The sequence below is a fragment of the Oratosquilla oratoria genome, chromosome 9 (genome assembly GCF_046742065.1).
Source record: "Oratosquilla oratoria isolate Oo_2021 chromosome 9, ASM4674206v1, whole genome shotgun sequence".
NCBI lineage: Eukaryota > Metazoa > Arthropoda > Malacostraca > Stomatopoda > Squillidae > Oratosquilla > Oratosquilla oratoria.
Window position 1 is genome coordinate 41,471,499 of NC_134785.1, and position 72,089 is coordinate 41,543,587.

Sequence of the window (72,089 nt, forward strand, 5' to 3'; positions counted from 1 at the left end):
TGGTTAACTGTTTAGAGGTATTGTCAACCTGTGGATATAGGTAAAGATGGTCTGTTTTGTCATTGCCAATTAAGTCTTCTGTGTGTATTTCCTCTTTGTCACTGGATATGTCATGTTGTTGTTTTTCTTCTCTAGACTTTGAGAAGACGCTATGTAAACTTTGTTTTAGTTTGGATCTGGTGGCAAAGGCCATGTTGTTAAGTCATGTATTAGTTAATAGTTAGTATGTATTAGTTAATAGTTAGGTTTGATTTGTAATCTAAGAAAAAAAGAGCTGTTAAAATATGAATAATAGGTATATAGTAACTAAGGGTAATATGTTATGCTTAGATATGGGAGGGGGGATATAGTATGTCAACGGTTATACAGTATAATGGGATTACATATGTAAAATCATAAAAATATGTATATATATATATATATAATAGTAATAAAATGTCATAAAAAAAATTACAGCAGTAAAATAGGTTACATTGATAAAAATGTATAAGTTCTATGTAAATATTGAATTTTAAACATATAAGGGCTATTTGTTTAGACAAGAATTACTTAACTAGAAGAATGCATATGAATGTGATATTATGTAATAGTCAAATCTAGTAAGGTTATTGCATATCTACAAATATGAAATTGTATTAGGAATATGTGAAATTTTGTATTTGATAAGTTGTAGTGGTTGAAAATTAGAATTTACAAAATGTTTGAAGCATGTTATCTTCTTTCAGCCAATTAATGTTACGACTGTTTGGTGAGTGACATATAGTGTAAACACAAATTATGTCACTGGAAAAAAAATTGCATATGAACATAATAGTATGTATGCAAAATAGTGGAATAGTGAAATCTAGAAAAAAATTATTCATATGATGAATATAATTATTAAAATGAATTTGTTTTAATTATATATATAGTATTTAACACTGTTAAATGTTTAAATGGTATTGCTAATAGTCTTACTTGGAATATTATTTGTTAATTGGACACTGCACTCGTAAAATGTAGGCAGGATTGTAGTTATCGCCAGTTGGGGCTGTGGCTGGGCGTAGACTTCTTTGTAGTTACGCGTTGAGAGAGGCGTGCGTCAGCATAATACGTGACCATAGTAATAGGTACTGGGTTGAGTGGTGTGTGTAGGTTTACTTCTAGATGAGGGTAGTGCCTCGTTGATATTCTCGTAAAAAAAGGAGAAGCAGTATCAGCGATTCAGGAATGGATAGGTAAGGTAATAGTAGTAATGATACTATTACGTATTTGAAAAAGGTGTTGGTTGGGTTACCTTATTTAGAGGCTGGTAGTTATTGTTGAGTCGGCGGCGATAACGTAGGTGTTGTGCAGGGTGTGGTTTTGCTGCCACCAGGTGGTGAGAAATTTTCACCACCGCTTCTTTTGGAGGAACACAATTGGTGCAGAGGGGTGCGCAGGATGAGTCCTCGATAGTCTTTTTTTTTTTTTTTGGTAGTTAGTTTGTTTCTTTAGAGACGTGGGCGCGGTCACCGCTTGCCACCAGTAATAATGTATCGTTCACTAGGTACGGGGAACTGGTATTGTAAATTCGTATTAAGTTTATACCATTTTATTCAAAGCTTTCAGGTTTTCCAGTTATGGTATATACACTGTCAACTGTTAAACAGAACGATACATTAATGGTTACGTACATAATTGTTTATCACACCACTTCTTGTTGCACAACACCTGTCATCGTCCCAAAAAAACTGGTCTCTCCGGCCACCTACCCTGGTGGTCATTCGCCGGAAGTGACAATCTCAGCACTTATGACGCGTCATGCTCGCATAATCTTTAGTGTTTTATTTGAGCAAGATCACGGTCATCTCCTAAGGTTAGTATCCTGGGATTACAGGGTGTGATTTACTTAATAACTAAATATGTATATATATATCCAGGGGGGATCGTCAATATACTTAATTTGTGTTTTGTGTTTGTTTGGTTACTCGGATGTTCATGTGCGTTCGTATGTCTGTTTGGTGGTCGAGTTGTTGTTGCAGACCCGAAGGTTGCTGACTTGGTTCTTAGTCAGCTAGAAGGGCCGGACATTGAGGGAGTGAGGGAGTGAGGGAGTGAGTGAGCGGTGTGAGCGAGTGATATTACTCATCATGTATATGGTGGCGTATACATTTGAGTATTTTGGTATTGTTAACTAGGTCTTGTCTTGTGGGATTTCTGTTGTGATAGTAAGTCATATGTTTCCGTATGCTACCATCGCGGGCATGCATTGTGAGCCTTCGGCTAAGTGAAGTGGTGGTAATACCAATGTAATGCATGTTGGGTAGAAGTTTACAACCTTCTTCGGGGCAGGAGTATTGGTATACCACATTCGCTTGCTTTATGGTGTTGTTATCTTTTGTCAGGTTATTCTTCATGAACAGGCAAGAGACGGTTGTGTTTTTGTAGTATATAATTATGGCTAATCTTTCTTGTGGGTTGATAAACGTGACATTCATTGTGATAATTTCTTTTAAGACCCTTTCGTCAGTTTTATATGCGGGTGTCATTTGATTCTTAAAGAAAATGTTGTGTATAGTTTGTGTGGGTTTTTGTTCCTGTTGAGTTTGGGTACGTGTCAGAAAGAGGTTGATTTCTTTGTCTATGATAGTGTTTGAGTAATTGTTGTTGATGAGTATCTGTTTTAGTCTCAAGAGTTCTGTGTGAAGTAAGTCCCAAGAAGAACAGTTACGAAAGGCACGTCTTAAATATGCTCGAATGACGCTCAGCTTATACCTATCGGGGCATTCACTGTCAGCATTCATGCATCGTCCTATGTCAGTGTCCTTCCTGTACACTTTAGTTTCATGTCGGTCATTTCGGGAATTCACTAGGACGTCGAGGAAGGGGATCTTGTGATGTAGCTTAAGTTCATATGTGGTGATGGATATAGAGCTGCCTAGTGTAGGCCTTATGGTCTCTTGCAGTCTCCTTCATTCTTATGTTCTTATGTTATTCAACCCAGTATCTTGTAAGTTTTTCTTGTCAAATTCCACTCCGAGATGACTAAAATTATTTACCCAGCTCTTTTTGAGTAATAATTTGATGGCAAACACAAAATCAATAGTGCCTTTCCCAGGTCTGAAACCGTGCTGCCACTCTCCAATATTTTCCTCTACAGCTATTCGAAGTCTCTGCTCCAGCACTCTTTCGTAGATTTTTCCTGCATGTGAGAGCAATGAAATTCCTCTGTAGTTTTCACATTTTGATCTATCACCTTTCTTAAAGATTGGACAGACTACTGCTTTACCCCAGTCATCCGGTATTTTCCCCTGGTTCCATGCTGTGTTAAATACACGTGCCAACCATTTCACACCAACTTCTTCAAGGGTCTTGAATATTTCAACTGGCAATCCATCCTCGCCTACTGCTTTCCCATTTTTCATTTTTCTGATTGCCATCGAGATTTCTTCATTTGTGATATCTTCTGTAATTTCTCCTCTTTCACCATCACCATCATCATGATCATCACCATTCATCTCAGCGTTGTTTACTACTGCTACGTAATCATTCCCACCCTCTTCCACATTCAATAACCTCTCAAAGTACTGTCCCCATCTCTGACTAATTTCTTCTGGTTCAGTTAATAGCTTTGTCCCATCCTCATTTTTTATAGAATAATTGTTTGAGTTCTCGCTGGGTCGGTCCCGTAAGTGATCAAATGTCTCGTATAGTTTCTCGTCTTGTCAGAATTGGCTCTCTTGAAGTCTGGTACTTGAAGGTTATTCGTACTTTTTAATTCTACCCAAATAATATATCTTATTTCTTGATGATCGCTAGAGCCTAGACTATTTCCCAATTTTACGTTACTCATTAGGTGCTCATTATTAGTTAAGAGTAAGTCCAGAGTATTCTCTCCCCTCGTAGGATCGGTAATTATTTGTTTTGGGAAGTTATCCTGCATCACATCTAAGAAAAATTTCGCTTCCTGATCTACTAAAATTTCCCAGTCAATGTTTCTATAATTAAAATCTTCCATTGTCACAACGTTTTTGTACTGCGAATTTCATGAATCAGGGGGTCAGCCTGCTCGAAGCTGAGGTTAGGAGGTCTATGGGGGTACGGACAAATGCTCACACCCTTAATTAGAAAATGGACAAATGCTTACACCCTAAAAGTCTCACACACCCTGATGGCATTCTTATCTACATCTAAATGATTTTTATGGGATTATGATCTTATTTTAATTAGATTTTTTGGATTCTGATTTTAATTTTGTTTCCTTTTAATTACTGGACCGTTTTCTTTGAAATTCAAGGCAAGATAGAATAGAATACGAGTAGGTTTGACTGAGTAGTTTTGAAAAATATTACGATTCATTGAGGATCTTATGTGAGAGAGTGTGCATTAATTAGCATTGGTAACAGAAAACTTTTGATTAAAGATAATGATAACAGTTTATTTTGGGGGTAATATTATTTCCTTTGAAGGATTCCTAATTGATTTGATTTTATTAAAGAAATGTTTTTCTTAATTTGTTTCAAGTTTGGGGGACCTCTGATTGGGTTTTGATGGTTTTTTATCAAGTTCGTTCAAACAAATGTTTTTTCATTGTTTGAATTTTGAGGTGAGATTATTATGAGTGGATAAATGTTTTGGATAATTTTAGAATCATTTGTATATTTAAATTGTAGGTTTTTATATCTGAGTTTATCTTAAAACTTCATAAGTATTACAGTTTACATTTTAGAGAGTTGTAAAGCATTACATATTTATTTGAACTTTATAGATGAGATATTTTTATGATTCATAGCAATTAGCAAACTTACACTTTTTAAATGCAATCAACTTTTTGCATAGGTGTATATTATTCACACTTCTTCATCCAGCATCTAAAGAAAGGTCAGTAGCTACCGTTTCAGTTTATTCCAAGACTGAGAAGTATAGGCCTACATGTTCATGTTACCAATCGAGGTCATAAAGACAAATAGTGATGGAGTCAAATTGTGTTACAATGGTTACATGTATGTTAAAAAAAAATTAAAAGAAAAGTTTGTGTCAGATGGCAATGTGTTAAACAGAGGACTGAAGGCTGTGAAGGAGGCCTTTACTTTTTCAAAAAGTTATCTCCTGGTAGTTTTTGGTAGCTATACAGATTTTCATTTATATTTAGCATTCTAATTAGTAATGTGATACATGTAAATTTGCCTAGCCCTAATCTAGATCCTTAGCCACCAAAAACAAACTATAGGACTTTATGTACGGGGATGCACAAAATATTGAAACTTTGTTTTCAACTATCATTGAATCGTCACCAACCCGAACCAATGAAATTCGTTAATTAAATCAATCAGTGAATATTTCTCTTCAATATATTAGTAATTGACGGCGTCTTTTGATCAAGTTAATCCACCTCACTAGGCAGCAGCGATCGCAGTGGCCCTCTTGTGCACGGAGGACATTTTAAGTGTAGATCATTTAACTTTGAATATTCAACATTCTTAAGAATTATGATTTTAGCGATTATTCCTTTTGCTTTCTTTTGGAAAAAGACCATTTATTTAACTACAACAACACACTAACAACAAAAAATAAAAGAACAAACCAGAGCATTTTAAGTTTGGCATTCGGAAATTCATCTGTTTTATTTTGTACTCGCTATAAAGTTTAATCTTTGTTCTAAAAATACAGAATTTTCCTCTTCTGCTGACTAAATCATCAACGACTTGAACTGACCAACTCCTCACTATATCACATCCTCTTCAGTAATTAGTGTTACTGTCCTGCTGACTAAATCATCAGCGATTTCAACTGACCAGCTCCTCACTTTATCATATCCTCTTCAATAACTCGTGTCATGCTGACTAAATCATCAGCAATACAGGAAACGAGGACAGAACAACGGCGGACCATACTAGTATTATGTTCATTTAACGTTTAGCTTAGAATAGCCCAGAGAGATGGCGACAAACAGACGACGGGCAGTAGGAGTGTGGACAATATAAGAAATGCGTTTCATCTGCAGTTTCGTTGTGCAATAAAAGCTGATGCGTTATGATCAAACATGTCAAGTACAAAGAATCATTTTTGTACACATTATGGATGAAGAGCCCGCGCTCACTAAATCACAATAATATTTGAATTTGAACCATCATACGTAGCTCGGTTGCTAGCGTCTTGAACTCCTGATTATGGACGCACGGGTCATGGATGAAAATGAGACTAGATCTTCTGATGTTACGTGAAATCTGGTCGGGGACTTGTACAATACTTTTAAACCATCACGCGTAGCTCGGTTGCTAGCGCCTTGACCTCGTGATTATGGAGGCACGGGTCAGTGTTCGAATCCCATAGCAGAGCTTCTCAAAATACTACTATATTTTGCGCGTTGGTCACACCACTTGGGAAAGGTGATCAATATTATTCTTATTCATTTATCGATTCAAGTGTTTACTTATTCACCTATTCATTTACTTATTTATTCATGTGTTTATTTATTTATTCGTGTATTTATTTATTTATTAACTATTAATTTCTCTATTTATTAATTCATTTATGTATTCATTTACTCATTTATTTGTTTACTTATCTATTCATTTACTCATTTATTTGTTAACTTATCTATCCATTTTTCGAGCGGAAAAAATAATATTACTTTTTTTTTTTTTTTTTTTTGTCGTTCAGCACCCAGCGCATGATCGAGCACGGATTCATGAAGTACTTGAAGAATCAATTTCTCATCAACGCAACCTACTGCATGGAACCTCCTGGATCTGAAAGTGTGGGAAAGCTGAGATCGCTGGAACTCAAAGATTTCTTAGGAATATTCCTTCTCTTTGGTGGAGGTGAGGAATACAAAGGTCTAGGGCACCATTTGTCGAATGTTCTGCAAATTTCACCCCTACAATCACAAGACATTTTTTTAACGCAGGTTGATTTTTAAAAATTTGTCAATCAATTTTTCTCTTATGTGACTAGTTTCAACGTGTATACCAAATATGGATTTAGAAATGAACTCCGTCATTGAAAACCTCGATGATGAGGTATGCCATGTCCCATTGCGATAATTCAAATCAAAGTTTGAAAACTGGTCATGATTCAGTATTATGTCAGCCACCATATTGAATTCTGAAAAATAATCAACATTGACTAAGTAACACACCATTCTGAAAACACAAATAAATACATAGATAAATGCATAAATAAACGAATAAGATAGATAAGTATAAATTGATAAATAGACAAATAGAAAGATTGAAAAAATTCTGGTTTAACATTTGACCAAGAATATCTCTCGCATCTTTCAGGAATGTCGGTAGCCGTGCTCTGCCTCCTGCTAGAACTGGCAACGTCGCGAATTCAACCCAAGTCTTACCCAAGACTTGCCAAACCTAATCAAGACTAACATGTCCGTCTGTTTTTCCTACACACTATTTATCTACTGCTTTTGCGTAAATCCTACTTTCACCAGACTTGTTTCTTAGTCGTAATATTGTAAATGTTCACATACATTTTAACTGTGGCAGTTGTCTAAAGCCTCAGTCACACTAAACTTACGACCTGTTTCCGACCACCTTCGACCGAAAATCAAGCGATCATTCGGCGACACAAAACCTATGCAAGGAATTTAAATGGGAAAAGTTAATGTTGTTGATGAAATGAAAATCTATGTACTGGGGACTATTCAGTATGTGTTGTAATATATCTATCTATCTATCTATCTAGAATCGAAGCTCTAAGAACTAACGAGGACACCGTGGAATATATTAATTTTAATTTAGTGAATATCATTAGGGAATCGGCAGAGAAAGTAGGAAGTATATAAAACATTAGAGAAAACAAATACTCCACAGCTACAAATGACCTAATTAAAAAAAGGACCATGCAGATTAAAAGCAGGAGAGACGAAATAGAAAGAGTAGAACTTAAACAAGCTTATCAACAAAAGGCAGAGATTAGGGAAAAGAAAGAGAAACATTGATGAAATAGAGGAAACTATTCCTAAAGGTAAAAGTATTAAGGGGACCGAGCGCAGACATGCTTTAGGAAGACAGCAAATGGTATGTTTGAAAGATGGAAATGGAGAAATCATTAAATGCAGGGACAGAATGGTAAAAAGAGTAGAAGAATTTTAACAAGAGCTTTACTCGTCGAAGACCATAGTTGAGTCAGTAAATTCATGTATAGACATTAGTAGTGTACCAGAGATTACAAAGGAAGTAGAATTTGCTCTAAAAACTATGAAACGAGGAAAAGCACCGCGGGAAGATGATATATCGATAGATCTGTTGAAAGACGCAGGGAAATTAGTTCATATTAAATTAGCTCAGTTGTACACCCAGTGCTTACGTCAAGAAAGCGTTCCTGAATCGTGGTGCAATGCTATAATGATTTTGCTTCATAAAAAAGGAAATCAGAAGGACTTAGTAACTATCGACCAATTAGCTTGCTATCAAACGTATATAAAGTATTATCCAAGATCCTTACAAATAGACTAAGTCAAGTTTTAGATGGAAACCAACCGAGAGAACAGGCAGGCTTTAGGAGCGGATATTCGACTCAAGACCATTTGCAGGCGGTAAATCAACTAATCGAGAAAACGACAGAATACAATATACCTATCTGTCTAGCTTTTGTAGATAACGAGAAGGCCTTTGACTGGGTAGAAAAAATAGCAATACTAAACTCGCTACGCGAACAGGGTACAAACGAACAGATCGTAAGTTTTAGAAAAGATTTATGCGGAAAGTACCGCTATAATTCGACTACATGAAGATACAGAAAAGATCAAGATCGAGAAAGGAGTACGGCAAGGCGATACAATTTCACCCAAACTATTTACAGCTTGCTTGGAAGATATTTTTAGAATATTGAGTTGGGAAAAGAAAGGTTTAAAGATTAATGGTGAATATTTAAACCACCTAAGATTTGCGGATGACATTATTCTTATTTCAGAAAGAGCAGAAGACTTGCAATATACGCTGGGTGATCTAAACAAGAAAAGTTTCAAAGTAGGTTTAAAAACGAATAAGAGTAAAACCAAAGTAATGTTCAACACGAAAGTTCAAAGCAAAGGGATTGTAATTGATGGCGAGAGTCTTGAAGAAGTTGAAGAGTATAATTATTTAGGCCAGATGGTGAAAATGACGAAAGATCATGATAATGAAATAAAAAGACGCATTACAATTGGTTGGAAAGTGTTTGGTAAGTGTAATAAAATCCTGAGAAGCTCTCTACCTTTATGTTTGAAACGTAAAGTTTACAATCAAGGCATTTTGCCAGCAATAATCTACGGGTGTGAGACTTGGAAACTAACGAAGGCGATGGAAACAAAACTAAGGACAGTACAGAGGAGAATGGAGAGATCAATGGTAGGAATAACGCTGAGAGACCGAAAGAGAGCAAGTTGGGTGAAAGAGCAGACTAGAATGAAAGATATTGTGGAGGGGGTAAAAAAGAGGAAGTGAAATTGGGCAAGGAAGTTAGCGCGAACGACTGATGAGCGATGGAGCAAGTGTGCTACTGAGTGGACGCCGCGAGATAGGAAGCGTGGAAGAGGGGACCAAACAGGTGGAGAGACGAGATCGAGAAGTTTGCAGAAGTGACGTGGCAGAGTCTGGCGCGGTCGTGTGAATGCTATGAAGGAGGCCTTTATTCAGCAGTGGACTCAGGACGGCTGATTTGATTGATTAATTGATTGATTGATTGATTGATTGATTACCGACTTCCAGCGAGTTCCAAAGACTAGCTGCAACTGGCCGGAGACCACCTGGTCGCCGGTGGTCGGAAACAGGTCGTAAGCTTGGTGTGACTGGGCCCTAACATGTAATCATTCTTCGCCATAAATATTTCTTACTTTACAATGCAAAATAATTTGCCAGGGAACTGATAACTTTGAATCAAAATTCACGCTGTAAGAAAAATGCTATTTATAAGTTTTCATAATGACAGAATTATTATTAACAGACAATTTATTTCAAAAGGTATCAATATAATATTCAATTCCTCTCCATTCAACCAATTTCCCATTTTGAATACCTGTTAAGATGGCATTATTTCTAATGCTTTGGTAAGGTGTGTACAAGATAGTAATGAAATTAGCATGTCTGAAGACTAATCTAACTGCAAAGTTGGTTAGCAGACATTTCATGAGTATGACTAGCACTTTTCCACAGAAATATTCAATCCTCATTAATAAGAAATGTAACTCAGGCACTACTCTGTAGGGTTGTATAAATCTTAGATATCACATATCATCTATTTCTTTGGTTGAAATTATACTGGAAATGTTACATTACGTCATACTATTTTTCTGTGTAATTGGACAAACACTTGATTACAAGAAATAAGTATACACTTCTTTTCATTGTTCATTTCTTAACCAAAAAATTTGGTTGTTATACAGATAACTTGAACTGTTGACATTATAATCAAATGAATAAAACTGCAGCATATATTTTAGTGTGAATTACCATAATTCATGCTCTCACAATCGGCTATTATCATGTCGACACACACATGCCAAGGAACTAATCCATGAGCATTTCCTACAAATGTATAAAGCTTGATCGTAGCAAATTTTACTTTAGCAACCTTTCCATCAAGCTATGAGGTTCTTTCCCTCAATTTGTATCCGAAACTATTATTCCTTCCTTCAAATCGACTGAAAGTTAAGCTAATGTTATATCATCCCTCACCCTCACCCTCCTTCCTCTGAAGCAGTGATGTTACGTACTCTATTCAAATTTGCAAGGCGACTGCTAAACCTAACCCGATGATAGGAACGAGAATAATCGAGTAAACTACTGGTGTGAGAATCAATATCTAAATATGAAATAGAAATTGATAGACTACGTCTTATTTCTCTGTAGAATTTGTGTTGTGAACTCCGAGATTAGAATTTATCACTTCGCGTTCGGGTCCCATTAATGTTGAGCATTCCAGCGTTTTTCTGCATTCATATTTCAAACACAAAATTCAGCTCCATGATAAAAATGTATTAACTTGAAATACTTTAGGTAAAATATTTTTTTCTAATTTGTCCTGTCTTATTAATTTTTATTGATCATATGTACAATTATAAGTCTTCACTGTGTTGTGCAGTTGGTTTCATTTTAGCAATGTAAACACATACATCACTTCCTGCCGAAGTCTTGTTTCAACAACTGTTTTGTAGCATTATCGCCATCGTTGTTTATTCGCTTAAATATTCAACTCATGCAAATACCGTAGTAAGTTTTGAAAACTACCTCGTTGTATGCTTTCTTCAAAACAAAATCCTTTTGAGATGACTCTCTTCGGGTAAGTACAATTACTTCTTATTCCATATTATTTTGTATATGTATTGTTAGCATGAAATTATTCCCGTTCTCTTTGAACTGCTGTCGTGAACAACTTAGTTTGATTTATATCACATTATACGGTTCACTCAAAAGTTCATGACTTTGTAGTGTATTTTTGTTCCAGATATATGTTGTGCAATTGTTGAGTTCAGTAAACACTTCGATTCTTTTTATATATGGCATTGTTTACACAAATGCATTGCACCGTCAAGCTTGAATGATATTAACTGATACAGACAGTTATAGATTGAACTAGATTGAACAGATGGTATATGACTCGTACTAGAGAATTCATTCATTCATACAGACTGCCTGATTTTTCAATCTATAATGTGGATTTCATAATACATATTTATGTACTTTGCATCTTCTAATATGTATGTGATAGTTTTAATTATAATGTCATTTGTGCGTGGAATTTGACCATTTCAGTTATCAAATATCCTTGTAGACAATTTCCTGGTTAGCAGGGTTGTTCTAAATAGTATATCACAGAACTACAATCTCAACGGACATTTAAAAAAATCATTTCACTAATTAAACTAAGTAAATCTTCATACCATTATGATATTGATAATAATCACTTGTTATTGTAACTGGTAACGTTTGCATCGCTCTGGCGTCATAGATTTTATCGCTTGCAGCGATTTGACGTCATAGATTCGTGTAACCTTGAGGGAAAAAATAACTATTCACAAATTGCAATGCGACTGAGCGTCATACAAATTCAGAAATACATTATTTTACAACAGAGAAGAAGAAAGGCAAGCTGTAATATTACAATAGATATAAAATTACAAGATAATAAAGATACAGACGATTGTAGAATTCTGCTCAACAGTGTTTAAATGGGAGTGTGATATTCCACATATGAAAAATCACAATCATTTGGACACATTTTTCACGCGCTGATTAACTAAACCATTAGTCTATATGAATTATGTCCAGTAGGTTTATATATAGTGATATTGTGAAGCCTACTAGCGCCAAAATTGTACTTGCACCAATTTACATAAGCAACAGTGTTAATAAGAATGGGTTGTGACTTCCAGTGATAAAATATGCCGACAAGATAGTGTAGATTGTGTTACTGTACAATTAGAAATGGTGGTGAAGGAAACTCAGGCGGAGATATTGGCTTTAATTCTCCTGGCTCAGTTCTAACTACTACATACATGGCAAGCCCTCAGCAAAGTTTGGAGGGTTGCCAGACACATATTATACATATGTACATTTTACAAAGGTTGCCAATTATGGAAAAGGAGGTTGTTGCCATATGAGGAATATTTGGAAGTTGGGTCGCCTCGGTTGAGGCGTCGGTCGTGCAGGTGTTGACCCGAGGCGCAGCTGCGGCTATTGTTCAAGGTAGAACTCTTGACCTGAGCGCCGAGAATCTTTTGTTATCAAAGGGCGTCGTCAAGAAAGGTCGGTTAGTTTGGCCACAGAATAATGGAAGTCCCTTGGGAGACGGTAGTCTTGTCGTTGAAACCACATCTTGTAGCATGTGATGCGTGTACACGCTAGTATCAAAATGTTGCAAACGTTGAATACAAAGATGTTAACAATAGGGTTATCCGCAGGAATTTTAGGAAGGGAGCAAAATCAAAGATATCACACACACACACACACACACACACACACACACACACACACATATATATATATATATATATATATATATATATATATATATATATATATATACTCACTTTGTGGTAGAGCTGGGCGCGTTCCTCAATTTGGGTGGCGCGTTAGCGTTCCTGCGTTCCTGGAATAGTGTTCCTCATTTTTTCGCTCGGTGTGTTCCTGCGTTAGCGCTACCAAACTATTAAAGCGTCCATAAAAAAAGTAGTGCGTTCTTTGAAAAATGAAAGTACAAAAAAAAAAGACGTTCCTCAAAAACACTACTGTTTGCATCAAAAGAACTATTCCGCAACTCAAAAATAAAACAAAATACAAGGTAATAATACACCAGAGTTTCATACATTAAAATATACGTATATTTCAGACAACTAGACAAGTTACAACTTTTTTTAAAGAATTAAAATTGCTGTTCTTACTACACTTCTCCTTCTTGTCCTGCCCCTGAAAAAATAATAATAATAATACAAAGTTCGTTGGTTAGACGAGTATAGACGGGTTTGCACAATGAGTGATCTGTACGTACCGCCGTAATGGCGCATTAAACGTTTGTTAGTCATAGCAGCTGACCAATGGGAGAGCTTCCTGCCTAAATGTAAACAACTAAAGGTTTGGTCGTCTTTGCCGCTGACCAATGGGAGAGCTTCCCCTGCCTGAACGTTAAACGACAGAATGTTGCCGCATAGCGAATGTCGTCTTTGCTGTTTCAATTGAAAACGTTTAAAAAAAATCGTTTTGTAACGCTTGGAACACAGGAACGCTTTAAAAATTCGGGTGGTGCGTTCCTCTTGCGTTCCTAGAAAGGTTGTGCGTACGTACGCAAGAACGCAGGAACACATTAAAGGAACGCACTTGCCCACCTCTGATGGAATAAGTTATGTAAAAAGAAAATCAGTTTGGCCACATAGACGTATATTTACGTTATCTATAGATGTATATTTCGATTTTCATTCAATTGTATATCGATACACTACTATTTAAAAAAAAATGTCCCTGCCATCTAAGTATTTCATGGTTGAAGGGTTATCCCTGCATCTTGGCACATGGTTCGGGGCAAAGGCAACGCAGTAAGACTGGCTAATGATATCTGGTACTAATTTTACTAGCACCATCTCTACGACAATTTGTTCTGTTATGCGTCAGACGAGTTGTACTTAAATTCAGTTTGGTGAAGGGAGAAGACAGAAGATAGGGGTGAGTGAATAAATGTATATGGACGATGCTGTGATGCATAGAAAGGAGTGGGTGGGGGATGGAGGGGATAGGGGCTGGTTATGTGTGAATGATATTTTGACGCAGCACGAAGGGATTTCTCCCTGTCTTCTCTTTTTCTGCATGAGGGGACGGAGATGGGGGGTCGGCGATTAAACGAAGCGGCCTTGTTGTGGATGTGCTGTGTCTTGCTGCATTGCTTCTGACCCAGGGCAGTGGGCGAGATATAGGAATGACCTGTCATCCAGGAGGAGCCAAGAAAAGAGGGAGGGAGGGGTGGTGAATGAGAATAGAGTATGTGGGTATGGGATGAGTGAGAGTGGATTTATACCTTTTGACTTTGGCAGTAATCTGGAAGTGAGCATTAAGGGAGAGCAACTGGAGGAAGTGGATAGTTTTAGATATTTGGGTGCAAATGTGGCAGGAAAAGGTGGAGTAATGGTGGAGGTAGAATGTAGATTGAGAGGAGCGAGTAAATGCCTTGGTGGATTAAAAAGTGTAATGAGGAATAGAAATTTGGGAATGGATGCTAAGAGACTTTATGAAGGAGTGATTGTGCCAACAGCACTGTCTGGAGCAGAAACATGGAACATAAGAGAGAAGGAGCTTGAATGTGTTTGAGATGAAGTGTCTGATAAGTATGATGGGGGTTACTAGGCTAGATAGAGTGAGAAATGAGGAGGTGAGGAGGAGAACAAGGGTGGAAAGGGAGTTGGGAGATAGGGTTGATGAAAGAGTATTAGGATGGTTTGGACACATGGAAAGAATGAGTGAAGAAAGACTAGTAAAGGAGGTATGGAAGGCAGATGTGGAGGGAGTGAACATGAGGGGACGTCCTAGGGTGAGATGGATGGATGGGGTGAAGGGGGCTTTGGGGAAGAGGGGAATGTCTGTTGAGGAAGGACGGGAGAGGACAGAAGACAGGGGTGAATGGAGAATGGTTGTATATGGAAGATGTTGTGATGCATGAGGTGGAATGGACGGGGGGATGGGGGGTGAGGTAGTGTGTATGAGCAAAATTTTGACGCAGCCCGAAGGGATTTCTCCCCGTCCTCTCCTTTATATGGGGGGACGGAGAAGGGGGGGGTCGCCGATTTAATGAAGCGGCCTTGCTGTGGATGTGCTGTGTCTTGCGACACTGCTTCTGACCCAGGGCAGTGGACAGGGTGCAGGGATGACCCGTCACCTAGGAGGTGCTAAGATGGGAGGGAGAGTGGAGGGGTGTGGAGTGTTTTCGGGGATGGAACGGGTGGGAATGATTTTATGCCTTTTCCTTTTTGGCTACCTCCCTAGTAAGGGGGAAAAAGCCTTGGTATATGTATGTATGTATGTATGTATGTATGTATGTATGTATGACTTTGGCCACATTTATTATGAGGGAATTGTCGTATGTGTCTATTTTTTGTTCATATATTTAATAATTTGTTTGTCTGTTAATTTATTAATTAATCAACCATTAATTTATTTGTATGTTCATTCGCCTATTCATTTATCTATTCATTCATCTCTTAATCTGTTCTTTTCAGTCACTTCGCTGTGAGCCTGTTGATCTGCTTGCTTGCTGGTCCCCACGTTGTCAGCAGAATTCCTTTCCAAAATACTGCACAGAAGCGAAAAGGTTCTCAAGTGTCAACAACGATAACAGGGACATTAGTCAAGGAGCCAGGCAGCCCCCAAACAGCCCAGAGCGAACCCGCGTTCATCAAGGAAGCTCCGACCAAAGTAGCCCAAAATGTGCTTCCTGGGTCTGTTGTTAACAAGATTTCTGCCACAAGAGCCCGAAATATACAGGTTCCCGCCAAGAAATTTCAAACCAATACAGCCCAAACCACTCCTAATCCCACCAACAACCCTACCACCAAAAACACAGAAAATCCCAGAGCTCCATTTAGGGAAATTTCTGGTAAAATTACCAGGAACGTTCCTCTGACTAACAAGATATCGTTCACAGACCTAAATACTATTTTACCTACTAAGGAACCTCCAGAGAAAGGTGCACCAAAATCACCTTTACCTAAGGTATGTCCTTTGTCAACTGTGTCATGTCAGTGTCACGTCAGTGCCATGTCAGTGTCATGTTAGTGTCACACTACTAACAAAACGGGCAGAAACCGAACAGTATTAATGCTATTTTGAATAATGTCGATTATCTCTTGCACTCTACTCCATACAAATATTCCAGTCACAGTTTTGAATGTATATCAAAGTACTGTGATGCCTTAAAATAGGGAAATGAAAAAAGTCAATTTGCCTGGAATTCATCTTCTGCTTTTTCTACACACACACACATATATATATATATATATATATATATATATATATATATATATATGTGTGTGTGTGTGTGTGTGTATTACACATGGTTTTAATATACTGCATACATAATCACCACTGTTAAACATAAAGTACCATATACAAAATAGCACTACAGTTGTCTGATATGTTTATTTCGCTCTTTAGATATACGCAACATGCACCTGTGCTCAATATTATTACATCTAATAGTTTGTCTACATATTCTGTTCAGATGGTAATCTGCTGTGTTTTGACGTAATTTACTACCCGCAAACTAATGTCCTGGTCTCTTTGTTCACCAGATGGCGCCTCCTCCACTCCAGAGAGCCGATGTTCAAGATGATGATGAATATGACGACTATGATGACGAGGACTACGACGAAGACTACGACGACGACGAAGAAGACGTCGACTCGACTGACGATGATGATGATTATGATTATGACTACGATGACGAGGATGGGGATGACGACGAAGAAGAGGAAGAAGAAGAAGACAGTGAATCGATTGACGATGATGATCATGATTACGACTACGATGATGATGATGAGGGCGACGGTCCTGATGATGATGATGATGATGAGAGCGTGCGTGATGAAGATCTACACGACCAAAATCAACCAGAAGAAGGACTTGATGAGCATGACGACGAGTATGATTACGACTTTGGCACAGGCCAGAATGCGGCTAACAAGTCCAACACAGTCGAAGACCTCCCCGAAGACACCGATGATGACGATAATAAAACTGATAAGCAAATTGGAGATAAAGACGTCGAAGACAATGACGAAAACAAAAAATCGATTTCTCGCGAAAAGGATGAAGATAAACATGACTCCACAGAAAACGACGACGACGCCAACAAGGACCAAAATGGGAACGAATATAATAATAGTGACGACGACGATGATTATGACTATTATGACGATTACATGGATAATAACGATGACACCAAAGTTAATGACGATAATAAGAACGAAATTGGCGACAGTGATAATATGGAGAATGGAACCGAAAATGACGGTGATGATGATGATGATGACGACTATGACTATTACGATGACAATACAAATAATGGTGATCATTATTATGGCGACCATTATCATGATCTCTAATTTTCCTCGTTTGAAATATCTAAACATTGGGGCGCCAAGAGGCAACGACAATTAACTTTATTTATTTATTCTGAAAAGAAACGTGTGTACATATATATATATATATATATGTGTGTGTGTGTGTGTGTGTGTGTGTATTGCTAAGGATACTAAAATTTTAAGTAACTTTGATTTCATGTGTATGTGTATACAATATGCATATAGAATAATATGTACATTTTCTTCAGTATGCGTATTTGTACTCGTAAAGTATGAGCGTGTCTGTGTGTGAAAGTAAGGGTATGTTCAATCATGAGAGTACACTTCAGAACCATATGGCTATTCCTTAGGAGACGATACAGCCTCTGTACATTACCATGGTGGTAAATCTCTCTCTTCATCTTCCTCTCTGTCTCTCTTATTTCTCTCTGTTTCTTCTCTCTCTCTCTTTCTGTCTTCCCTGTATATGTGCATGTATGAGAAAGAGAGATTCACCACTGCGATTTTAGATCACGTGCTAAACTCGTAATCGACAGTTGCTACCCTCCCAGATGAGAGCACCAGAGTTCATGTGATGTTACCAGTGAGGAATAATATGCCCTTACACACCCATCCCCTTGCTCAATGGAGGTGGGGAGCAACAGTCCTGAGCTCTGGAAACCCGTTTTTAATGCGAACCCGGTACCTCAGTATTGGTAGCTCGTGACACTATACACTACACAAGGAAGCCCTGGTTGTATATGTGATCGGGCGTGTGTGAAGGATATGGATTTTTATGTATAATTTCTGACTTCGTTTCCTTTTGTGTTTATGTATGTCTTCATATTATTTGTATGGAGGATTCAAAATATTATATTATGTTTTTATTTAAAAAAAATATTATTAGATAAGTTTTATATTTTAGAAGATGTGATGTAGAGAGGAATAAAGGAATATAGTCGTGATAATATGTATAAAAACCTACTTCAGTGCATCCTTATGGACCAAAGTCACGAAGTGTTATTTTGTAACTAGTCTAAACTCTACTTTGAAAACAACTGATTATTTTATTTATTTTGTATACTATTATCATATGTTTATTTTGTTTAAGATACTATTCATTTTTTACAGTTATCATTACTATCATCATAATTTATTTTTGTTACATTTGAACATTGTAATTTTCATTATTATCGTTACTCTTGTTATCTATATTTTATTTACTTGTTTATCTACTATATATACTTGTTTTATCTACTTATTACCCCGTCTGGGGTATAGGCTACATGTTATTGTGGCAAAGTAGCATGCAGCTGATACTTTAGGGTCTATACGGGGCGCCCCTACGGACCAGAGTCACACATCATTTTGTCTGATAGAGGAAATCTCTGTTCATAGAGAAATGATGACACTTTTATTATACTGCGACTGTCCCTCCGTTATGCTGTCCCCCCACCTCTTGTTACTGCCCTGTACCATTTCTCTGAATATTCATTTCCTTTTTTCGCCTATCTACCCTGTGGTGGTGGGAAATAATGCTGTAGGACTAGTTATCCTTCTCCCTATAGCTCCAAAGGGGACATTCCTAAACAAAGCAAAGGCATAAGAGGGTCTAGGAGTTTTCGAACCAGTACCCGAAGATTTGGGTTTTTTAATGTGCGTGGATATGGTACAGATGAGAGTAAAAGGGAAGATATAGGCAGTATGTTTGCGAGAAGAAAGATGGATGTGTTGGCATTGAGTGAAACTAAGTTGAGAGGGAGGGCGAATGTAGTTGGGAGGTTCTCAGGAGTGAAGAGAGGACGAGGGATGGAAGGGCTGGCTATACTAGTAAGTGAAGAGATAGGTAAGCGTGTGGTGGAGTGGAAGGAGGTTTCTTCAAGGTTAATGTGGATGAAGGTGGAACTGGAAAAGGAGATGTGGGTTTTTGTAAGTGCATGTGGGCCTGGTAGTGAGAAGAGTGTAGATGAAAGGGAGGCTTTTTGGATGGATTTAAATGAGTGCATAGAGTGATTAGGAATAAATTACAATGTAGTGGTATTGGGAGACCTTAATGCTAGGGTAGGAAATGAACCAAAAGATGGAGTGGTTGGGAAGTGTGGAGTTCCAGGAAAAAAATTGTAGTGGAGAGTTGATGATGGAGATATGTCTAGAGAGTTGATGATAGCAAATACAGTGTTTAGGAAGAAAGTCAAGCATAAGTACACATGGGAGAGAGTGGTGGATGGAAGGGTGGTAGTTTTGATGGACTATATGGTGGTAAATAGGAGTAAAGTAGGAAAAAAATTGAATGTACATGTTCTAAGGGGGAAGAGTGGGGGAATATCAGATCATTTTCTGGTGGAAGGTAAGTTGAGAGTGAAGGATAGATGGAGAAAGAGGAAAATGACTAAAGGTTGGGGGTGCTTAGAGTAAACTGCTTAAATGAGAAAGAAAAGGAGAAGTAGCACAAGAAGCTGAGAGAGGAATGGGAGGGAGTGAAGGATAGAGTAGAACTAGGAGGAATGGGGATGGTTCAAGGAGGGAGTCACAAGATGTGCAGAGATGGTGTGTGGAACAAGGAAGACGGGAGAAAATAGATGCAAGAGTAGTGAGTGGTTGGATGAGGAAGCAAAGAATGTTGTAGAAGAGAAGAAACGAGCTTTCACAGATTGGTTACAAAGTATGACGAAAGAATCAAATGAAAGATACAAAGAAAAGAGAAGTAAGGCATAAGATAAAGGAAGCAAAGAGGAGAGCAGATGTGAAATGGGGTAAGAGTATGACAGAAGATTTTGGAAGTAATAAAAACATTCTGGAAAGAAATTAAGAGAGGAAGAAAGGTGCAGATGGAGAGATGATAACTGAAGAGAAGGCAGTAAGTGGAAGATGGGCAGAGTATCTTAGGGAGTTACTAAATGTGAAGGAGGATAGGGAGGGAAAGGTAGTTGCAGTGGAAAGCGCAAATAAAATGACCGTGATGAATGAGGAAAATGGAGGAGAAATAAGGAAAGATGAAGTGAAAGTAGTTAAGATAATGAGACCAGGTAAGCCACTTGGGTTGGATGGATGTCATCCAAAATGTCTGAAAGAAGGAAGTACAGTGATGGTGGATTGGCTGGTGAGGTTATCTAATGTTTGTTTAGGAGAGAGTAGAATAGTTTCACTTTACAAGGGAAAAGGGGACATGTGAGTATAGTAGTTTCACAGGGATCAGTGTGTTACAAAGGCGGAGCATGCCGACAGGAGACCTTTTGGTCCATATCTAGGTCGGATGCGAGAAAAAATCATAATAGTAATAATAAATCAATGAATAAATAAAAACTATAATAATGTAAATAACAAATAAAATACACAAATAAATGCATAGGTTAAATGTACTTGGGAATGCTTATGGAAGGGTTATAAATGAGAGGATTAGGAGAGGAACAGTGTGGATTTAGAGCTTGTGTTAGGATTAGAAATGGAGAAAGTGAGTGGCTTGTTATGTCTCCCTGACTGTTCAATTTATACATGGATGGGGTGTTGCGAAAGGTAAATGCAAGGGTAATGGGTCAGGGATTGGAGATGGTTAAAGAAAATTGTGACAAGTGGGAGATAAGTCAGTTGTTGTTTGCTGACGACACTGCACTTGTAGCAGGATCAGAGGAGGGATTGAGGAAGTTAGTGACAGAGTTTGGAAAGGTGTGCGAAAGAAGTTGAAGATAAATGTGGGTAAAAGTAAGGTGATGAGATGTACAAAGGAAGAGAGTGGCAGCAGACTGGAAGTGAGTATTAAGGGATAGAGACAAGAGGAAGGTGATAGTTTTAGATACTTGGATGCGAATGTGGCAGGAAAGGGAGGAGTGGAGGTGGAGGTAGAATATAGATTGAGAGAAGCAAGTAAATGCTTTGGAGAATTAAAAAGTGAAATGAGAAATAGACACCTGGGAATGGATGTTAAAAGGAGATTGTATGAAGGAGTGATTGTACCAAGGATGAGAGGGATGGATGGAGTAAAAGGGGCATTGGGAAAGAAGGGAATGTTTGTCAAGGAAGGACGGGAGAGGACAGAAGATAGGGGTGAATGGTTGTGTATAGATAATGTTGTGGTGCATGAGGGGGAGTTGGTGAGGGATGGGGGCTGAGGGAGTATGTGTGATAAATAAATTTACGCAGCCCGAAGGGATTTCTCACCGTCTTCTCCTTTTCTGCATGAGGGGACGGAGAGGGGGGTCGCCGAATTAATGAAGCGGCCTTACTGTGGATATGCTGTGTCTTTGACACTGCTTCTGACCCAGGGCAGTGGACAAGATGCAGGGCTGACCCGTCATCCAGGAGGAGCCAAGATAAGAGGAAGGGAAGGGGGTGGATGGGAGTGGAGTGTGTTAGGGATGAAATGGGTGGGAGTGGTTTTTATGCCTTTTTTCTTTCTTTCTTTTTCTTTTGGCTACCTCCCTTGTAAGGGGGGGAAAGCCTTTGGTATATGTACTGTATGTTTATGTTGTTGTTGTTTTTGTACAAGCCCTCCATTCATTTCCAGCTTTTAATCACTGCTCCTATTCCCCAAAAAATGTACATTCGTTGTACGATTTCTTTAGAAAATTAACATTTGTATTATGAGAGAGACCTGTACGGATATCAAACTTGGGAACTGGAGACAAATCTTGGAGATAAATCTAAAAAAAAAATCACTACCTCCATTTGAACAATTAGAATATGACTTCGCTTACAGAAATTTATACTTCTCTAGGAACTTTTCAACAGTAACACTCGTGTAAATTTACAATCTCATAGTTTATGATTTAGCTTTGCTATATACGACGGAAAGATAATTCTATATTTAGAGGTTTGAAAAAAAATGTGACCGAAGTCGTCTTAACTCAAACGAACTCTCAAGGGTCGGCGCTAGTGAAGCCCGTAAAAGCAAAGTGAGATAACCTCTTAATAAATGCACAAAGTTGTGAAGAGAATATCGGGAATAACACTGACCAAAGTTAGAGGGGGGAAATACGCAATTGTATGGCAGAGGTTGGTGTAGTCGTATGGTTTATCGAAGATGTTGGGAGAAGCCTTAGATCTTTAAGTTGTACGTGTGTGACGTGGTAAAACACTTGATTGCTTGACCAGCCTGATCATATTGCAGTGAAAGTGGACGTTTAATTGTTTTTTTTTTTATCTACACACACTATAGAAAACTAAAATGTAATGGGTGACCACAGTAAATAGTACCAATAATTTAATTTATTATTATGAAATTCATCCAATATGAATGCTGTCATTTCATACAATGAACAAATATTCCTACCCAAAAATACATGTTACTCAAGTTCTTTGATTTCATATATAGAAAATTAGTAATAAAAAAGGAAAGTGAAGTGTGAAGTCGTGAAGCCGGCTTCCAGCGCTATGCCTGTTTACGTAGCAGACAAAAAGATACAAATAGAACGGCAACTCTGCACTTGTCTCTGCTTGTCCTTGCTGATGTCGTATGCTGACTTGAGCGTATCCCTCTAATTTCTTGTTTCTAGACGTTAATATCTTAGTCCGTTAGGCCACTTTGTATTATGTTGATAACGTATTCTTATCAACTGAAGACATTTCATCTACGTTGCTATTTTCTTGTTGTCATGGCAACATGTAAGTTGTCATATTCAGTATTGATAAATTTTCGACAAAATACATACACTGAGTAAAGAGTATTAGAAAAAATATAAAAGTATCATAACTGAGTATTTACATTTTTGAGATATGGAGAAATTTTATATTAGAGTTCTATTAATTAATCATACTTCGATTTGTAGTAAGAATCTAATGATTGTTCTACGTTTCGATCACAGCGAATACAGGCTCTTACTGGTGTTGAAATTGTGATATTTCAGTGGTACGAATATTAATCTTAACTAATTCCATGCACTTTTTTAAATCTTAATAGTCTTAGAAACAATCACCATGCGTCTGATCCTTTAAAATATTATCTGATACGAAATAAATGCACAATGTATTGCCACACAAATGTAATTTTGTGAACGATGTTGACAGCTAAATGTTATTGTAAATATCTGAGATCAAGTACAAATACAGACAGCTGTGTTGTATATACAATTGTTGTCTGACACGCCACATTCAGTTTTCCATGGATTGGTAATCAGAAATTGGAGTTCCACTAGAGACCGGAATAAAAGGTAAGCATTATTCAGATAGTAAATTCAAAGGAAGACTTGAATTTATGACTGTCGCAATCCCGAGACGGTGTTGGTACTTGACTTTCGCTGCAACTTTATATTAAGAGGCTATTAACTTCAGGAAATTAGTTTTGTATCGTGTTAGGAATTAATTATTTTCAATTGTAATTATTAGAAACTTCCTTGGTCAATAAATTGAGATGATATCGCCGTTGTTTCTAGCTTCCGATGTAATTACATCGGCACTAACAACGGCACAGTAAGAACTCGGTATTTTTTTAGGACGAAGGACGACGCTAATAATTATTTTACATGTTAAATGTGCTTTAGTATGTAATTTAAGACTGAATATTTCGCCATAAATTCCTGATATGAATTAATCTTTAACATAATCAATAAAAGTAAACTTCATCAGTGCATAGATATGTATTATTATGTGCCTGAGTCTCAGTATGTAGTTTTCATAAAAATCAATTCCAGTTGTAACTCGCCAGAAATATACTACAAAAGTTAAGTTGTTTCTGGACTTGTAGTAATGTAGGTAAATTTTTAGTTGGGCACACCTATGTGATATAGCAAATGAAAATTAATGATTAATTTTGTAAATTATAATAGATCAACATAATAAATGTGATTTTCTTGGCAGAAATCAATAACAAAAAAGTTGCTAAAACTTATTTACTAACAAATGAAGTTGCAACAGTTGAATGATACACCATGTTTGTTTTGATATATTCCGAGGTCAGAGAAATGAAAGGATGATAAATACATCTATTTTAACCTAACCTATCTAACCTAACTAACTCACATAACCTAACCAATATTTAGTAATTTGGTACCTCAAATCCTAAAGATTATCCAGGTCATCATTATCGCAACGGATGTTGATGGCCTGATTATTATTGTAGCTTGGGCAATTAACTGGTGATGGCAGAACCCTGTGTTCTCTCATAAAGTCCAAGGAAATGCTATATCTTTGTAACAGCACTTATAACATCACCTGGAGTTGGAGAACACCTGGTCCACAATGTGAAAGCCATGGTCTGATAGGGACTGGACTGTATCGTAGCAGCTTCATTCATTAGTAAATATGCTTGTAGCAAGGTTTTTATTTTTTATTTCTGCCAAGAAAATTGCATATTATGTTCATGTATTATAATTTTTGAAATTGGTATTTGATTTTCTAATGTTATATCATGTAGGTGTGCACAACTAAAATAATACCATAATGTGCTAACCAACACTTCTGGTGGTAAATTGGCCATGCATTAGCCCTGTCCTCCATTTAAAGATTGCTAAGTTAGATCAAGTTAGTTTTTCAGGTTAAGCTAGGGCAGGTATTTCTTATGCACCAGAGATTGCTTCATATAGTAGGGGAAGGATTGGGCTTCAGAAATCACTCGGTGGCATGTTAACATCAATTCAGTTTATTGTAGAAGGAATTAACATTTCCATTCTTGGACACTCCTAATCAAACAGGGCAACCAACTGAAATTTAAACTGCATAGGAAACCTATCAACAAAGATGACTTTTTACATTTCTACCCCAACCACAATTTAAAGATAAAAGAAGGCATACTGATAGGTTTCTTTCTCAGTCAATGTTTGAGGTGTAGAATATTTAGACAAAGAATGCCATTACATCCAAGAAGTGTTTAAAAAATAATTGTAATATTTTGTCATCAAACAGTGCAGAAAAAATATATATAATGGAGTTTTTGAAGAACAGATGCCCAATTGCCAGTTTGATTAGGGGTCCCTATTCTTCAAAAGGTAATCCAAATCAAACTGGACCCCTCTTCTTCAAAAGCTCCTGAATAACCATCATCACCTAAGATGATAACCAGTCTCAAGGGTTATACTACTGACCAGCACCACTGCTGCAACTCTCGGTTGAACCCTTTAAGCACCATGGAAGCAGTACATCAAACCAGTAGAATGATAAAAGAATTTACAAAAAATTAAAGGGACAAAAAGGATATTAAGGCTGTCTACAAGATTCTGTGAAAGGGACATAATAAGTCTTACATCTGTGAAATGTCATGTGACCAAAAAACATTCAATTGTGAACATTGTAATTATGTTCAAAATGATACCACCAGTAATGCATGTAGCACACTGGGACACCAGTCAGCTAATGGACTGGAATAAAGCTGAGTTAATTATATGTGGAAAAGTACAGACGCTCCTCAACTTACGTTTTAGTTACGTTCCGAACGGCCGAATGTAAATTGAAAATTAACGTAAGTTGTTACTGTACTATACATCGGTAAATTCTATTACCGTATCTTGTAAAACACCCCCAAATCATTAATTGTACACATAACATTGTAAAATAATAACATTAATTTCAAATAAATTAAATTCAAGCAACATAAATTGAGATGGTGGAGGAGGAGGAGGAGGCAAGGCACGTTCAGTCTGTCGTTTGTGCCATGTAAACAATGGACGCAGCGTCATGCGTAAGTATCGTTTGAACTACGGAGAGTGCGCTAAACTAAAAAATTCACTTTTTTTTTTTTTTTTTTTTTTTTTTTACATTTTTTTTTTACAGTCAGTTCAAACGTAAAATCGAAAAAACATAAAACGAATGAACGTAAGTAGAGGAGCATCTGTACTGTGTAGCAACAGTCAGGTGGAGATGATCCGAGTTACTTACATGTGCAGTGTCTTTGCAACTTATGTGAATGCGAGTATCAACTTGTTATACAAATATAATTTTCTTTAGAAAAATCTGTATATATATAAATATATATATATATATATATATATATATATATATATATATATACACACACACATACATATACCAAGGGCCTCATCCTTCTTAAAAGGAAATAGCCAGCCAAGGCATGCACCCACTCGCATCCATTGTTTCCCTTATCTTAGCTCCTCATGTATGAAGAGTAATCCCAGTTTCCTGCCCACTGCGCAGGTCAAAAGTAATGCAGCATGACACATTACATCCACAGCAAGACCATTTCATTTACACAGTGGCCCTCCCTCCTTGTCCCCTCATGTTATTTTTTCTGAAGACAATACTTTAGAAAAATAACATTGTTTAATTTTTTTTATATAGCAAGGCACCACATGAGCCAGTGAAGGCTTACTGCCTTGATCCTTAACAAGCCACCTCAACAGCAATAGTGCTGAGGTGGAGCTGGTAAGATACCATAGATCTCTGGGGAAGAAAAAGTTGGGATTGATGTCTGTGTGATTATTAACATGGGACTTTCTGCATCACCAGCTTTAAGTAGCAAGAGGATAGTAGCTCTCACTGGCTTCCAACTCTTTATGTGGAAAGGTGGAGGAAGTATATTTGATGTTGTTCCCTAGACTGTCTGGCCAAGGAGTCCCATTTTCCTGAGGAACACCATGGCTGGAATGGTGTTTTCCCACAAATCCTTTATAGAATATGTATTGTGTTGTTGGCATACATGATTGTGTACAATGCAGTCTCCCATAATGTGTTGCATAGTATGGTGTGAAGTGTTACATCCTGGACAGTTGTCTGCAATGAGGTCATCCAGCCTTTCCTAGTAACTTAGAAGAGCTGGATGGTGGCGACACTGCAGCTTGACTAGGTGGACTCTGTCCTCTCAGAGGGATGGATATTAGAGGGTCTGGCATGCAGTAATGTTATCTTTCAGTTTGAAATTTGAAGTTGATAGAGATCTTGGGCTAATTGTCAGCTTTGTGGTGCTGCACCATCAGATGGAGACGAGGAGGTTGACAGGTTTTGAAGATGGGCAGCAGGGAGATGATTCTCTCCCATGTCCATCATGCAAGACCTTCACTAGCAGGTAATAGTCATTGGTCCTACCCAACTGTATATATACTGGTATGTGTATAATTAGGTACTGGTTTTTGCTACTGTGCCTTTTATTTTGTATAGTTTATTTATGTATTTATTTTATGTTCACTGGCTAAGCAGGTTAGAGCATCACTGCTTGAGGTGAAGGTCAATGTGACAGTAGTTCGAACCCTGCCACCAATGAATTGAACCAAGGACATAGTTCATTAAATTTCATGCTACAAAGTCCTCTGTAAGGGAGAGTTTACAACATTAAACTGATTCATCATTATTTTTTCATTAATGTAATTTAATTAATTCATTCTATTTATTTGTTTATTAATTTATTAATTTATTTCTAGATGGCAAGGCAAAGGAAGACCCAGTTGTCAGAGCACACTTCCCATCCTCGCACTCAGATCAGCAATTCCCCTTTCTCACTGAGAGATGACAGCAGTTCGAGTCACCGAACAACCCGCGCCAGGAGAAGCACTTCAAAGAATGGAAGCGGTAACTGGTGCTGGACAATGATGTACTCCTCTGTGGCTGTTGCTGTTATATCATCTGTTGCCTGGTTCCTTTATTGGGGATACATGGAGACTAGAATAAACACACCTTTTAATGCACCCAAGGTAGCTACAAAATTTATGTGATAAGTTGAATGTAAAATTTGGAAAGTTTTCTTCATGATAAGGTGTCTTTTCCTTCATTCTAAAAATCATTTCTTTGCTTCCATTAGGTGGTAATGAAGACGGGAGTTGATGTGCCCGAGAGGTACTGGGGAACATTTCGACCAGGTGCCTACTTTGGCACAAGGACTCGCCACCCTATCTCACTAGTCACAGGACTTATGTGGTTTGTTCCAGGACATTTCCAAAATAACATGTTAGCACTAAGGTAATACTCAAGATCCTTTCCCCCCCCCCATTTGCTCTTGGTGATTAATTCATCTGTTCTATACCAGTAGTTTCATGATGATCTCTTGCTTTGGCATGTTTTCAAAATTTTGTATTTCGTTGTATTAAATTTCATCTTCCTCCTGGCTCCATTCATAAATCTTAGGTAAGCCCTCCTGCAGCAGTTTACAATTCTTATTATTTTTCACTCTTTTTCATGGTTTTGGCATCATCACTGAATAAGTTAGTGTTGCTGAAATGCAAAATTTACATACATACATATACCAAGGACTTTTTCCCCCTTACAAGAGAGGTAGCTAAATTCAAAAGGCATAAATCTACTCCCACCCATTTCATCCCAACATATTCCACTCCCATTCATCACCCCTTCCATGTTGGGGAAAATCTTGAAAGGAGAAGTTTCAGCTTGGCATTGCAATGAAGAGTGCAGAGTTGGGAAGTGGCTATGTTTGACTGGAGTGTAGATCTCTGATGTATTTTAGCACATGGAATCTGCTTATCAGTAGCCACTGTCACCAGAATGTAGAGTTGTTGCTTCAGAGGAATGGTAGAATTATTGCTTTGTAGCCACCGCTTTGCCACCAGAATGTAGATTTGTGTTTGTGATCTACATTGAATTTGGAGGCATTGAGATAAACGAAGTTGTGTTTGTTGGCTTTATTCTCTCCATCTAGACTGATCTACAGTACCGGACAAAAGTGATGGCCGGGTGGGGCGGGAAGGACAAGAATTTTGCCTGTATTGAATTCGGACAAAAGCGATGGCCGGGCTGTGTGTAATGTAGGATAGTCTGAGTCATGTGGCAGCACAAAATGGCAGTTAGTGTGTATTTAGCTGTTGTGGGAAGAGGATTGCTGCAGTGAGTGCTCGTAGAATTTTCTCTCCGATGCGTTGCATTTTTACCTCTCCAGGCATCCCTATGACCCTAATATGACCTCTAGGAGGGAATATTTACATGGAGCAATTGCTCAGATAATTGCTTTAAAGGAATTTGGCCTGCAAACCAAGCAAATAGTGCAGCAAATTGGTGCCAGTGAGAGAGCAGTGCACCGGTGGGTTGCCAGATTTTATGAGGAGGGAGGGAACAACCTGCCATCTTCAAAACCAAGGTCTGGTAGGCCTAAGAAGACTTTGGGTCGGGCCCACAATATTTTGAAATGTACTTTGGAGTTTAATCTAAGAACCACAGTCAGGAAAATCAAGCAGGACAACCCAGATCTGTTTGGTGGTATGTCTGTGAGAACAGTACGCCGCTGCATCAAGGACCTCAATTACAAGAGGTGCCGCCCTGTGAAGAAACTCGTCACTGAAACCTATTTGCTTGGTTTGCAGGCCAGATTCCTTTAAAGCAATTATCTGAGCAATTGCTTCATGTGAATATTCCCTCCTAGAGGTCATATTAGGGTTGTAGGGATGCCTGGAGTGGTAAAAATGCAATGTGTATGGATGATGCTGTGATGCATGAGGGGGAGTGGATGGGGGGTGAGGAAGTATGTATGAGAAAAAAATTTATGCAGACCAAAGGGATTTCTCCCCATCTCCTTTTCAGCATGAGGGGGGGGGGAGGGTTTCGCCGAATTTATGAAGCGGCCTTGCTGTGTCTTGCGACACTGCTTCTGACCCAGGGCAGTGGACAGAATGCAGGGATGACCCATCATCCAGGAGGTGCCAAGATTAGAGGGAAGGTGGAGGGGCGTGGAATATGTATGGAATGGGTGGGAGTAGTTTCTATGCCTTTTTCTTTTTGGCTACCCCCCGTGTAAGGGGGAAAAGACTTTGGTATATGTATGTATGTATCAGTCTCCAAGAGACAATGGTAGGAGACTCCATCCCTCCCACTCCCTCAGGATATACAAGCACATCATACTACTTAGAACCTAATCTGGAACAACCTTACCTGCTTGGTGGGAAACCTTCCCTCTCCTCTCCTCTTAATAGAAGATATTAATTGTTCCCACCCTCTGTGGGGAGACACCTTAGTCAACCCCAGAGGAGTTTTAGGGGCAAACTTTATTGAAGACCAAGAATTGGAAATTTTAATTCAGGTGATCCAACACACTTTCATATTCAAAGTGGAATATTTACAGCAATAGACATTTCCTTCAGTTCATCAGAGATATTCTTAAAATTTAATTGGAATGTTTTAACAGATTTATATGGGAGCAATCACTTCCCAATAGTATTAGAATTGATGGCATCAGAACCAAATTCTCAAAATCCCTGATGGTGTCTGGACAGGGCAGATTGGTTGCTGTTCAAGAGGCTCTCAAAGGATTACAAAGGCAGAGCATGCCAACAGGAGACCTTTTGGTCCATATCTAGGTCGGATGCAAAAAAAATCATAATAATAATGAAATAATAAATAAAAACTACAATAATGTAAATAATGAATAAAATACATAAATAAATGCATAGGTATAGTTAAATAATCAACAAACAGGTAAATAGTAAATAATAATAAATTGACATATAATTAATAATAAATGAAAATCAGACAGACAAATGATAACAAAACAAAAACAAATAATATAAAATAAATTATAATCATTACAGCATCTTGCTTAGGTGTTTATCTAAATGATTCTTAAAGCTTCGAACTGAACTACATTGCACTACCTGTGCAGGAAGTTTATTCCATTCATTAACTACACGGTTTGCAAAGTTGTTTCTACCTACTTCCATATTGAATCTACTTCCGGACAGTTTGAGACCATTGTTTCTTGTCTGATTCTCATTCAATGTGAAAATTTTGTCACTTTTGATGTCAATTCCCTTTAAAATCTTAAAGACCTGTATCAGGTCACCTCTGAGTCTATGCTTTTTTAGGGAAAACAGATTCATATGTTTTAGTCAATTTTCATATGATTTATTTTTGATATTTGGAATAAGTTTTGTGGCTCGCCGTTATACTTTTTCCAGTCTGTCAATGTCTTTAATGAGATTCGGTGACCATGCGGAAACAGCATATTCCAAATGTGGACGAACTAACGATTTATATAGTTTGTTAATGAGTGATGTACTTTTGAAATCAAAAGATCGCGCAATCAGTCTTAGAATCTTATTTGCTTTCTCAGAGGCTGAAATACACTGCTTAGATGATTTGAGGTCGTTACTGATAATTACGCCGAGATCTTTTTCACTATCCACTTTTGTTAACGAATTTCCAAATAACTTGTAATCGTACTTACTGTTATTTTTTCTTACGTGCATTACCTTGCATTTACTTGTGTTAAATTTCATTAGCCACTTTTCAGACCATTGCTGTAATTGATCTAAATCTTCTTGAATATCTAATTGGTTTGAGTGATCATTTGCCACTCCGCACAGTTTTGTATCATCAGCAAATTTGGAAACAGTAGATTTTAGTCCATGGTCTATATCATTTATATATACTATGAATAGAAGTGGCCCAAGAACAGAACCCTGAGGAACTCCACTTGCAACACTTTTCCATCCAGAAGTTTTTCCATTTAAAACAACTCTCTGTTTTCGACCTTTCAACCAATTACTAGTCCAACCTAATAGGCTACCACTTATTCCGTGTAAAGCTAATTTAGTAAGTATTCTTTCGTGTGGGATGGTATCAAAAGCTTTTGCAAAGTCTAGATATATTAAATCTATATTGTTTCTTTTGTCATAATTCGAGATATCTGTGTTGTAGAATTCGAGTAAGTTAGTCACGCAAGAATGTTTCCGTCTGAAACCATGCTGGCTATCATTTATCAAACAGTTACTTTCTAAATGATGTTCGATAGCATCTCTGATGATAGTTTCCATTATTTTTCCTACGATTGAAGTCAAACTTATAGGCCTATAGTTATTTGGCTTCTTTTTGTCACCTTTTTTGAATATGGGAGTAACGTTAGCTAGCTTCCATTCTCTTGGGACATCTCCGGATATGATGGATTTCTTGAAAATAATTTCTAATGGAACAATGATAGGATATCGCAGTTGTGCACACAATTGGGATACCACTTTCTTGATCCTTGGTATCTCTTTTCTAGGCGCCATGACCTTTACGCTTCTGATGGGATCCACCTTACCCACAGAGGCAAAGATGTTCTTACAAACCTCATTGTGGGAGTTTGTAATGAACTAGCTCCTTTTTTAGGGTAGAAGCCCAAAGGGAAGGGGAAATAGAATGTACTTGGGAAAACAGTGTAGAGTATAGCATTAATGTAGAACAATGTGCCAGTATAGGACAAAATATAATTTTAGGATATAATGTCGCTAGAGGACGAAATGTCACATTAGGATATAATGTCATAGGACAAAATGTCGCAATGGGATGTAATGACAGTGGAGGACAAAAGATCACGATGGGAAGTAATGATAGTGGAGAACAAAATATCACGATAGGATGTAATGATAATGGAGGAGAAAATATCACGGTAGGATATAATGTCAGTGAAGGCCAAAATATAATTTTAGGAAGGGATACCGGACAGAATGTCAATGAAGGCCAAAATATCATGATAGGATGTAATGTCGCTAGAGGACGAAATGTCACATTAGGATGTAATGTCATAGGACAAAATGTCACAATGGGATGTAATGACAGTGGAGGACAAAAGATCATGATGGGAAATAATGATAGTGGAGAATTAAATATCACGATAGGATGTAATGATAATGGAGGCGAAAATATCACGGTAGGATATAGTGTCAGTGAAGGCCAAAATATAATTTTAGGAAGGGATACCAGACAGAATGTCAATGAAGGCCAAAATATCAAGATAGGATGTAATGACAGTGGAAGACAAAAGATCACGATGGGATGTAATTATAGTGGAGGAAAAAATATCACGGTAGGATATAATGTCACTGGAGGACAAAATATAATTTTAGAAAGGGATGCCGGACATAATGTCACTGAACAACGGGAGGGCGGCGTGAATCACGGTGACGTAGGGGGACAAAATGTACAAAGTAGATCGGATGACCGTGATCGACCAGATGTCCAGGATGGGGAAAATGTTAATTTTGATAGGAGAAATGTTAATGAGGCATTGAATGTCAATGAAGGACCAAATAATAATAATATAGAGCAAGGCATAAATAAAAAACAAAATGATAATATAAGACATGATATTGAAACTCAAAATGTGTCAAAAAGAAATAATCACGAGTTTCTTAAAACCATGTACTTTAATGCTAGTAGTATTAGGAACAAATTTCAAGAAATACAGGCGTATGTCAAAAGCGAAAATCTCGATATGATAGGAATAACTGAGACATGGTTAAATGGTACAGAGTTCGAAGCTGAATTTAATATTGTGGGATTTAAACACTTTCATCAAATTAGAAACCATAAGAAAGGTGGGGGTGTTCTATTGTACGTTAAAAACAATGTTCATGCTTGTGTTTTAGAGAAAGTGAAACAGGATGCATATGACAGTTTGTGGGTTGAGTTAACCCAAACAAATGGACAAAAAATGAATGTAGGTGTAATATATAGGCCAAAGACATTATCATTAGCAGACGACAAACTGTTATTTCAAGAACTGTCTAGTTTCTGCAACCGGGATTTATTGATAATGGGTGATTTCAATTTTACTGACATTGATTGGATGACCCTTGAACATGGCCATATAGGTAGTCGCTTGATTGATTTTCTTGGTGACAATTACTTAATTCAGCATGTAAAAGAGCCCACAAGATATGGAAACTTACTCGATCTTTTGATCACTAGCCGCGAAAGCATGGTAACTGATGTAGAAGTCGGTGAATCTGTTGCAAATAGCGATCACAACTTAGTCAGATTCAAACTCCTAAACAATTTTAGAATAGATACTTGTGCTTCTAAAATATCCGATTTCAGTAAAGCTCAGTTCATAGGACTATGTCAGGAGCTTCAGCTTACAGATTGGGAGGCAAAATTAAACGAAAGGACTGTAGATCAGATGTGGGAAATATTTCAAAATACGCTCACTAAGATGATTCAAACTTACATTCCTTTTAAGGACAGACGTCCCCCAAATCAGGCTCGCCCAAAGTGGCTCGACAAAGAAACTGAAAAAAGTATTGCTAAAAAGAGACAGGCTTATAAGAAATATAAGTGCTCGGGTGCACCTAATGACTATGAAAGTTATGTTTCAATACAGAGAGATTTAAAAAAGACAATAAGAAAAAGAAAACGACAATACGAAATGAACATCGCTGATAAATCCAAAGAGAATCCCAAAGAATTCTATAGTTACATTAGAGATAAAAAGGTTGTTAGGAATCACATTGGTCCACTATTATCTGCTGACGGTCAACTTGAATATTCAAATGAAGGAATGTGTAATATCTTAAACAATTATTTTAGCTCGGTATTCGTAAACGAAACACCTCAAAGTGAATTCCAAACTGAAACCTGTGAAAAGTCTGGGGTAAACTTACTCACTACAGTAAATATATCAAAAGAAAAAATTAAAAGGTGTATAGACAAACTCAAAGTTAATAAAACACCAGGGCCTGACGGTTGGCATCCAAGAATCTTAAAGGAAATGAAAAATGAGATTGTTGTTCCATTAGAAATTATTTTCAAGAAATCCATCATATCCGGAGATGTCCCAAGAGAATGGAAGCTAGCTAACGTTACAGGTAAACGTCGACTTACGATGGCCGCGACTTACGATTGTTCGACTTTACGATGACGACGACGACGACGACGACATGATAATTTAACCCCTTCCATACGGTGCCGCACACGTAGGCGTCATGAGGAGCAAGTGGATTCGCGACGCTGCCATATCGGCGTCTTGATTATATTTATTGTAGTCGCCCCTGTGTTTTTACATTCTCTCAAATGTGCCTTGAATCCCATTCTCTGTGGTTTTCAAAATTCGCGGGTGAAAGAGAGAACGATCGATATAAGCGGTGACTATATTTTATGATGCGAGTATTATTACGTCACGTCGTATGGCTGGCATTGGCTGCTGCCCGCGAGATTTAAGTTCCGTACTGAAAATACATATTATAGTGTTTGAATATGGTAAAAAGGATAAAAATAATTAAATAAACTACTGTACATGTTTAATAGGCTATATTCAGTATCTCTGGTGGTTAATATACAGGTAGGCTAGGTACAGTGACCACGGAACAGTGATACACAAATTGGGGATTGACTTACGATGAAATCGTCTTACGATGGCTCTATCGAAACCTAATGCCATCGTAAGTCGACGTTTACCTGTACTCCCATATTCAAAAAAAGGTGACAAAAAGAAACCAAATAACTACAGGCCTATAAGTTTGACTTCAATCGTAGGAAAAATAATGGAAACTATCATCAGAGATGCTATCGAATATCATTTAGAAAGTAACCGTTTGATAAATGATAGCCAGCATGGTTTCAGACGGAAACGTTCTTGCGTGACTAACTTACTCGAATTCTACAACACAGTTATCTCGAATTATGACAAAAGAAACAATATAGATTTAATATATCTAGACTTTGCAAAAGCTTTTGATACCGTCCCACACGAAAGACTACTTACCAAATTAGCTTTGCATGGAATAAGTGGTAGCCTATTAGGTTGGACTAGTAATTGGTTGAAAGGTCGAAAACAGAGAGTTGTTTTAAATGGAAAAACTTCTGGATGGAAAAGTGTTGCAAGTGGAGTTCCTCAGGGTTCTGTTCTTGGGCCACTTCTATTCATAGTATATATAAATGATATAGACCATGGACTAAAATCTACTGTTTCCAAATTTGCTGATGATACAAAACTGTGCGGAGTGGCAAATGATCACTCAAACCAATTAGATATTCAAGAAGATTTAGATCAATTACAGCAATGGTCTGAAAAGTGGCTAATAAAATTTAACACAAGTAAATGCAAGGTAATGCACATAGGTAAAAATAACAGTAAGTATGATTACAAGTTATTTGGTAATTCGTTAACAAAAGTGGATAGTGAAAAAGATCTCGGCGTAATTATCAGTAACGACCTCAAATCATCCAAGCAGTGTATTTCAGCCTCTGAGAAAGCAAATAAGATTCTGGGATTGATTGCGCGATCTTTTGATTTCAAAAGTCCATCACTCATTAACAAGCTATATAAATCGTTAGTTCGTCCACATTTGGAATATGCTGTTTCCGTATGGTCACCGAATCTCATTAAAGACATTGACAGACTGGAAAAAGTATAACGGCGAGCCACAAAACTGATTCCAAATATCAAAAATAAATCATACGAAAATCGACTTAAGCACATGAATCTGTTTTCCCTAAAAAAGCGTAGACTCAGAGGTGACTTGATACAGGTCTTTAAGATTTTAAAGGGAATTGACAACATCAAAAGTGAAAAATTTTTCACATTGAATGAGAATCAGACAAGAAACAATGGTCTCAAACTGTCCGGAAATAGATTCAATTTAGAAGTAGGTAGAAACAACTTTGCCAACCGTGTAGTTAATGAATGGAATAAACTTCCTGCACAGGTAGTGCAATGTAGTTCAGTTCGAAGCTTTAAGAATCATTTAGATAAATACCTAAGTAAGATGCTGTAATGATTATGATTTATGTTATATTATTTGTTTTTGTTTTGTTATAATTTGTCTGTCTGATTTTCATTTATTATTAGTTATATGTCAATTTATTATAATTTACTATTTACCTGTTTGTTTATTATTTTAACTATACCTATGCATTTATTTATTTTTTTTTTTTTTTTTTTTTTTTTTTTTTTTTTTTTTTCATCCGACCTAGATATGGAGCAAAAGGTCTCCTGTCGGCATGCTCCGCCTTTGTAATCCTTTGTAACAATCTCATTTTTCATTTCCTTTAAGATTCTTGGATGCCAACCGTCAGGCCCTGGTGTTTTATTAACTTTGAGTTTATCTATACACCTTTTAATTTTTTCTTTTGTTATATTTACCATAGTGAGTAAGTTTACCCCAGACTTTTCACAGGTTTCAGTTTGGAATTCACTTTGAGGTGTTTCGTTTACGAATACCGAGCTAAAATAATTGTTTAAGATATTACACATTCCTTCATTTGAATATTCAAGTTGACCGTCAGCAGATAATAGTGGACCAATGTGATTCCTAACAATCTTTTTATCTCTAATGTAACTATAGAATTCTTTGGGATTCTCTTTGGATTTATCAGCGATGTTCATTTCGTATTGTCGCTTTCTTTTTCTTATTGTCTTTTTTAAATCTCTCTGTATTGATACATAACTTTCATAGTCATTAGATGCACCCGAGCACTTATATTTCTTATAAGCCTGTCTCTTTTTAGCAATACTTTTTTCAGTTTCTTTGTCGAGCCACTTTGGGCGAGCCTGATTTGGAGGACGTCTGTCCTTAAAAGGAATGTAAGTTTGAATCATCTTAGTGAGCGTATTTTGAAATATTTCCCACATCTGATCTACAGGTCTTTCGTTTAATTTTGCCTCCCAATCTGTAAGCTGAAGCTCCTGACGTAGTCCTATGAACTGAGCTTTACTGAAATCGGGTATTTTAGAAACACAAGTATCTATTCTAAAATTGTTTAGGAGTTTGAATCTAAGTTGCGATCGCTATTTGCAACAGATTCACCGACTTCTACATCAGTTACCATGCTTTCGCGGCTAGTGATCAATAGATCGAGTAAGTTTCCATATCTTGTGGGCTCTTTTACATGCTGATCAGCCACTGGCCAGCTTTAACAACTCGGGACACCACAACATTTCACCAATGAGATACATTCTGCAGCACTCCAATCTATCCCAAGGACATATGGACATTTTCTCAAATGTACATTCTTGTGGTGGAACAATGACTGCTGCTGTGAGGGCAAACCATGCCACTTTCTTTTGCCTTTGGAGACATTGTGGGGACCCCCAGTACATGGATGCCTTCTGATGAGCATGGGGTCAGGCCCTACAAATATTAAAGATTGCACAACAAACATCTTGGAAAAAAATGTTGTCTCCAATAACAGCCCACACCCAACTTACTCAAGTGTGGAAGAGAGTTTGCAAGATCTCTTGGAAGTTTTCACCTCCCACTCCTGTGTTGTCTCATATTGGTGAGACAGTGACTGTAAAAGGCTGGTAGAAAAAGGGGTAGAAGATGGGTTGTTCCATTTTATAGGTAAGTTTGTAAATAACAGCCCAAGCAAGCTGCCTAAGTCTGCTTTGTGTTGGTAATAAAATAGCTGTGCTGAAATGACACCCCTTTATAACCTAAGTAAGAATCATGCAGTCTTGAGATCATTATAAGTAAGCAATATTTCCATAAAGGCTTGAAACAAAGAATCTGATTGGTGAAAGGGTGGAGGAGAAAATTCTAATTGGTTCACTAATGTAAGATCATGCCCTTTGGGGAGGATCTGCAATATAAAGTTAAAGATCCTTGGACTAAGGAAATACTATGCCACTGCAAAGGTCACATAGGATCTTGTATACATGCTCTCAGGGAATTCCTTAGAAAAACCTCAGAGACTGCATTGTATATTCTTAATTGGACTGAACAGAAGAAAGATATGGAAAACTCTAGAATTTAATTCTCTTAGACAGAAAAATTTAGTGAAGTGAGAGGTGCAAGCCTATCAATGAAAAGAACCAACACTAAGTGAAACAGACAGCCTAGAACTTGACAGAGTTGAATGATTGGAGGCAATGGGGCCTACCAACTAAAAAAAGTGAGTCACCATATCAATAAGTGAGGGCCAACAGTGGCGACAAGAGTGACCGATCCCAAAGAAGTTGCTAATATGTTTGCAAATCACTTTGCAAATATATCTAAGAAAGATCCTAATTCACCAATGGCTCACCATCAATGCCATTTGGAATCCTGTGAAATTAACTTCACCTCTACAAAGAGTGAATCTTATAATGTGCTATTATCAATCTCCAAATTAAAGACAGCTCTGTCACAATGCAGTGATTCATCACTAGGTCTTGATGACATCCCATATGCCTTTCTACATCACATGTCAAATAAAGCATATTCCTTTTTATTAGACCTTTTCAACATTTCATGGAACACTGGAGACTTCTACTTTTGGGGTGTTACTGTAATAATCCCAATCCCAAAACCTGGAAAAGACCATCGATTGGCAACCAATTATTGCCCCATATCCTTAACCTCTTGCATCTGTAAGTTACATACATATACCAAAGGCTTTTTCCCCCTTACAAGGGAGATAGCCAAAAAACGAAGGCATGAAAACTATTCCCACCCATTCCATCCCTCATACACTCCACTCCCTTCCACCCTCTACCCTCCCTCTTATCTTGGCACCTCCTGGATGACGGGTCATCCCTGCATCTTGTCCACTGCCCTGGGTCAGAAACAATGTCGCAAGACACAACATATCCACAGCAAGGCTGCTTCAATAAATCGGCAACCCCCCTCTACATCCCCCCATGCAGAAAAGGAGAAGACAGGGAGAAATCCCTTCGGGCTGCGTCAAAATTTGCTCACACATACCTCTCCCCCCATCCCCCACCCATTCCACCTCATGCATCACAACATCATCCATATACAACTATTCTCCATTCACCCCTGTCTTCTGTCCTCAACAGACATTCCCCTCTTCCCCAAAGCCCCTTTTACCCCATCCATCCATCTCATCCTAGGATGCCCCCTCATGTTCACTCCCTTCACATCTGCCTTCAACACCTCTTTTACTAGTCTTTCTTCACTCATTCTTTCCATGTGTCCAAATCATCCCAGTACTCTTTCATCCACCCTGTCTCCCAACTCCCTTACAGGTCCTGGAGCTGCAGCGTCTACGTCGTGGGACCACCCCCCAACCCCAAGAGTTGGGGGCCAAACGGCAGCAACAACCCCTGGCCACCGGCTCTACGCAGGTGGCACCGATCCGCACTCACAAACATTGCAAACTACAGCTATTCACACAACACTATACCCAACATCTGGAAGCATGGTAAAATAATCACCATTCCAAAACCGAACAAAGACCCAACAATCCCAACAACGCACCGTCCAATCACACTTCTCTGCACCCCCTCTAAAGTCATTGAACGCCTAATACTTAAACTTGTCACACCACATATTCCCCTTGCTGACTCACAACATGGTTTTAGGCCACTACACTCCACAAACACTCTTCTGACAAACCTCACACAAAGAATTTTAGATGGCATCAATTCAGATAGGCCCCACCAAAGAACACTTCTTATAACATTAGACATTAGTAAAGCTTTTGATGCTATCCCCCGCCACAACCTAACAAATAAAATATATAACACAGACATGCACAATAACACCAAAAGATGGCTGGCCAATTATCTGGCAGGTAGGAATGCTTACGTGTCATATAATGGCCAATCATCGCACATCAGAAACATTAAGAACGGAGTACCACAGGGCTCGGTTCTATCCCCCACACTATTTAATCTATACATGCATGACTTACCCACGCCAGACACCTCAGAAATACAAATCTCTTCCTACGCAGACGACATAACAATCACATGCACACATCGTAACACAGACAAAGCTGCAGAAATAATCCAGCCATACCTTGACACACTCAACACATGGTTCATCACAAACAGACTCAAAATAGCTCCAACCAAATCTACAGCAACACTTCTCACCAACTGGACAAAAGAACACAAATACATACCTCATCTCTACATCAACAACACTCTAATACCACACCGAAAATTCTTGGTGTAACATACGATACATCCATGTCTTTCAAACAACACATCACAAACATAAAAAACAAATGCGCACCCAGAATTAACGCACTTAAGTCAATCACTGGAACAACATTTGGACAAAAAGAAACTAATATAACAATATACAAACAATGCATACGCTCAGTGTTGAATTATGCGAGTCCTGCATGGGCTCCTAATCTCAGTGAGACACACCACAACACCCTTCAAGTCATACAAAACAAAGCCCTAAAAACAATTACAGGCTGCACAAATACAACACCTACAGACCATTTACACCATGAAACAAAAGTCCTCAAAGTCAAGGACCACCTCGACATGAGAGGCACACAAACACTTGCCGCAGCCACCACAAACACATTACACCCGCTACACTACATAGCAGAACACCCACACACACCAAGAAACATTAAAACAACACCCAAAGACCTTTATCACGCACAGATACTCTCTTCTCTTCCTCCACAACCACCAAATACCAGCCTCCGGAAACATATTCATAATCATATCACTCACCGCTCCATTAACACACTGAAAGACAACACACTGCTGCATGCCAGACCCCCTGATATCCACCCTTCTGAATCCTCTCTCCCACGAAAGGACAGAGTCCACTTGGCCAGACTGCGGTGCGGTCACCACCCAGCACTTCTAAGCTACCAGAAGAGGCTGGATGACCGCTTTGTGAACAGCTGCCCAGGATGTAACACTTCACCCCATACCATACAACACATAATGGAAGACTGCATTATACACAATCATGCACGCAAACAACACAACATACGCTCTATAAAGGATTTGTGGGAAAACCCAGTTTCGGCTATGGCATTCCTTGGGGAGATGGGACTGCTCGGACAGACAGTCTAGGGAACGACAACAACAACAACTCCCTTACTACCCCCATTCTCCTCCTCACCTTCTCATTTCTCACTCTATCCAGCCTAGTAACCCCTATCATACTTCTCAGACACCTCATCTCAAGCACATTCAAACTCCTTCTCTCTTCCTTTCTTATGTTCCATGTTTCTGCCCTAAACAGTGGTGTTGGCACAATCACTCCATACAATCTCCTCTTAGCATCCATTCCTAAATCTCCTTTTCTCATTACTCTTACTCTTACTCTGTTGGTTGTCAGGCCGGATGGCCCTTCACTGCTTTCACTATGCCTCTCCAGATGGTTCTATCCTCTGCCAATTCTTTCCAGTCCTCTCTTGGTGCCACCCTCTCCACATCCTTCTTTACTCCATCCATCCATCTGTACCTGGGTCTCCCTACTGGTTGTCTGCCCTCTCCTCCTCCTTTCATCACCTTCTTTGGTAGTCTGTCTGCCTCCATTCATATGCAGTGTCCAGCTACCTTGCTCTTCTTCCCCATATTTCATCCTGAATGCACGGTTGCTGAGTCTGATCTCTAATTTCCCTGTTATGTCTTCGTCTCCATTTCCCTTCTTCTTCATCATATACTGGGCTGAGGATTCTTCTCAGGATATTGTTTTCAAAAATTTCCAGTCTCTTCTCCCTTTCTATTGTCAGTGTCCATGTCTCACATCCGTACAGGACTGTTGGTTTTATTACAATGTTATATGTTCTTATCTTAGTTTTTCTGCTGATGGTCCGACTCTTCATTACAGATGCCAGGGCATGGTAACATCTGTTTCCTACAGCTATTCGTTCATTTATTTCCATGTCCAATTCATTCCTCTCACTGACAATGGATCCCGGGTACTTGAACTTATCCACTTTCTTCACCCTTAGTGATCCAACTTGCTCTTCTCCTGGTGTATAATTCCCATTTCTACTTAGTTTCATAATTTCCGTTTTCTGCTCATTGCATTTTAGGCCTACCTGTTCTGCTGTTCTCTGGAATACTGTAAAGATCTCATTAATTTCCTCCACAGTCTCGGCCACCACATCCACATCATCGGCATAAGTGTGGTGGGTTATCTGACCATTGCCTAATGTAGCTCCACCTGGATTTGGTAATCTGCCTGACTGCTTTCTCCAGTGCAAGATTAAACAGCAAAGGAGACAGCATACATCCCTGCCTAAGACCACTGTGTATATTGAAACTTTCTGTATCTTTCCTTCCAACTCTTACTGTACATCTGCTTCCTATGTAGCATATTTTAATGAGGGATATTAATTTAGCTGGAATATTCAGTTCTGCCATTATGTGCCACATTGATAGTCTGTGCACACTATCATATGCTTTTTCTCATTACACTTTTTAATCCACCAAGGCCTTTACTCGCTTCTCTCAATCTACATTCTACCTCCACCTCCACTCCTCCCTTTCCTGCCACTTCTTCCAGTCTCTCTCCCTTAATGCTCACTTCCAGTCTGCTGCCACTTTCACCCCTTGTGCATCTCATCACCTTACTTTTACCCATATTTATCTTCAACTTTCTTTCTTTCACACACTCTCCCTAACTCTGTAAACTGCTGGAAAAAAATGTTAAATGCCAGATTTAAATGGTATTTAAAGAGAAAAATTAGAGTAGTGCTCAGAGATATGAGTTCTACTTGGGAAGAAGTGCTTAGTGTAGTTCCCTAAGAATCAATATTGGCTCCAATAATGTTTGCTATTTATGTGAATGACATGAATGAGGGTGTAGAATGTTACATGAGCTTCTTTGCAGATGTTGCAAAACTGTTGAAGAAAGTACTGAAACGGAGTGTGATTCACTGCAGAGATCTGAACAGTGTTTGAGAATGGAGTCGGAAGTGGGAAGTGGACTTCAACATTAAGAAATGTAGCATAATGGAATTTGGAAAAAGTAAAAAAAGGATATCCGGACAATATAAAATTGGTGCAAAGGAAGTAACAAAAATTGGATCTGAAAAAGACCTGGGAGTAATCATCACAAAGGATATGTCCCCTGATGAACAGATAAACAAAATTGTTGGAGAAACCTATAACTTACTAAGATCAATAAAAGTGGCTTTCACTTACTTTGATGAAGAAATGGGTAAGAAAATATTAGTCATACTGATAAGGCCAAAATTGGAGTATGCAGTGACACTATGGTCACCCAGTACTAAAAAGAATATAAGGAAAATTGGGAGAATCCAGAGAGGAACTACGAAAATGGCCCCAACACTATCTAAGCTGTCATATGAAAACAGATTGTCAAAAATAGAATTGCTGACTGGAACAAAGGAGAGAAATAGATGACTTGTTGACCATCTACAGAATCATGAAAGGTATGGAAGTCCTTGACAGAGAAGAATTACTAAATTGGGATAAGAGAAATACAAGTGGATATGGAAGGAATCTCAAAAAGGAGTTATAGAAGAGACTTGAAAAAGAACAGCTTTCCCCACAGAGTGGTGGATGTATGGAACAAATTAGATGAAATAATAGCATGTGCAAAAACCATGCATGAATTTAAGAACAAATTAGACATGGCAAGATACAGAGACTGGACACCATGAGTGTAGCTCCCCTTCCCATAAGATACTACTAGGTAAATGTCACTCCCTAGAGTTTTAGTCCATACCTCTTGGGGTGCTGACAGACAGACCCTTCTCCTATTGCACTGAACAGTTATCCTCTCAAAGTTGGAGTACAGCTGTAAAATCTATCCATCTACTACAGAAGCTCAGCTTCACGTGTTAAACTCCGTACATCATGCCAGTGTCAGCTCATCAATTGGTGCATTCCACTTATCCCTAATACCAAGCATGCTGGTGAATGCAGGCATCCTTCCATTGGACTTATGTTACTAATCCTCATTACTGAGATGCTGGTATTGAGTTCATCATCTTCCTGAGTCAGTTTCTTGTAAGTTAGTATGTCAAGACTCATGCTTACAACTTGTAAACATCTTGCCCAAGCTTCCCTAAAACTTTCAGCCTCAGGGTAGCATCAGCCATGACAACATTAAATATGCCTTCCATTCCTATATGTCCCAATCAATTTCCTAAAGTTGGTTACTATGTTACTGCCTGCTATCCTGATACTCCTAAGAAGAATATTTTACCAGGTTGAGTACCCATCATCCAGGAAGAGCCAAGAAAAGAGGGAGGGAGGGGTGGTGAATGGGAGTGGAGTATGTGGGGATGAAATGGGTGGGAATGGATTTATGCCTTTGACTTTGGCTACCTCCCTTGTAAGGGGGGGAAAAAACCATTGGTATATGCATGTATGAGTTCCATATACTATTCCAAGAAAACTTCCACACATTGTGATTCCACCCCAGTATTTACAAATGGTTCAAAGTCTGATATTGTGTCAGATATGGTGTTATATTCCCTTTGTTTGGTAGAGTTGGTAGCCTCCCCAGTGCACCATCAGTATTTACAGCAGAGCTATCTGCCATTATCTTAGCTTTAAGAATCATCTTTACCCTTCCTGTTTCATCTTTTACAATTTTTAGCAACTCTTGCAGTGTTCTCTCAGCCATAGAACATTTTAGTTCTTCTTCCCTTGATCCTCTTATTTAATCAGTTTTTGAGTGGCTGTACCTACTCCAGCATAGAGGCTACAATGTTGGATTTTGCTGGGTCCCAGCACATGTGGGGATTCCAGTAACTCGGACCGCCCCTCCCAACCCCATTTCATTCCACGACATGTACTCCACAATATGAGCAATAATTCTTACCAGATGGCAGAACAAGTGGGAGACCTTGGTTGCCATCCCCAAGATGGGGGAGATAACACCCCTAGCTATCTGTTTGTGGATGTACAAACAAGTACAAGGACACTGCTCAGAAACTGCTTTGAGCTGTCTCTGGATTGGCCACACACATTTCACACATGATTACCTCATGTCCCAGGAAATGCAACCATTCTGTGATGATGCCTGGCCCCCCTAACAGTATGACACATCATAATTGAGTGTCCCAGCCTGATGGAACTACGAGAACAATACCTCTTCTATTGTCACAATGAGAACGGAATATACTGTATCTCCAAAATGATAGGAAAGAAGACCCTTTCCCTGGGACATGAGGAACTCAAGTTTGTGAAGAACTCTGCCCTCTTTAAAGATTATAGCTCCACATCTGAACTTTTTTTATTGATGCATTGGACTCGCCCCAGCCCCTACTTTAAACTATCACATTTTAAATACCTATTTTATTTATTCATTAATATATTAATTCTACCATAGCAAAGTTTATCCAAAATGAAAATTTTAGCTTACCGACTTGATCACTTTTAAAAAATATGTTAACAATGCTATATGACCCAGATGTTATGGCACCATAAACTTCAAATCAAATCAAAATCACTTCTCCCACCTTTTCTTGGCTGCTCCTGGATGACAGTTCATCCCTGCATCGCATCCCCTGCCCTGGGTCAGAAGCAATGCAGCAAGACACAGCATATCCACAGCAAGGCTACTTCATTTACTTGGCACCCCCCTCTCCATCCCCTCATCCAGAAAAAGAGAAGATGGGGAGCAGTCCATTCAGGCTGTGTTAAAATATCATACACTCATATTCCCCAACCCCCCATCCCCCACCCACTCCCTTCCATGCATCATAGCATCATCCATATACAGCCATTCTCTACTCACCCCTGTTTTCTATCTTCTCCCTTCCTCAACAGACATCCCACTCTTTCCCAGTGCCCCTTTCACCCCAAAATTTACAATTGGTGTATAATCCTAGCTATGTTCAGTGAAGGAAGCTCTCTGGACAAGCAGGTTAAGGTGTCATTACTCACAGTGAAGGTTGAGCCACCAGTGAAGTTGAACCAAGGGCATGGTTTATTGAATTCCATGCTACAAAGTCCTTTGAAAGTTGGCACCATCCTAGCTTCCCAATAAGGGGGAGTTTGTGATGTTAAACCATATCATCATCATGTTCAGTTAAGCTAAAACTTAGAATTTGACAAAGGTAGTGAAGAAAAGCTAAGGAGTGCACAGAGAAGGAAAAGGCCAGGGCTGGCAATAATGCTGAAAGACAGGAAGACTGCTAGTTTGGTATGAGACCAGACTGAAGTGAAAGATGTTTGAATCAATGAAGGAGGAGCAAAAATTTAATTGGGCAGGGAAGGTAGCCAGAAAGGAGAACAGGCTGAGGTGTGCTACTAAGTAATGTTGCAAATGTGGAAAAAGGAGACTAGACAGGTGGAGAGAGAAGAAAGAGAAGTTTACTGGAGTGATGTGGCAAAGGCTGGCACAGTTGTGTTACTCATGGATAGGCCTTTGTTGAGTATTGGACTTTGAATGGCTCATGACTGATGATAGTTTCTTTACACCTTGAAACTCAATTTCAATTTGTGTAAAAAATATTTGTTTATCTGGGACCTCAGTTCAGTATTTTAATTTCCTTTTATTCATGTTTTTTTATTACACAGACATTGGTGTGACCAGAGTGATGATTTACCCAAGTATGGGTGGGAAAAGCATGATGGCTTCAACTTTGGTCGTCAAACAATCACTGACAAACATGTGGTTCTCCAGACTGATTATGTCAGACAGCTTGGTGGTCGTCATGGTGGAGATTGGTCAGCTCGAATCAAAGTTATGCCAAAGGTTGTCAGTAGTTAATTTTATATATCTTTCATCCCAGTAAATTAAATTATTGTGAAATTGACATGATTTTTATTTGTAATATAGAACTCGTAGAATTCTTTCATATAGCTAATGTAACCTATTTTATATTTTTCAGTCGTCTCACAATGTAGGTACTCCTGCATCTCTTCTGTACTATGTAGCCCTGGATTTGGAGGATAATTTAGGTTCTCTAACACCACAACTCTTTGGGTCTTCCATGGGAACAATTATTGGATACTCTGAATCAGTTGGTAGCTTCCAGTTGCATATAGTTAACACAAGTGGAGTAATTCAGTACAATCACCATTTGAGTACGAAACATAGAGGTTTGGATATGCTCCGTGAAACTGTATTTCAAGGTCTTCGTGTAATGCAAGGACATACAGAAAAGGAGAAGGTTATTGGACTGGCTGGGGATCTTTTTGATCACACTGATCATGAAAGGAATCCAAATTTTATAGTATTTCAGCTAACTGGTATACCACCTTTTGAATTTGAAGTCGTCTATCAGAGTGATAGTTACAGAAATCGACCAGTGATGTTGATGGGAGAAGCCTTTACTGAAGAACTCAACAAGTATGAAAACAGATTTAATCACAATTTTGAGTCTAAATTTTCTATGAAAGCCAAGGGCTTTAGTGAGGAAGAAATAAATTTTGCCAAAGCAACCCTGAGTAATATGGTAGGAGGTATTGGCTACTTCTATGGTGCTTCCCGTGTCCAGGGTGCCTACAATGCAGATCCAGTGCCTTACTGGAAGGCTCCACTTTATAGTGGTGTACCTTCCCGCAGCTTCTTCCCAAGAGGATTTCTTTGGGATGAAGGTTTTCACAATTTGCTTATTTCAAAGTGGAACAAAGAAATTTCAATGGACATCCTGGCTCACTGGTTTGATCTCATGAATCATGATGGGTGGATCCCAAGGGAACAGATTTTAGGCACAGAGGCAAGAGCTCGAGTGCCAAGCGAATTTGTTGTGCAGAGGGACAAGAATGCTAACCCTCCAACATTGCTTCTCACACTTCATTCAATGATGAAGGATTTCCAAGAGGAACTTAGTGATGAGAACTATGACTACTTGGTTCGTCTTTGGCCCAGATTGAAAGCATGGTATAATTGGTTCAACACTACCCAGGTTGGAGATATGCCAGGTACTTATAGGTGGCGTGGACGAGATCCAATTACTCAAAGGGAATTAAATCCAAAAACTTTAACATCAGGTCTGGATGATTACCCTCGAGCATCGAATCCAACACCTGATGAACGTCATTTGGACTTGAGATGCTGGATGGCTTTAGCATCTGGCCTAATGGCTGATATTGGCCGTTTGATAGAAAAAGACACCACTCGTTTTGAAGAAACATTCAAGTATCTTACCAATAATGAACTGCTGGATTCTCTCCATTGGTCATACACAGCAAATGGCTATATGGACTTTGGCCTTCATACTCCGGATGTGGATCTGAGAAGATTTGCACAAAACCAAGAGAAAATAAGAGTTCTTCTCTCTGATCCAAAATTAAGATATATTGACTCATTCGGATATGTCAGTTTCTTTCCATTATTCCTCCAAATAATTGATCCATACTCCTCCAAATTAGGCAAAGTCTTGGAGGATTTACATAGGACAGACCTGTTGTGGACACCTTATGGCTTGCGTTCTTTGGCCAAAAATTCACCGATGTATCTGAAAAAGAACACTGAACATGATCCTCCCTACTGGCGAGGAGCCATCTGGATCAATATGAATTTCCTTGCAGTCCGAGCTCTCAAGTTTTACAGCACAACAGATGGCCCATACCGCACAATGGCAGATGAACTGTATAAAGAATTACGACAAAATGTTGTTAAGAATGTACAGAAGGAGTATAAGAGAACAGGTTATGTTTGGGAGCACTATAATGATAAAACTGGGAAAGGTGAAGGTTGTCGTCCATTTACTGGTTGGACAGGCCTTGTTGTACTTATGATGGGGGAAGCCTACTAGCCTTAAAGTATGTTAGTACCTGACGCAAAAGTTACAGTCTGTATCGTAACTGGAATAGACGAATGGTGGTTGACACTATCATTGTTATTTCTCAGCCAGTAAGTTGTAACAAACTGTAACATAAGTTATTCCTACTCTTCCAAGGATAGCAGTGTAAATTTTACTTTAAAGAAGCCCCAACAAGTAAGTTCTTGAATTGTGATAGTTTGGGTGTTAAAAAATACACTTAGCTGAACTGTTACATTGCTTTCCTTTGCTCTTGTTATTAAGTGATGATGCTCAGGATGCCTTCTTATTTACTGTAAGGCTTATCATCCACTACCATTAAAACTTTAATATGTATATAAGAAGATTTGGGTTATTTTATACCAAGTGTATATAAATTTCTTAATATATTCTTGCTGTCTCTATTTTACATAATAGATGCCTTTTAAAATAGGCTCTTAATGGACTTGAAGGACCATAACTTAGGTAGGCTAGCCAACAGAGGAACCTGATTTCCATCATTCACTGTTCTCACTATTTGTGTCTTAAAAACTAAAGAACATAATGTTCATCAGTATTTATAGCTTGGTAATGAAGAAATTGCATAGATGAGACAAGACCAGAGGAGGTTCTTATGAGCTAAGTCGAAAAATTCAGACTATTTTTGAACTAGAAAATATATTACTGCACCAGGTTTCAGGTCATGTTAGAAAAGGTTCTTGCAGTATATTCTTGCTTGTAGGACTACTTTCTGGTAGACAGTTATTTTTAGATAATCCTCCACAATTGATTTACTTCATTGTATTCCTAGTCATCTAGAAAGGATGTTACAATGTCCAGAATTTGAGAAAACTACTCTTATAATTCATTATTGCCTATTCTTTGGAAATATTTGCTTGTTGGATATAGTGTTCTCACAATTGAAATTTTTTATTGTGTATAAAAATCAGGGTTACTAAATAATCAAAAAAGTTTTTTTAACTTTTATGGCTCAAACTTCAGGAATGGAGTCAACTTATTGTGCCATGACTGAAGTGGGAGAAGCATGTCAGGTCCATCTTCGTGACTGGTTAAACATTTTGTATCATCTGCCTGGTATTGTTATCAGGTGATAGAGAGTGTAACATGTATGTAGATATGTTGGCAGATAGTAATTTTTATTTTTCACTTTTTGACCATGTGATATATTTGTAGTTTTGTTGTTTCCTACAGGAATACTGTTCCTTTTAAATACAAGGGAGTGTTTTATTGGGGTGAAGTGTTTCTTATGCAGGATTGCTGTGTTCTGGAAAAAAAATGGGCTGGGGGTTTTGACATTACCTTGCTTTTTTGCATATGTACATGAACTATTTAACAGTTACATATTATTATTTATTTTAATAATCTTGTTTATTCTGGTTGTTTGATTGTATTACAATAAATAATTTCTCAATCATTAATCTTTATTTTATGAATGTCCTACAACAATGCATGAGGCAGAGACTTGGAATTTAAAGGAGGCAGAGACAAGTTTAAATGTATCTATCTAATTGTATTATACAGGAAGGGGAGCTATTCTTGTAGCGACCCATATTTGTATCTCAGCCTCTAGTTTGTTCTTAAATTCTTGTATGGTGTTTGCACACTTGTTTTGTCTAATTTGTTCCAGAGATCCACCCTGTGTGGAAAACTACTTTTTTTTCCCAGATCTCTTCTATAATTATCCTTTTTGAGTTTCTTTTCATGTCCTCTTGTTTTTCTTTTATCCCACTTTAATAAGTCTTCTCTGTCAAGGACTTCCATGCCTTTCATGATTCTCTAAAGGGCCAATAGATCTCTTTTTCTTTCTTCCAGGGTTGGTAATTCCAATTTAGACAATCTTTGTTCAATATGCTGTCCCCCAACCCCTTGCTGCTGTCCTGTACCATTTCTCTGAGTATTCATTTTCTGCTGTGGGGGAATTCCCTGTGGTGGGGGAAAAGAATACTGCCACCAAGTATTTCCACTTGGATCGTAAGAGACGAGAAGAAAGGGACGGGGAGTGGGACTAGGCATCCTTCTCCTTATAGCCCCACAGGGGACATTACTAAACGAAAACATAAAGGCATAAGAGGGTCTGGGAGTTTTCCGACCAGCACCCTAAGGTTTGGGTCTTTTAATGTGCGTGGATGTGGTACAGATGAGAGTATAAGGGAAGAGATAGGTAGTATGTTTGTGAGAAGAAAGATGGATGTGTTGGCTTTGAGTGAAACTAAGTTGAAAGGGAAGGTTGAGTGTAAGTGGGAGGTTATCAGGAGTGAAGAGAGGGCAGTGAGGGAGGGAAGGGGTGGCTATTCTAGTAAGTGAAGAGATAGGTAAACGTGTAGTGGAATGGAAGGAGGTTTCCTCAAGGATAATGTGGATGAAGGTGAAACTGGGAAAGGAGATGTGGGTCTTTGTAAGTGCATATGGGCCTGGCAGTGAGAAGGGTGTAGAAGAAAGGGAGGCCTTTTGGATAGATTTAAATGAGTGCATAGAGGATTTAGGGAGAAATGTCAATTTAATAGTGCTGGGAGACCTTAATACTAGGGTAGGAAATGGTCCAGTTGATGGAGTGGTTGGGAAATGTGGAGTTCCAGGAAAGAATCGTAGTGGAGAGTTGATGGTGGAAATGTGTCTAGAGAGTTGATGATAGCAAATACAGTGTTTCGGAAGAAAGTCAAGCATAAGTACACATGGGAGAGGGTGGTAGATAGAGCATTGATGGATTATGTAGTGGTAAATAGAACTATGATAGGGAGAGTTAGGGATGTACATGTGCTAAGGGGAGAGGGTGGGGGAATATCAGATCATTTTTTGGTGGAAGGTAAGTTGAGAGTGGAGGATAGATGGAGAAAGAGGAAAGGGACAAAAGGTAGGGAGGTGCTTAGAGTGAACTCTTTATATGAAAAGGAGAAGGAGTACAAGAAGAAGCTGAAATATAGAGTAGAGCTAGGTGTGGAGGAGGAATGGGGATGGTTCAAGGAGGGAGTCACAAAGTGTGCAAGGATGGTGTGTGGAACAAGGACAGGAGGAAATAGAATGAAGGGTGGGATGAGGAAACAAAGAAGGTTGTAGAAGAGAAGAAGCGAGCTTTAACAGATTGGTTACAAAATAGGACGTGGGAGTCATATGAGAGGTACAAAGAAAAGAAAAGAGAAGTAAAGCAAAAGGTAAAGGAGGCAAAGAGGAGAGCAGATGTGAAGTGGGGTAAGAGTATGACAGAAAATTTTGAAAGTAATAAAAAGATGTTTTGGAAAGAAATTAAGAGAGGAAGAGGAGGCGAATCAAGTAGAGAAGAAAAGGTGCAGATGGAGAGATGATAATGGAAGAGAAGGCAGTAAGGGGAAGATGGGCAGAATATTTTAGGGAGTTGCTAAATGTGAAGGAGGATAGGGAGGGAAAGATAGTTGCAGTGGGAAATGCTAAGAAAATGACCGTGATGAGTGAGGAAAATGGAAGAGAAATAAGGAAGGATGAAGTGAAGGCAGTTGTTATGATGATGAAAGCGGGTAAGGCACCTGGTCTGGACGGATGCCATGCAGAATGTCAAAAAAAAAGGAGGTACAGTGATGGTGGACTGGCTGGTGAGGTTATTTAATGTTTGCTGGAGAGAGGGTAGAGTGCTGGAGGAGTGCCTGTATAGTTCCACTTTACAAGGGAAAAGGGGACATGTGTGAATGTAGTAGTTTCAGAGGGATTAGCTTGTTAAGTGTAGTTGGGAAGGCTTATAGGAGGATCTTGATTGAGAGGATTAGGAGAGGAACAGAGGGAGGAGTAATTGGTGAGGAACAGTGTGGATTTAGGATGGGTAGAGGTTGTGTAGATCAGATCTTTGTGGTAAGACAAAATGTGAGAAAGCTATAGGAAAGGGGAAGGATGTTTTTTGGGCTTTTATGGATCTGGAAAAGGCTTATGATAGGGTAGACAAAAAGGCACTGTGGAAGGTTATGCAGATATATGGGATAGGAGGAAAGCTTCTACGAGCTGTCAAGAGTTTTTATGAGAGTAGTAGAGCTTGTGTCAGGATTAGAAATGGAGAGAGTGAGTGGTTCGAGGTAAAGGTGAGACTTCATCAAGGATGTGTTATGTCACCCTGGCTGTTCAACTTATACATGGATGGGGTAGTGCGAGAGGTAAATGGAAGGGTAGTGGGTCAGGGATTGGAGATGGTTAAAGAAAATGGAGAAAAGTGGGAGGTGAGCCAGCTGTTGTTTGCGGACGACACTGCGCTTGTGGCAGGATCGGAGGAGGGACTGAGGAAGTTGGCGACAGAGTTTGGTTAAGTAATTACGAAAGACTAATTACTAAATTAGCTTTACACGGAATAAGTGGTAACCTATTAAGTTGGACTAGTAATTGGTTGAATGGTCGAAAACAGAGAGTTGTTTTAAATGGAAAAACTTCTGGATGGAAAAATGTTACAAGTGGAGTTCCTCAGGGTTCCGTTCTTGGGCCACTTCTATTCATAGTATATATAAATGATATAGACCATGGACTAAAATCTACTGTTTCCAAATTCGCTGATGATACAAAACTGTGCGGAGTGGCAAATGATCACTCAAACCAATTAGATATTCAAGAAGATTTAGATCAATTACAGCAATGGTCTGAAAAGTGGCTAATGAAATTTAACACAAGTAAATGCAAGGTAATGCACATAGGTAAAAATAACAGTAAGTACGATTACAAGTTATTTGGAAATTCGTTAACAAAAGTGGATAGTGAAAAAGATCTCGGCGTAATTATCAGTAACGACCTCAAATCATCCAAGCAGTGTATTTCAGCCTCTGAGAAAGCAAATAAGATTCTGGGACTGATTGCACGATCTTTTGATTTCAAAAGTCCATCACTCATTAACAAGCTATATAAATCATTAGTTCATCCACATTTGGAATATGCTGTTTCCGTATGGTCACCAAATTTCATTAAAGACATTGACAGACTGGAAAAAGTACAACGGCGAGCCACAAAACTTATTCCAAATATCAAAAATAAATCATACGAAAATCGACTAAAACACATGAATCTGTTTTCCCTAAAAAAGCGTAGACTCAGAGGTGACTTGATACAGGTCTTTAAGATTTTAAAGGGAATTGACAACATCAAAAGTGACAAAATTTTCACATTGAATGAGAATCAGACTAGAAACAATGGTCTCAAACTGTCTGGAAATAGATTCAGTTTGGAAGTGGGTAGAAACAACTTTGCCAACCGTGTAGTTAATGAATGGAATAAACTTCCTGCACAGGTAGTGCAATGTAGTTCAGTTCGAAGCTTTAAGAATCATTTAGATAAATACCTAAGATGCTGTAATGATTATAATTCATCTTATATTGTTTTTGTTTTGTTATCTTTTGTCTGTTTTGATTTTCATTTATTATTAGTTATATGTCAATTTATTATTATTTACTATTTACCTGTTTGTTTACTATTTAAACCTATGTATTTATGTATTTTATTTGTTATTTACATTATTATAGTTTTTGTTATTTTATCATTATGATTTTTTTTTCGCATCCGACCTAGATATGGATCAAAAGGTCTCCTGTCGGTATGCTCCGCCTTTGTAATCCTTTCAAGAAAGCTAAAGATAAATGTGGGTAAAAGTAAGGTGATTAGATGTACAAGGGGTGAAAGTGGCAGTAGACTGGAAGTGAGCATTAAGGGAGAGCGACTGGAGGAAGTGGATAGTTTTAGATACTTGGTTGCAAATGTGGCAGGAAAAGGTGGAGTGAAGGTGGAGGTAGAATGTAGATTGAGAGAAGCAAGTAAATGCCTTGGTGGATTGAAGAGTGTAATGAGGAATAAACATTTGGGAATGAATGCTAAGAGGAGACTGTATGAAGGAGTGATTGTGCCAACAGCACTGTATGGGGCAGAAACATGGAACATAAGAGAAGAAGAGAGGAGTTTGAATCTGTTTGAGATGAGGTGTCTGAGAAGTATGATGGGGGTTACTAGGCTAGATAGAGTGAGAAATGAGGAGGTGAGGAGGAGAACAGGGGTGGAAAGGGAGTTGGGAGATAGGGCTGATGAAAGAGTATTTGGATGGTTTGGACACATGGAAAGAATGAGTGAAGAAAGACTAGTAAAAGAGGTATGGAAGGCAGATGTGGAAGGAGTGAACATGAGGGGACGTCCTAGGATGAGGTGGATGGATGGGGTGAAGGGGGTTTAGGGGAAGAGGGGAATGTCTGTTGAGGAAGGATGGGAGAGGACAGAAGACAGGGGTGAATGGAGAATGGTTGTATATGGATGATGTTGTGATGCATGAGGTGGAATGGGGGGTGAGGTAGTATGTGTGAGCAAAATTTGACGCAGCCCGAAGGGATTTCTCCCCGTCTTCTCCTTTTATGCATGGGGGGACAGAGAGGGGGGGTCGCCGATTTAATGAAGCGGCCTTGCTGTGGATGTGCTGTGTCTTGTGACACTGCTTCTGACCCAGGGCAGTGGACAAGGTGCAGGGATGACCCGTCATCCAGGAGGTGCTAAGATAAGAGGGAGGGTGGAGGGGTGTGGAGTGTATTCAGGGATGGAATAGGTGGGAATGATTTTATGCCTTTTCCTTTTTTGGCTACCTCCCTTGTAAGGGAGAAAAAGCCTTGGAATATGTATGTATGTTGTTCGTATGTCAATTTTGAAAGTGCTGGGGCCATCTTTGTCATTGCTCTTTGGATTTTTTCTAATTTCTTTATATTCTTTTTTGTACTGGGTGTCCATACTGTCGCTGTGTACTCCAATCTTGGTCTTATCAGTGTGACTAATATTTTTTTTTACCATTACTTGACTGCATGTTATTGTGGTAAAGTAGCATGCAGTTAATACTTTAGGGTCTAAATGCGGCACCTCTATGGACCAGAGCCACACATCATTTTGTCTGTGATAGAGGACTCTGTTTACAGAGAAATAATGACACTTTTATTATACTGCTACTGTCCCTCCGTCATGCTGTCCCCCAACCCCTTGTTACTGTCCTGTACCACTTCTTTGAATATTCATTTCCTTTTTTTGCCTACCCTGTGGTGGGGGATAGAATGCTGCCACCAAGTATTTCCACTTAAATCATAAGAGGCGAGAAAAATGGGACGGGTATTGGGACTAGGCATCCTTCTCCCTTTAGCCCCACAGAGGACATTCCTAAAATAGTAAAGGCATAAGGGGGTCTAAGAGTTTTCCAACCAGTAGGTCTTTTAATGTGCATTGATGTAATACAGATGAGAGTAAAAGGGAAGAGATAGGCAGTATGTTTGTAAGAAGAAAGACTGATGTGTTGGCTTTGAGTGAAACTAAGTTGAGAGGGAGGGGTGAGTGTGAGTTTGGGAGTGTAGTTGGGAAGTTCTCAGGAGTGAAGAGAGGACGACGGAGAGAAGGGTTGGCTATACTAGTAAGTGAAGAGATAGGTAAATGTGTAGTGGAGTGGAAGGAGGTTTCTTTGAAGGTTAATGTGGATGAAGGTGAAACTTGGAAAGGAGATGTTGGTTTTTCTAAATGCACATGGGCCTGGTAGTGAGAAGTACGTAGAAGAAAGGGAGGCTTTTTGGATAGATTTAAATGAGTGCATAGAGGGATTAGGGAGAAACGTCAATGTAGTAGTATTGCAAGACCTTAATGCTAGGGTAGGAAATGAACCAAAAGATGGAGTGGTTGGGAAGTGTGGAATTCCAGGAAAGAGTCATAGTGGAGAGCTGATGGTGGAGATGTGTCTTGAGAGTTGATGATAGCAAATACAGTGTTTAGGAAGAAAGTCAAGCATAAGTACACATGGAAGAGGGTGGTGGATGGAAGGGTAGCAGAGCATTAATGGACTATATAGTGGTAAATAGGAGTATAGTAGGAAGAGTTAAGGATGTACACGTTCTAAGGCAAGAGAGTGGGGGAATATCTGATTATTTTCTGGTGGAAGGTAAGTTGAGAGAGGAGGATTGATGGAGAAAGAGGAAAAGGACAACAGGTAGGGAGGTGCTTAGAGTGAACTGCTTACCTGAGAAGGAAAAGAATGAGTACAAGAAGAAGCTGAGAGAGGAGTGGAAGGGAGTGAAGGATAGAGTAGAACTAGAAGTGGAAGAGGAATGGGGATGGTTCAAGGATGAAGTCACGGTGTGCAAAGATGGTGTGTGGAACAAGGAGGATGGGAGGTAATAGAAGGAAGGGTAGTGAGTGGTGGGATGAGGAAGCAAAGAAGGTTGTAGAGGAGAAGCAGCAAGCTTTCATTTTGGTTACAAAATAGGACGAGGGAATCATATGAGAGGTACAAAGAAAAGAGAAGTAAAGCATAAGATAAAGGAGGCAAAGAGGAGAGCAGATGTGAAATGGGGTAAGAGTATGACAGAAAATTTTGAAAAAAAAATAAAAAGATGTTTTGGAAAGAAATTAAGAGAGGAAAAGGAGGCAAATCAAGTAGGGAAGAAAAGGTAAATGGTGCAGATGGAGAGATGATAATAGAAGAGAAGGCATTAAGAGAAAGATGGACAGAGTACTTTAGGGAGTTGCTAAATGTGAAGGAGGATGGGGAGGGAAAGGTAGTTGCAGTGGGAAGTGCAAAGAAAATGACCATGATAAGTGAGGAAAATGGAGGAGAAATAAGGAAAGATGAAGTGAAGGCAGTTGTTAAGATGATGAGAGCAGGTAAGGCACTTGGGTTGGATGGATGTCATGCAGAATGTCTGAAAAAAAGAAGGTACACTGATGGTGGACTGGCTGGTGAGGTTATTTAATATTTGTTTAAGAGAGAGTAGGGTGCCAGACTGGAGGAGTGCCTGTAAAGTTCCAATTTACAAGTGAAAGGGGGACAAGTGTGAGTGTAGTAGTTTCAGAGGGATCAGCTTGTTGAGTGTAGTTGGGAAGGCTTATGGTCTTGATTGAGAGGATTAGGAGAGGAACAGTGGAAGTAATTGGTGAGGAACAGTGTGGGTTTAGGACAGGTAGGGGTTGCTTAGATCAGACTTTTGTGGTAAGACAGATATGTGAGGAAGCTATAGGAAAAGGTAAGGATGTTATGGGGGCTTTTATGGATGGGAAAAGGCTTATGACAGGGTAGACAGGAAGGCACTGTGGGAGGTATTGCAGATATATGGAGGTAAGCTTTTAGGAATTGGACTCAAAAGTGGGAAGTGAAATTTAATATAAAGAAATGCAGTATAATGGAATTTGGAAAGAGTAAAAACAGAATATCAAAAGATTACAAAATTGGAGAAGAAAAAAGAAAAAAGCAAACTCTAAAAAAGATCTTGGAGTGATGATTGGAAAGGACATGAAACCTGATAAGCATATAAATGAAATATTCGGAGAAACCTACAATTTATTGAGGTCAATCAAAGTGGCATTTACTTATATGGATGAAGAAATGATAAAGAAAATACTAACTACACTAATAAGACCAAAACTTGAGTACGCAGCATCACTTTGGACACCCAGTACCAAAAAGAATATTAAGAAACTAGAAAGATTACAAAGAGCGACAACCAAACTAGCACCGACTCTCGCCGAACTAACATATGAGCAAAGACTATCCAAACTGAACCTACCAACTCTGGAACAAAGAAGAGAAAGAGGAGATTTGCTGACTATCTACAGAATAATGAAAGGAATGGAAGTTTTAGATAGGAACGACCTGTTAGTGTGGGACAACGGTAAAACGAGAGGACACGGAAAAAAACTGAAAAAAGATAGTTATAGAAAAAAACTTGAAAAGGAATAGTTTCCCACACAGAGCGATTAATACATGGAACAAATTAGACAACAAAACAGTATGTGCAAACACTATACAAGATTTTAAGATAAAACTTGATGCGGAGAGATACAAAGACGGGTCACCACGAGCATAGCTCCCCTCCCGTATATCACAACTAGGTAAATGTGTTAGGATTAGAAATGGAGAGAGTAAGTGGTTTGAGGTAAAGGTGGGACTTCGTCAGGGATGTGTTATGTCGCCCTGGCTGTTCAATATATACATGGATGGAGTGGTGCGAGAGGTAAATACAAGGGTAGTGGGTCAGGGATTGGAGATGGTTAAAGAAAATGGAGAAAAGTGGGAGATAAGCCAACTGTTGTTTGCAGACGACACTCCTCTTGTAACAGGATCAGAGGAGGGATTGAGGAAGTTAGTGACAGAGTTTGGGAAGGTGTGCAAAAGAAGGAAGTTCAAAATGAATGTGGGTGATAAGATGTACAAGGGAAAAAAGTGGCAGCAAACTGGAAGTGAGTATTAGGGGAGAGAGACTGGAGGAAGTAGATAGTTTTAGGTAGTTGGTTATGAATGTGGCAGGAAAGGGAGGAGTGGGGGTGGAGGTAGAATGTAGATTGAGAGAAGTGAGTAAATGCCTTGGTGGATTAAAAAGTGTAATGAGAAATGGACATTTGGGAATGGATGATAAGAGGAGATTGTATGGAGGAGTGATTGTACTGATGGCACTGTATGGGGCAGAAGCATGGAACATAAGAGAGGAAGAGAAAAGGAGTTTGAATGTGTTTGAGATGAGGCGTCTGAGAAGTATGATAGGGGTTACTAGGCTGGATAGAGTGAGAAATGAGGAGGTGAGGAGAAGAATGGGGGTGGAAAGGGAGTTGGGAGATAGGGCTGATGAAAGAGCATTGGGATGATTTAGACACATGGAAAGAATGAGTGAAGAAAGACTAGTAAAAGAGATATGGAAGGCAGAGGTGGAAGGAGTGAATGTGAAGGGTCAATCTAGGATGAGATGGATGGATGGGGTAAAAGGGGGCTTTGGGAAAGAAGGGAATGTCTGTTGAGGAAGGACAGGAGAGGACAGAAGACAGGGGTGAATGAAGAATGGTTGTATATGGATGGCGCTATGATGCATGAGGTGGAATGGGTGGGGGATGGGGGGGTGAGGGAGTATGTGTGAGAAATAATTTGACACAACCTGAAGGGATTTCTCCCCATCTTTTCTGCATGAGAGGTTTGAGAGGTGGGTTGCCAATTTAATAAGGTAGCCTTGCTGTGGATGTGCTGTGTCTTGTGACACTGCTTCTGACCCAGGGCAGTGGGCAAGATGCAGGGATGACCAATCATCCAGGGGGTGTCAAGAGGGAGGGAAGAGGGTAGAGGGGAGCGGTGTATGATGGGGATGGAATGGGTGGGAGTGGTTTTCATCTCTTTGTTTTTTGGCTACCTCTCTTATAAGGGGGGAAAAAAGCCTTAGGTATATGAAAATAAATCAAGTTTGTGGCACATGATCTTCCTTGTCTAAAACCAAATTGTTTAGTATTCAGTATATTGTTTTCTTCCAGATGTTTAGTCCATCTATTTTTGATAACTTTTTCATATATTTTTGCTATTGTACTTGTAAGCAAGATTGGTCTATAGTTTGTTGGGCCTTCCTTATCTCCCCCTTTCTATATTGGCACAATATTGGCATTTTTCCAATCTTGCAGTACCTTTCCTTCTTTAAGTGAGCAATCTATTATCTTATACATTTTGTCCATTAGTTCATCTATACATTCTTTTAGTATCCAGTTTGCAATTATGTTCGGTCCATGTGATTTTCTGACATCAAGGTTTGTTATTTGATCCCTTATTTCTTTCTGTGTCACAATTATTTCTTTCATGGGGGGAGGGACTTTCTCCCTTTCCTTCATCCTAATTGTGTGTATTTACATTTATGAATACAGATTTGAAATGTTTATTTGTAATTTCAGCCATTTCTGTATCTTCTATATATTCCATATTCCCTTGATGTAGTTTCACTATTTCCTGTTTATTTCTTTATTTAGTTTACATATCTGTACAATAATTTAGGTTGACCCTTACATTTGTCTATTATGTCTTTTTCATAGTTTCTTTTTTCTTCCCTGTCTATTTTTACAAATCATTTTCTTAGTTTGATATATATTTGCCACTTACCCATTTTTTTTTTAATCTTTTCCAAGCTTTGTCTCTTATCTTCTGCCCCACTACATTTTTTGTTGTACCAGCACTTAATGTATGTCTTTTCCTGTTTTTGTTTTGGTACATATTTATCCACTCCATTATAGATTTCTTTTAATATTGGCCATTTCTCTTCCATGCGTTTCATGAAAAAAGTTTTCCCAACTCGCTTTTTGGAAGAATTTTCTGAGTTTCCCAAAATCCATTTTGTTATACATTAGTCTTCCTTTTCTATGTTTCTCATTTCTTCCCAAGTAAATTTACTCTTTAGTTCAAACTCAATTAGTATGTGGTCACTTTTCCCAATTGGTGTCTTGTATTCCATTTTATCCACAATTTCAGGTTCTGACGTGAATATTAATTCTAGTCTTGACAGTTCTTCATTATTTCTATATCTGGTATTCTTTTTTACCCAATGAATCTTTGTCTATTCAATGGTCATGTCCAGTAGTATATTTCCCCAAAGGTCCTCTCCACCTTTGACTGTCATCTCCCAACATATTTCTTTAAAGTCACCCATAGTTACTAGGTTTCCTTCTTTCAGTATTTCATTTAATGCATGCCTTGTGTCTTCCAACATTTTGGAATGGTCACTCCCTTTCCAAGAATATGTTTTCAAGCCCACATATATCACTACAAATTTTCTAATTTTCATGTCACTATTTTCAACTTTTATTATAATCAATTCCACATTATTATTTCCTTATGTTATTTTTGTCACATTTAAGCCTTAGTCAAAAACATGACTCCTCCACCCTGTTTCTTCTCTCTATATTTAGTCCAATGATTATATAAACCTTGTCCAACAATATTTTGGTGGTAGTGGACCTTTTAATTTCATTTCCACAATTGCCATTATACCTGGTTTCTCTTCCACCAGATATTTATTTACTTCATTTAATCCCGAAATCATGCTATGTTGGTATATGTTACCGTCATTTTATTTTTCCCTCCTTTTTTTGTTTCCTGTGTTTCCTTTTTCTTGATATACCATTTTCTCAGCCTCAAGTCCAGTACTAAAAAAAAAAAAAAAAAATCAGTCTCTCTTCTCTTGTTTTTTATGAGCTTCATATTTTAGTGTCTTTTCCCTCTCTTTTTCCTCATCACTCATTTCCTTTTTTATCCATATATTTTTGTAATTTTCACTTTTTGCTAATTTTGCTGCTTTTGTTAGTACTTCTGCTATCATTTGAGGCCTTAGTTTAATTTTTGGTTTATTTTTTTCTTTAGAGTATTGTCCCATACTATTCACTTCCTCTATTTCTTTTTCCCTCTTGCCCCTCTTGTATCTCTTTCAGAATCTTTTGCTATTTCTTTCTCTTTTCCTCTTAAGTATCTAGCTACATTGTGTTTTTCTTTAATACCCAATGTAATTATCTCCCACCAGAAAAATCATTGCCAAGTCTGAGGTAGCAGCAGACTTACTGACAACATAGTCAGTCAATCTTATAACTTAACTCGTGCTAATAATAATCATGCTCTTTCCTATACCTCCCATGTACTCAAACCCTACAAAAATAATATACCCATAAGACCCATAACACCAGGGATAGGAGATACTTCCCATAGGATCACAGGTATGCTGGCCAGACATCTGCCCCCTCTCCTGGGAACCATCAGTGGAGCACATCCCAAACACTCAGGAGACATACTGGATAAAGATAGATATATCTCTGTACACAACAAAAAGTTGGTTTGCCTAGATGTGAAATCCTTCTTTACATGTATCCCATCTGATAAGGTAATCGAGCTCAGAAACAAAATCAAGGGGAAAATAAACTACCCCTTGCCCCCTAACGACTTTGTCAATTTGGTATAACTTTGTATAAAATCTATTAAAATCTGTACAAAACACATGACGTGGAGTGCACGTCATGTGCACACAATGTGCACACAACTAGTGCACACAACTAGACTTGATGCACTAGCCACGCACACTAGCCTATGACAGTGCAACCCTGCTTAACCTGACCTAACCTAATCCAGTGCAGTTATGTAATTATGCACTATGGGTGACTACCCACACAGTATGTAGAGTCAAACCTTGCTTAACAAGCACCTCACATAATGAGTAATTTGCATACCATAAAAAAAAAAATTATCAACCAATGCTTTGCTTAACAAGTGATGTTTCAGGATTCATATGCTCAACATCAAGAATCCTTACTACCTACCCATGATATGAACAAACATTTCAAATCTGTATTCACCAAAGAAAAAGAAAATCTTCAAAACTGTGATCAAAGAAATGAAGTAAGATTTCCTCCAATGAAGGAATTCAATATTACTCAGAATGAAATTAGGAATCACATATTAAGGCTTGATGTTAAATCACATGGCCCGGATGGCATTGCATACTGGATACTAAAGGACTGTATGAACTAACAGGAAAAATATACAAAATAGTTGAATGCTCACTCAAAGAAGGAAAATTACCACTGGAAAAATACCAATATAGTGCCAATATACATGGGGGTGAAATAAGGAAGACCCAACAAATTACAAACCAGTGTCCCTAACAAGTACAATAGTTAAAATTTGTGAGTCATAAAAGACAGATGGACAAAATATCTGGAGAACAATATACTGAACCCAAGGCAATTTAGATTCAGACAGGGAAGATCATGTACCACTAATTTGTTTCTATTCAAGATTGATAGATATATTGCAAGAAAGGGACAACTGGGCAGACTGTGCTTTCCTGGACTTACAAAAGGCATTTGATAAGGTACCGCACAGAAAATTGCTACATAAACTGGAAATAATAGGAGGCATACATGGAAAAATATTGAATTGGAGGATTTCCTAAAAGGAAGAAAAATGAGAGTAGTGCTCAGAGACAAATATTCAAAATGGGAAGAAATGAGTAGTGGTGTCCCACAGGGGTCAGTGCTAGCTCCGATAAGGTTTGCTATAGATGTGAATGACATAGATGAAAGTATTGAATGTTACATGACCTTCTTTGCGGATGACACAAAGTTATTAAAAAGAATAAGCTCCGAAATAGATTGTGAGTCATTACAGAATGATCTGAACAAAGTCTCAGAGTGGAGCAAGAGATGGGAAGTAGAATTCAACATCAAGAATGTATAATAAGGAAATGATAAAAAAAAATATTACAAACACTGATAAGGCCAAAACTGGAATATGCAGCACTGATATGGTCATCCAGTACAAAAAAGAATATAAGAAAATTAGAAAGAATACAAAGCGCAATGACAAAGATGGCCACAAAACTTTCAAACATGACATATGAACAAAGACTGGCTGAACTAGAATTGCCAACCCTGGAACAAAGAAGAGAACGAGGGGACTACTAACCATTTACAGGATTATGAAAGGAAAAGAACACCTTGATAGAGAGGACTTATTAAAGTGGGACAGAGGAAAAACAAGAGGACATGCAATGAAACTCAAAAAGGATAGCTACAGAAGAGACCTGAAAAAGCACAGCTTCCCACACAGTGATAGATATATGGAACAAATTGGACAAAAAAAAGTGTGTGCAAACACATACAAGAATTTAAGAACAAACTTGATCTTGTGAGATAAAAAAACAGGTCACCACGAGCATAGCTCCCTTTCCTGTACAATACAACAAGGTAAATGAGTCACGAGGAGCATCTCCTCGTGACTCGTGGCTAGCACATTCCTGTCTGTTTCTCAGTGTTGACACGGCTTGAAATTTTCTACTAGATCTTGGATTTTTTATTTCAACTGTGGAGTCTTTTTTTTTTTTCCAGTAAATCTTGTAGTTTTCAAGTAACTCAGCTAATGAGTGCATAAAAAACATCCAGTATTATACCTGCAACAAATTCAATTATAAAACCATGACTTATTTTGGACTATTCTAACACTTTTTTTTTTATATGGCATTTCTGTAGTAAATGGTGCATCTTCAAGTTAAGCCTATTTTCTTTCTAGCCAATCATATGTATCCATGAGTGTCACGGGACTTTCTACCAATCAATGCTTATTCTGCAGAGCCACAACTCCTCCCTTTAGTTTGAACACAGTGGCTATAATGCTAGGTTATGTTTGTGTGGGATTGGGTAGGCTAGGTTAGGTTTAGTTTAATTGGTTTGATTAGAATTACCCACTCATCTTTTACTTTCCCACCCAAAAACCCCAATTCCCAGCTCCCAGGCTCTCACTTCCAAAATTGTGAAGGGGAAGGAGGTGGCATACCTTAAAAACGAGGCATTTCTAACAGATATTTCATAAAACTAGTCATAAAATCATCCATAATGGTATAAAACCTTGTTTCTATTGCCAAACTTTGAATATCTTACCAGTATAATTGTAGGGGAGTGCATACCATGAAAATGCAACATTTTCTACAAAAATATCATGGAAGAAAAGTGTCTTGCAAACTGCTTTTGGACCCAGGGCAGTGGACAAAATGCAGGGATGACCCGTCATCCAGGAGGTGCCAAGATAAGAGGGAGGGAAGAGGGTAGAGGGGAGTGGAGTATGTTGGGGATGGGATGGGTGGGAGTGGTTTTTATGCCTTTGTTTTTTTTGGCTGCCTCCCTTGTAAGGGGGAAAAAAGTCTTTGGTATATGTATGTAGGTAATGCTGTGTCACATTTTTGACAAAAACATATGTCTCTAGACAGCTTTCTAATGAAAAAAGATTCTAAAGTAAGTGCCAGTTGTGCCAATGTTTCTCACAGATTTAAAGCAAGTGAGTCAGTCGAGACTATTATAGCAGCAAATGAAGAGGAATCTCCCTTGGTGGGAGAAGATTTTCCTCCTTCACCTCAATAATCCTCCCCCTGTCTCCATCTTCCTAGCAACAGGAACTACTTTCTTTTTTTCATAAATTGCAATAGAATTTACACTTTATTTATTCTATTTTACTAATTATTTATTCTTTCCCATGTTCATTTACTGTATATTATATTTTCATTTTATGCATTATACAAAGAAAAGAAAAGAGAAGTAAAGCAAAAGGTAAAGGAGGCAAAGAGGAGAGCAGATGTGAAATGGGGTAAGAGTATGACAGAAAATTTTGAAAGTAATAAAAAGATGTTCTGGGAAGAAATTAAGAGAGGAAGAGGAGGCGAATCAAGTAGAGAAGAAAAGGTAAATGGTGCAGATGGAGAGATGATAATGGAAGAGAAGGCAGTAAGGGGAAGATGGGCAGAATATTTTAGGGAGTTGCTAAATGTGAAGGAGGATAGGGAGGGAAAGATAGCTGCAGTGGGAAATGCTAAGAAAATGACCATGATGAGTGAGGAAAATGGAGGAGAAATAAGGAAGGATGAAGTGAAAGCAGCTTTTAAGATGATGAAAGCAGGTAAGGCACATGGTCTGGATGGATGCCATGCAGAATGTCTAAAAAAAAAGGAGGTACAGTGATGGTGGACTGGCTGGTAAGATTATTTAATGTTTGCTGGAGAGAGGGTAGAGTGCCAGAGCACTGGAGGAGTGCCTGTATAGTTCCACTTTACAAGGGAAAGGGGGACAAGTGTGAATGTAGTAGTTTCAGAGGGATTAGCTTGTTAAGTGCAGTTGGGAAGGCTTATGGGAGGATCTTGATTGAGAGGATTAGGAGAGGAACAGAGGGAGTAATTGGTGAGGGACAGTGTGGATTTAGGACAGGTAGAGGTTGCGTAGATCAGATTTTTGTGGTAAGACAGATATGTGAGAAAGCTATAGGAAAGGGGAAGGGTGTTTTTTGGGCCTTTATGGATCTGGAAAAGGCTTACGACTGGGTAGACATAAAGGCACTGTGGAAGGTTTTGCAGATATATGGGATAGGAGAAAAGCTTCTAGGAGCTGTCAAGAGTTTTTATGAGAGTAGTAGAGCTTGTGTCAGGATTAGAAATGGAGAGAGTGAGTGGTTCGAGGTAAAGGTGGGACTTCGTCAAGGATGGGTCATGTCGCCCTGGCTGTTCAACTTATACATGGATGGGGTAGTGCAAGAGGTAAATGCAAGGGTAGTGGGTCAGGGATTGGAGATGGTTAAAGAAAATGGAGAAAAGTGGGAGGTGAGCCAGCTGTTGTTTGCGGACGACACTGTGCTTGTGGCAGGATCGGAGGAGGGATTGAGGAAGTGGGTGACAGAGTTTGGGAGAGTGTGTGATAGAAGAAAGCTGAAGATAAATGTGGGTAAAAGTAAGGTGATGAGATGTACAAGGGGTGAAAGTGGCAGTAGTCTGGAAGTGAGCATTAAGAGAGAGCAACTGGAGGAAGTGGATAGTTTTAGATACTTGGGTGCAAATGTGGCAGGAAAAGGTGGAGTGAAGGTGGAGGTAGAATGTAGTTTGAGAGAAGCAAGTAAATGCCTTGGTGGATTAAAAAGTGGAATGAGGAATAGACATTTGGGAATGGATGCTAAGAGAAGACTGTTTGAAGGAGTGATTGTGCCAACAGCACTGTATGGGGCAGAAACATGGAACATAAGAGAGGAAGAGAGAAGGAGTTTGAATGTGTTTGAGATGAGGTGTCAGAGAAGTATGATGGGGGTTACTAGGCTAGATAGAGTGAGAAATGAGGGGGTGAGGAAGAGAACAGGGGTGGAAAGGGAGTTGGGAGATAGGGTTGATGAAAGAGTATTAGGATGGTTTGGACACATGGAAAGAATGAGTGAAGAAAGACTAGTAAAAGAGGTATGGAAGGCAGATGTGGAGGGAGTGAACATGAAGGGATGTCCTAGGATGATGTGGATGGATGGGGTGAAGGGGGCTTTGGGGAAGTCTGTTGAGGAAGGATGGGAGAGGACAGAAGACAGGGGTGAATGGAGAATGGTTGTATATGGATGATGTTGTGATGCATGAGGTGGAATGGGTGGGGGGATGGGGGGTGAGGTAGTGTGTGTGAGCAAAATTTGACGCAGCCCGAAGGGATTTCTCCCCGTCTTCTCCTTTATATGGGGGGACGGAGAGGCGGGGTCGCCGATTTAATGAAGCAGCCTTGCTGTGGATGTGCTGTGTCTTGCGACACTGCTTCTGACCCAGGGCAGTGGACAAGGTGCAGGGATGACCCGTCATCTAGGAGGTGCTAAGATAAGAGGGAGGGTGGAGGGGTGTGGATTGTATTCAGGGATGGAATGAGTGGGAATGATTTTATGCCTTTTCCTTTTTGGCTACCTCCCTTGTAAGGGGGAAAAAGCCTTGGTATATGTATGTAATAATCTAAAAAAATATTTCAGATATTATCACAAATTATTTTTGGGTGTTATTTCTTAACCATAGGACACACTATTGCATTTTACATTGATTTGTATGGGAAAATTTCTTTTACTTAATGAGTGTTTCACATTACAAGTAAAATTCAGGAACAAATTATTCTCGTTAAGCAAGATTCCATTGTATATCTGCTCCTGGTTATATGTAAAATCAGTTTAGTTTGACCTTACAAATAAAGGAGACAAACTCACCAACACACTTCTCTTCTCACCATAGCCCACAGCAGCTATATTGGTGACCCAAGTGAGGACCATGGACCCATCTCCAGTTGCTGCTGTCTCCATCACTGCTCCAACTCTCCCAATAGCCATGAGGGGACCTTCAACCAAGCGCAATATACATCGAGATGCTAGACATTCCTACGCCCAATCTTCGTTGTGCCATCTAGGGCAACCTCAACATGTCTCCAGCAGAGATGGCCAGTGGCAATCCACTCACATGTGGAATGCCCTCTTAAGCCAAGGCCATTTTAAGAGGGGAGTATTGTACAAACCACGTGGTGTAGTGCACACATTGTCTCACCCACGTGACTAGACCTGACGCACTAGCCACACACACCTGCCCATGACAGTGCGACCCTGCTTGACCCAACCTAACCTAATCCAGTGTAATTATGTAATTACACACCACGGGTGACTACCCACATGGTATGTATCTGGCCATATGTAAAATCAGTTCAGTTTTACTACCTTACAAATAAGGGAGACAAACTCACCAACACACTTTTCTTCTCATTGTAGCCCACAGCGACTACAAGTCCCATGACCACTGTTACCATAAAAAATTCGGCATAGTCATGGGTTCTCCACTGAGTGCAGTTTTTGCCAACTTGTTCATGGAATTTTTAGAAGCAGGGTCATATAATGACATCATTCCCAAATATGTGACTTGGCTCTGCTACATGGACGATATCTTTCTCAGCACATCCAGGCAATTCAGTCTTCATCACTTCCAAACTGCACTGAACAAGATAGAACCTGCTATTCTGTTTTCCTTATAAGATAATGATTCATTTCTTTTCTAAGAAAAGAAGGGAATCATTATCACATCACAAAACATGCCAACCTGCTAAAATTTAGTCTACAGAAAACCCACTAAGAAGAATGATTTAATTAATTTCTACTCTCATCATGACCTCAGGGCTAAGGAAGGAGTAGTGATAGGGTTCTTCCTAAGGCACTCAGAATATGCTGTGAAGAATATCTAGAGGAAGAGTGCTGATATATTAAGGAGACTTTTTTAGAATAAAAATTCCCAGAAAAAAGGCCATCAAGATCTGTTATCATCTCTCCATCTGCACCTTTTACCATTTCTTCTCTACTTCATTCATCTCCCCTTGCTATCTTTTTTTCCTTCCAAAACATTTTTTTATTACTTTTAAAATTTTCTCTCATATTCTTTCCCCATTTTACATTAACCCTCCTTTTTGCTTCCTTTATTTTATGTTTTGCTTCTCTTCTTTTTCCTTTGTATCTCTCATATGTTTCATTTTTTAATGACTGGAAAGTAATTTCCTCTCAAAAAAGAATGCTGATCACTTTTAACTTCTACCCCTCCATTCTGCAATCCCCCTTGAATCTCTCCTTTACTATCTCTATAACTCCTTCTCTGGTGCAATATTTGTGTGTGGTAACCTCAGTCAGACTTACCACAATTTGTTCGAATTGCAGACCATGAATAACACAAGAATCTTTACTGTACACCTTTACTTATAATGATACCAACGGTTATCATCATATTGATCTATTTTCTTCAGATTTCCAAACAAGTTCTTCATAACCAATAAATATTTTCAAATAAGAGTAGAATATCCTTGTGAACAGGAAGTCACTTGACATTATTGATGAATTATAATGGCTACAATATATCCTGAACTTTTTTCTTCTTCTTATCAAGATCAGCCACAAGTGCAGCAGTGAGAGATTCTCCTCCCACTTCCTTGCCCAAGAACTCTCCAACCATGGCTCTTGGTGGCTTGCCTCCTCCATGTACAAGTACTTCTTGTCTATACTTCTCTCCCATCTCTCTGCAACAGAAAAATTCAAATAAAACTATTTCATTAATATATCCTGATTCCATGGGATACCATAACAATAACAGAGAATAATAATAATAAATGATGATGATGATTGATGATGATGAAGAATGCATGCATGCATACATACATACATAAAGGGTTTTTTCCCCCTTACAAGGGAGATAGCCGAAGTCAAATGCATAAATCCACCCCCACCCATTTCATCCCCACATATTCACTCCCATTCACCACCCCTCCCTCCCTCTTTTCTTGGCTGCTCTTGGATGATGGGTCATTGCTGCATCTTGCCCACTGCCCTGGGTCAGAAGCAATACAGTAAGATGTAGCACATCCACAGCAAGACTACTTCATTTAATTGGAAACCTTCCCTCTCTGTCCCCTTATGCAGATAATAATACAAACATACATACACCAAAGGCTTTTTCCCCCATTCCCAAATGCCTATTTCTCATTACACTTTTCAATCCCCCAAGGCATTTACTTGCTTCTCTCAATCCACACTTCACCTCCACCTTCACTCCCTCCCACCCCCTGCCACACTTGCATCCAAGCATCTAAAACCATCCACTTCCTCCAGTCTCTCCCCCTTAATACTCACTTCCAGTCTGCTGCCAGTTTCTTCCCTTGTACATCTCATCACCATACTTTTACCAACATTTATCTTCAACCTACCTCCCTTGCACAGACTCCCAAACTCCATCACCAAATTCCCCAATCCCTCCTCTGATCACACCACCCCATCCATGTATAAATTAAACAGCCAGTGTGACACAACACATCCCTGACAAAGTCCCACCTCTACCCCAAACCACTCACTCTCTCCATTTCTAATCCTCACACAAGCTCTACTACTTTCGTAAAAACTCTTGACTGCTCTTAAAAGTTTTCCTCCTATCCCATTATCTGCAACACCTCCCACAGTGGCCCCCCCATCTACCCTGTCATAAGAGTTCTTCAGATCCATAGAAGCCCCAAAACATCCTTATCTTTTCCTATAGCTTTCTCACATATCTGTCTTACCACAAAAATCTGATATACGCAACCCCTGTCTGTCCCAAACCCACACTGTTCCTCACCAACCATTCCCTCCATTTCTTTCCCAATTATCCCAATCAAGAACCTCCCATAAACCCTCCCAACTACATTTAACAAGCTGATCCCTCTGAAACCACCACATTCACACCTATCCCCCCTCCCCTGTAAAATGGAACCACACAGGCACTCCTCCAGTCCTCCTGCACTCTACCCTCTCTTAAACAAACATCAAACAACCCCACCAGCCAATCCACCATCACTGCACCCCCCCTTCAGACACTCCATATATCCACCCAACCAGCTCTCATCATCTTAACAACTGCCTTCACTTCATCTTTCCCCATTTCTACTCCACTTCCCCTCACTCATCATGGTCATCCTCTCAGCACTTCCCACTGCAACCACCTTTCCCTCCCCACCCTCCCCCACATAGAGCACCCGCCCTAAAACACTCCACCCATCCCCCTCTCAC

The 72,089-nt window shown here is 38.8% G+C and overlaps 3 protein-coding genes across 6 annotated transcripts in view; 2 read left to right on the plus strand and 1 right to left on the minus strand.

Annotated features, from left to right (window-relative positions):
• The first annotated feature begins 11,003 nt into the window (after positions 1 to 11,003).
• Positions 11,004 to 18,441, plus strand: LOC143027926 (uncharacterized). Its single transcript, XM_076189573.1, has 3 exons — positions 11,004 to 11,241; positions 15,662 to 16,154; positions 16,733 to 18,441. The coding sequence occupies exons 1-3, from the start codon at positions 11,198 to 11,200 to the stop codon at positions 17,543 to 17,545; spliced, it is 1,350 nt and encodes a 449-aa protein (XP_076045688.1). The 5' UTR covers positions 11,004 to 11,197; the 3' UTR covers positions 17,546 to 18,441.
• Positions 18,442 to 22,468: 4,027 nt separating this feature from the next.
• GCS1 (mannosyl-oligosaccharide glucosidase) lies at positions 22,469 to 50,897 on the plus strand. 4 transcript variants are annotated; one of them, XM_076190271.1, is made up of 5 exons: positions 22,469 to 22,492; positions 27,802 to 28,071; positions 28,179 to 28,336; positions 47,292 to 47,469; positions 47,606 to 50,897. In XM_076190271.1, the coding sequence occupies exons 1-5, from the start codon at positions 22,484 to 22,486 to the stop codon at positions 49,475 to 49,477; spliced, it is 2,487 nt and encodes an 828-aa protein (XP_076046386.1). In that variant the 5' UTR covers positions 22,469 to 22,483; the 3' UTR covers positions 49,478 to 50,897. The 4 variants fall into 4 exon arrangements, with proteins under 4 accessions (XP_076046386.1, XP_076046388.1, XP_076046387.1 ...); XM_076190273.1 differs by lacking the exon at positions 22,469 to 22,492 and adding an exon at positions 23,266 to 23,345; XM_076190272.1 differs by lacking the exon at positions 22,469 to 22,492 and adding an exon at positions 23,281 to 23,646.
• Positions 50,898 to 70,233: 19,336 nt separating this feature from the next.
• The window catches only part of LOC143028337 (mitochondrial intermediate peptidase), a 40,747-nt gene continuing 38,891 nt past the window's right edge, over positions 70,234 to 72,089 (minus strand). The window contains exon 14 of the mRNA XM_076190275.1: positions 70,234 to 70,570. Coding sequence (XP_076046390.1) covers positions 70,402 to 70,570 — 169 coding nt within the window. The 3' untranslated portion in view covers positions 70,234 to 70,401. The remainder of the gene's footprint in view (positions 70,571 to 72,089) is intronic.

Coding starts and splice junctions, on each gene's coding strand:
- GCS1 (XM_076190271.1), top strand. Junction 28,072..28,178: donor CACCTTTTAATGCACCCAAG/GTAGCTACAAAA, acceptor TGCTTCCATTAG/GTGGTAATGAAGACGGGAGT. Junction 28,337..47,291: donor AATAACATGTTAGCACTAAG/GTAATACTCAAG, acceptor TTTATTACACAG/ACATTGGTGTGACCAGAGTG.
- LOC143027926 (XM_076189573.1), top strand. CDS start 11,198: ATGCTTTCTTCAAAACAAAATCCTTTTGAGATGACTCTCTTCGG. Junction 11,242..15,661: donor TTTGAGATGACTCTCTTCGG/GTAAGTACAATT, acceptor TGTTCTTTTCAG/TCACTTCGCTGTGAGCCTGT. Junction 16,155..16,732: donor CAAAATCACCTTTACCTAAG/GTATGTCCTTTG, acceptor TTTGTTCACCAG/ATGGCGCCTCCTCCACTCCA.